Source organism: Lycium barbarum, chromosome 8 (assembly GCF_019175385.1).
Source record: "Lycium barbarum isolate Lr01 chromosome 8, ASM1917538v2, whole genome shotgun sequence".
Taxonomy (NCBI): Eukaryota; Viridiplantae; Streptophyta; class Magnoliopsida; order Solanales; family Solanaceae; genus Lycium; species Lycium barbarum.
The window spans coordinates 14,248,919-14,321,007 of record NC_083344.1 but is presented as its reverse complement, the minus strand read 5'-3'; the positions used below and the strand labels follow the sequence as shown (position 1 = coordinate 14,321,007).

The following is a 72,089-nucleotide window of genomic DNA, read 5'->3' as shown; positions in this document are numbered from 1 at the left end:
GGTACGTTTGGCCATTTTTTTTTGTTTTGTGCGGTTAATGTAACCGAGATAGTTGCGTGTCCGTCACAAATGTAATAGAAGTATGCTTGAATTGAATCGAACCCTTTTGGATTATAAATGCTTTCATCCGTTTTTTAATTTCGTCCGAACCGAATTTCGTTTTTCTTTATGCATAGAGTTTTCTCTCCGTTCGAATCTCCTTTATGTCGGGATTATCGATACCTTCTCCTGTAAGTTTTAAAATAGGTGGGAAACCCAAATGTCTTTTCATGTCAACCATCACGTCCATCTGACATCGAATACGTGTGACTTTCCTACTGGCCATCCCTTCGGTTATCTGATCAATGCACTTCCGTCATAATGACCCTTCGCCTATAAATAGTCTGCCTCCCTTCATTTTTACTATTTACAACCTTGAAAAGTTTACTCCTCAATTTCTTACTTCTTTCCTTCATCTAAAAACTCCCAATCTTCGGTCAGAATCTTCAAACTTCTGCCGGAATCTTCATCGGGTTCTTCAAATTTTCCCCAGATCTTCATAGAATTTTCTCTTTCCTTTTCTCGCCTTCAAACCTTCAGCAAAAATGGTTTCAAGTTCAAGATCATCCTCTCATGAAGCCTCTCTGGCTAACTCTCCTCGGTCAACCGACGTTACTGCTGAGATTGAGGTAAAGGCCCTGTATGAGCCTCATGGTAAAGACGTCATCCCTTCGATGTACCACTTTGACTCTGAGTTCGTGGTTGAAAAACCTCTGAGGGGTGACAAATGTAACACCTTGTACCTTAAACTGGGCTACGTTCATGACTCAGGAGGTTAGAAACCCAAGAAGGAGAGTGTTGGAATCAAAAATACGTTTCAGTTCAGAAAAGCTAGTGTTACGCTTCAAGGGATGGATTGTAACCTGTGTTACGGATCGTCATTCATAACGTAACGGGTGTGGCTTAAAAACTCACCGTCTCGTAACTTGGACCAAAGGACAGTTCGTCATCACGGATCGTAACACATGTTACGGCCCGTAACTGGTGTCCGTAACCCAACCTCAAAACTTAGAATCTCACTGGAAATTTGACGCATGTTACAGTCCTGTGTTACGGACCGTAACACGATTCGTAACAGTGCCGTGACTGAGACATTAAAAGACGGGAATTCCAGTTTTATCTCATAATTCTCATTACTCTCAAACCCTAACACGACAGTTCTCTCCTCTCAACTTCTCCAAGCATCAAGGTAAGTTCCTTAAGGCCATCCTAAGTGAATTCCATCAATTTTTCCATGAATTCTAAATAGGAATTTCATGTTCTTAACATAGGGTTTTTGAAGAAAATTCAACTAAAGGGACTCAAGACCAAGGATTAGAATTCTTCTTCCAAGAACAGATTTTTAATACAAGTTTGGAGCATTACCAGGTATGTAAGGTGGCTATCTACGTGTGGGAACATCATTATTCTTCCTCGCGCTTCTTTTTCCATAAAGTATGAAGCTTTACGAAAACTAAGGTTTTAACCATGTTCATGATAACCCTAGGTCCATGCCCCATGTTATATTATGTATTAAATTGTTATAAATTCTTCATTGTGTTCTTGATATTTCATTATGATAATTGAGAATCTGTCTGAAATCCATGAAAACCAATATCTTGTATTCCATGGGCTCTTACATGCATGTTTATACATAAAAATGCTTATTTCATGAATATCCTACATGTCTACAAATTTTCATGCAACTATATTATATAATTATTTTCATGCCATGATACAATATACATACATGTTAAGTACAAGTCATGGTTTCATGAAATCATGATTACAAGTTATTTGATGAAAATGACAGGCTTCTTAGCCAACTATATCATGTTCATGTTTTTAGGAGTTGCATAAATTACCGAGAAGGCTCAGATAGCTTGAAACTACGTTAGCCACTATAGGACAAGGATCGCTCCGCCCAGTTAGGACAATTCCTTAATTTACACTGAATGGATCCATCATGCACATTACACCTTATACCCTGGCAAGGTATGGGGGCTCTGCTGGTCTGGCGAGGCACCAGACTCCACGTACCCACGTGGTAATATCATGTTGTCGGTTTATGAAATCTTCTCTGTACTTACCATGTTTTACTCATGTTATATATATATATATATATTCATGTTCATGTCCAGGTTTTCAGTTCCACTTCTTATCATGTTATTCCATGTCCCATGTTATTTCTTTCAGTTGCTTTACATACCAGTACATTCAATGTGTTGACGTCCCCTTTTATTTGCCTAGGGGCCTGCATTTCACGATGCAGGTACTGATTTACAGGGCGACGCATCTGCTTAGTAGGACTTTGCACTTATCAGCTTTGGGTGAGCCCCATCTCTTCCGGGGTTTAGACATTTATTATTTATTTATTTTCATGATAAGATATTCATTTAAAGGAATGCTGGGGGCCTTGTCCCAGCGAGTATGTTTTCACGTTCAGACTCATGTTAAAGGTTTCATAGACTAGACAAGTCAGTTAGGTTATCACACTTTCAGAGTCGGTTAACCATTTTGGCTTATTCATATTATTTCCGTACTCATGATTATACAAGTATCTTTATTAAGTATCATGACTTATTACGTTTTACAAAGGCTCACTATGCATTCATGTCTTATTCCGCTCATGTTTATGCCCCATGTTGATTCAACAAGCTATGTGGTTCGCTCGGTCACATGCAGTCAGGCTCTGAGTCCTGTGTTACGCCCAGGCCAAGGTTCGGGGTGTGACAAAGCTTGGTATCAAGCACTAAGTTCAAGTGTCTTAGGGAGTGTATGAAATCGTGTCCTGTGGAGTCACTTTTATATGTATGAGGGCCCCATACATATAAACAGTTGACCGCCAAGACATTCAGAATTGTCTCACTTCTTTCATACTCTAGATCGTGCAGTTAGAGCTGTACTTTCAGGAAATCTTCTAACTCGTGTGAATTATGTATTTCAAAAATGCCTGCAAAAAGAAAATACACCAGTAGGACCATAGTCACAAGCCAGAGGGTTATCGCGAATGTGGCTCGCGAAGAGACCGTTCCGACTCAGGCAATAGCCCCGACCACTCCTACAGTTACACCTCCTGGTGATTCGGATGGGGATGTTAGGAGTGCTATCAATATGCTCACACAACTGGTAGCAGCTCAAGCCCAATGTCAGGAATCTGGGTCAAGTTCGGGGAATAACTGAGAGTCTTCTAGGACTAAGGACTTTCTCAGGATGAATGTCCCAGTCTTTACGGGGACAAAGAAAGACGAGGACCCTCACGACTACATTGATGCTCTTTAGAAAATCTTCAGGATTATGACAGTTACAGAAACCGAAGCAGCTACTTATAGAGCTCATCAGCTGTAGAGAATTGCTAATACTTGATATGAATCTTGGGAGTTGTTCCGAGGTGAGGATGCACCTGATGCTATATGGGATAAATTTGCAAGCACATTCCTAGACCACTTCATGACAATAGAAGTTAGAGAAGCTAAGGCTGAGCAATTCCTGAAGCTCAAGCAGAATGGCAGGTCAGTTCAAGACTATTATTTGGAGTTTGTTAGTCTGGCTAAGCATGCTCCACTTATGATACCAAACAGTTAGGAGGTTTGTTGGTGGTCTGGACCTCCATTTGTATGATGGGGCCAATATTGCTGCACAGAATGAAGGAATGACTATATCCAAGATGGTTGCTTTCATACAGGGGAATGAGACAAGGCTAAAAGAGCAGGAAGCCTTACAGAAAGAGAAAGACAAAGAGTCAACAAAAAGGTCAAGTCTTTAGGTCAATTCAGCGGGAACAGAAACAGAAAGTTCTTTAAGAACAGGTCAGCAGGACCTGCTCCATCCACAGCAAGTGCCCCAGTCCCTAAGTTCCCGTAATGATAAGAAGCAAAATTTTAGGCCATCAAGTTCTTACTCTCAGGCTAGTGTGGGTCATCCAGCTTATACCCATCCGCTATGCAGCAAGTGTAATAAGAGACACCCAGGTGAGTGTCGTGTGGGTATTGATGCATGTTTTAGATGTGGTCAGAAGGGCCATTTTTAGAAGGACCGTCCATCAGCTAGACAGGGTATCAGAGGTTACGTGGCGCAGTCCACAAATTCTGTAGTCCCGCATAATAATCAGGCCCAGCAGGGGCACAATGCAGCAAAGTCTAGAAACGCAGGCGGAGGACGAAACCGTTTGCATGCGTTGACAGGTCAACAGGATACAGAAGCTCATGTAGATGTTGTCACAGGTACACTAACAGTTTTCAGTTTTGACGTATATGCCCTTATTTCCCCAGGATCCACCTTATCTTATGTAACCCAATTTGTTTCTAAGAAGTTTGGTATTGAACCAGAAAGATTGCATGAATCTTTTAGTTGTCCACCCCAGTGGGTGAGTCAGTCGTAGCTGGGCGTATTTATAGGGGTTGCCCAGTTTTAGTCTATCACCGCAGAACAATAGCTGATTTAGCAGAGTTACAGATGGTAGACTTTGATGTAATCATGGGTATAGACTGGTTAGCTTCATATTATGCCACGCTATGTTGTAGAACCAAAGTTGTAAGATTCGAGTTCCTTAATGAGCCAGTCATCGAATGGGAAGGTAATTCAGTAGTACCCAGGGGTATATTTATTTCTTACCTAAAAGTCAGAAAAATGATTTTCAAGTGTCATATCTACCACTTAGTTCGAGTCAAGGATTCAGATGCCCCGACTCCAACTCTCCAGTCCGTCCCAGTTGTAAATGAGTTTCCAGAGGTCTTTCCCAAAGATCTTCCAAGAGTCCTTCCTGACAAGGAGATTGACTTTGGAATTGATCTACTTTCCAGCCCTCAGTAGATATCTATTTCGCTATATAGAATGGCCTCAGCAGAATTAAAGAGTTAAATGCCAGTTAAAAGATCTTCTTGACAAGGGATTTATTAGGCCCAGTGTTTCACCTTGGGGTGCGCCAGTTTTATTTTTTTGAAAGAAGGATGGTTCTTTACGCAGGTGTATTTGACTACCGCCAGTTGAACAAAGTTACCATTAAGAATAGATACTCTCTTCCCAGAATAGATGACTTATTTGACCAACTTCAGGGTGCCGGTTATTCCAAGAATGACCTCAGATCAGGCTACCATCAGTTAAAGTTTAAGGAAGTTGATATTCTGAAAACCGCTTTCAGAACCCGGTATGGTCATTTTGAATTTGTAGTTATGTCATTCAGGTTGACAAATGCACTAGCTGCTTTCATGGATTTTATGTATAGGGTCTTCAATCCTTATCTCGATTTATTCATCACTGTCTTCATTGATGATATTCTGGTGTATTCCCGTAGTGAGGCTGATCATGCAGAATATCTCAGAATAGTGTTACTGATTCTTAAAGATCGCGAGCTTTTCGCAAAGTTCTCAATGTGTGAATTTTGTCTTAAGTCAGAGGCATTCTTAGGTCATGTGATCTCAGGTGAAGGTATTAAAGTTGATTCTCAGAAGATTGATGTCGTAAAGAGTTGGCTCAGACCCACGTCAGTTTCTGATATAAGAAGTTTCTTGGGTCTGCCAAGCTATTATAGACGTTTCGTAGAAGGATTTTCCTCTATTTCTGCTCCGTTGACTAAGTTGACTCAGAAAAATGTTAAGTTTCAATGGTCAGATATTTGTGAGTGAAGCTTTGAAGAATTGAAGAAGAGACTAACTTCTGCTCCAGTTTTGACGCTACCAGAAGGAACCGAAAGGTTCGTGGTTTATTGTGATGCTTTGGGAGTTAGTCTCGGATGTGTCTTAATGCAACATGGTAAGGTTGAAGCTTATGCATCTCGTCAGCTCAAGATTCACGAAAAGAATTATCCGACTCATGACTTAGAGTTGGCAGCCCTAGTTTTTGAACTTAAGATATGGCGTCATTATTTGTATAGAGTGCATGTTGATATTTTCACAGATCATAAAAGCTTGCAGTATATCTTCAAACAAATGGAGCTGAATCTTAGACAGAGGAGATGGCTCGAATTGCTTAAGGATTATGATGTGGATATTCTCTATCATCCGGGGAAAGCTAATGTTATAGCCGATGCTCTTAGTGGGCGTTCCATGGGAAGTTTAGCCCATGTTGATGCAGATAAGAGAGTTATGACCAATGAAGTTCACCGTTTGGCCAGTCTTGGAGTTTGACTTTTGGACTCTAAGGATGGCGGCATGGTTGTTCAGAATAGAGCTCTTCCCTCTTTAGTCGTTGAAGTCAAGGAAAAACAATATAAGGATCCCTACCTGTTGCAACTAAAAGAGGGTATTCACAAGCATAATACAATGAATTTTGAACAAGGGGGGGGGGGGGGGGATGATGGTATCTTAAGGTATCAAGGCAGATTATGTGTTCTAGGTGTAGATCAGCTTAGAAAGCGAATCATGTCAGAAGCTCACAACTCTAGGTATTCCAGTCACCCCAGTTCCACTAAGATGTACCATGATTTAAGGAGATTTATTGGTGGAATGATATGAAGAAGAATGTAGCAGATTTTGTAGCTAAGTGTTCGAATTGTCAGCAAATGAAAGCCGAACACCAGAGGCCTGGTGGCTTGGCTCAGAATATTGATATTCCTATCTGGAAATGAGAAATTATCAATATGGATTTTGTTTCAGGTCTACCTCGTTCAGTTAGAAGGCATGACTCTATTTGGGTGATCGTTTACTGGCTTACTAAGTCGGCGCACTTTTTGCCAGTCAAGACCACAGATTCAGCAGAGGATTACAACAATCTTTATGTTAATGAAATTGTCAGATTGCATGGGACCCCAGTGTTTATTATTTCAGTTTTTGGTGCTCAGTTCACAACGAACTTCTGGAAATCCTTTCAAAGGGAATCGGGTACCAAGGTGAACCTCAGCACAACGTTTCATCCACAGACTCATGGCCAGGCAGAGCGTACCATTCAGACTCTTGAGGACATGTTGAGAGCATGTGTCCGAGATTTCAAAGGTAATTGGGATAATCACTTACCTCTCATTGAGGTTTCTTATAATAACAGTTATCATGGTAGCATTGTGATGGCATCATTTGAAGCTCTGTAGGGGTGAAGGTGTAGGTCACTGATTCGTTGGTTCAAAGTTGGTGAAGTAAAGTTGTTAGGGCCAGATTTAGTCTATCAGGCTATGGAGAAAGTCAGGATAATTCAGGAGCATTTGAAATGGCTCAGAGTCGCCAGAAGTCTTACACATATGTGAGGCGAAGGGACTTAGAATTTTCAGTTGATGATTGGGTGTTCCTTAAATTCTCACCCATGAAGGGTGTTATGAGATTTGGTAAGAAAGGCAAACTCAGTCCCAGATATATTGGACCTTACAGAATTTTTCCAAAGGTCGTTCTAGAAGCTTATGAACTTGAGTTGCCACAATATTTAGCTGTTGTACATCCAGTGTTTCATGTGCCCATGTTGAGAAAGTGTGTAGGAGACCCGTCATTGGTTGTTCCTGTTGATACTATAATAGTTAAGTATGGTTTGACCTATGAGGAGATCCCCGTAGCCATTCTTGATCGTCGGGTTCGAAAGTTGAGAACTAAGGAAGTAGCCTCAGTGAGCGTTTTATGGAGGAGTAAAAAAGTTGAAAAGGCTACATGGGAAGCCGAAGAAGACATGAAATCCAAGTACCCATTTTTGTTTGAAGAGCAAGTAGAGAACTCTCAAGGTAACTTTCCATAGTCCATGTCATGTCATGTCTCATGTTTCACGCTCATGTCATGTATCCTGTGTTCATGTCTCATGTCTTATGATTTAGTATTCATGTTTCCATGCAATCACGTCATTTCATATCCCATGTTTCATGTCATGTTTCCTTCACAACCATGTATTCAAGCCATGTCAAGCTTTATTCTTAACCATGACCCATCATTCGAGGACGAATGATCCCAAAGGGGAGATATTGTAACACCTCGTACCTTAAACTAGTCTACGTTCATGACTTAAGAGGTTAGAAACCCAAGAAGGAGAGTGTTAGAATCAAAATACGTTTCAGTTCAGAAAATCTAGTGTTACGATCCAAGGGACGGACCGTAACCTGTCTTACGAACCATCGTTCATACTGTAACGCGTATGGCTTGAAAAATCACCGTTTGATAACTTGGACCAAAGGACAGTTTGTCGTTACGGACCGTAACACGTGTTACGGCTCGTAACGGTTGTCCGTAACCCAACCTCAAAACTTAGAAGCTCACTGGAAATTTGACGCATGTTACGATCCTGTGTTACGGACCGTAACAGGAGTTACAGACCGTAACATGGTGCGTAGCAGTGCCGTGACTGAGACATTAAAAGACGGGAATTCCAGTTTTATCTCATAATTCTCATTCCTCACAAATCCTAACCCGAAAGTTCTCTCCTCTCAACTTCTCCAAGCATCAAGGTAAGTTTCTTAAGGCCATCCTAGGTGAATTCCATCAATTTTACCATTAATTCTAAATAGAAATTTCATGTTCTTAACATAGAGTTTTCAAGAAAACCCAACTAAAAGGACTCTAGACCAAGGATTAGAATTCTTCTTCCAAGAACAGATTTTTAATACAAGTTCAGAGCACTACCAGGTATGTAGGGTTGCTATCTATGTATGGGAACATCATTGTTCTTCCCCACACTTCTTCTTTCAAAAAGTATGAAGCTTTACGAAAACTAGGGTTTTAACCATGTTCATGATAACCCTAGGTCCATGCCTCATGTTATATTATGTATTAAATTTTTAAAAGTTCTTCATTGTGTTCTTGATATTTCATTATGATTATTGAGAATCTGTCTGTAATCCATGAACCCATATCTTGTATTCCATGGGTTTTTACATGCATGTTTATACATAAAAATGCTTATTTCATGAATATCCTACATTTCTACAAATTTTTATGCAACTATATTATATAATTACTTTCATACCATGATACAAGGTACATACATGTTAAGTAAAAGTCATGCTTTCATGAAATCATGATTACGAGTTATTCCACGAAAATCACGGGCTTCTTAGCCAACTATATCATGTTCATGTTTTTAGGAGTTGCACAAATTACCAAGAAGGCTCAGATAGCCTGAAACTACGTTAGCCACAGTAGGACAAGGATCGCTCCGCCCAGTTAGGACGATTCCTTAATTTACACTGAATGGATCCATCAGGCACGTTACACCTTATACCCTGTCAAGATATGGGGGCTCTGCTGATCTAGCGAGGCACCAGACTCCACGTACCCACGTGGTGATATCATGTTGTTGATTTATGAAATGTTCTCCCTACTTACCATGTTTTACTCATGTTATATATATATATATCTATCTATATATATATATATATCTGTGTGTGTGTGTGTATGTATTCATGCTCATGTATGTATGTATTCATGCTCATGTTCATGTCCAGGTTTTCAGTTTCACTTCTTATCATGTTATTCCATGTCCCATGTTATTTCTTTTGGTTGCTTTACATACCAGTACATTCAATGTGCTGACATCCCCTTTTATTTGCCTGGGGGGCCTTTATTTCACGATGCAGGTACTGATTTACAGTACGACGCATCTGCTTAGTAGGACTTCGCACTTATCAGCTTTTGGGTGAGCCCCGTTTCTTCCGGGGTTTAGACATTTATTATTTGTTTATTTATTTTCAAGATAAGATATGCATTTAAAGGTATGCTGAGGGCCTTTTCCCAGCGAGTATGTTTTCATGTTCAGACTCATTTAGAGGTTTCATAGACTAGACAAGTCAGTTAGGTTATGTCAGACTTTCAGAGTCGGTTAGCTATTTTGGCTCATTGATATTATTTCTGTACTCATGATTAAATAAGTATCTTTATTAAGTATCATGACATATTACGGTTTACAAAGGCTCACTATGAATTCATGTCTTATTCCGCTTATGTTTATACCCCATGTTGATTCAGTAAGCCATGTGGTTCCAGTCATATACAGTCAAGCACCGAGTGCTGTGTTACGCCCAGGCCATGATTCGGGGTGTGACAATAAAGTCGACCAAGGTAATGATGTGAGGCGTTATCCCTCCACAATGGATAGGTCAGTTATCCCTAAAGTCCGTCCGGATTGCGGTTGGGCGGACGGCTCTTACGAGATCGTAATCCCGAGCCCTGATGACGATATTACCACGTGTGTGGAGGGGTACTCGAGTGTTTACACTTACCTCTTCACCTTTAATTTGACACCCTCAATTGACGAGGTAATTTTGGATATATGTAAGACATATAATTTGTGTCTTGTACAAATCGGGCCAATTGTTTGGAAGATCATCATGTGCATCTGCTTTTGGGCAGACAATGTGAAGGCCAAGTTCACATCACACCATCTGATCCGTCTTTACTCTCCCTGGGTCTTTCGCAGCGGGATCGTGAAACTCGCTAAACGTGGCATGTACTCTATTGTTTCCAGCATGGATGAAAATAAAGATCGAGGTTGGCTACAACGTTTCGTTCGGGTTATGACTGAAGAGATCATTCCGGGAAGATATCTTCCCTTTCCCGAGTGGGGGAACAACAGCCGTAAGTGTCCTTGGTATCTCTTAACTTAGCCGCTTTCTTCAACTTTTTCGAACCTTTTTCCTTGTTACAGCCAAAGAGTGGCTACCGGGCACCATCTCCAACTTCGAGAGGTGGGTGGATTCCTTAATGGCCCAATACCCCCTCCCCCCGAACTCCGTACTTGGAGAGAACTTTCTGTGTGCAAGTAGATACCAAAGAACCATGGTATGTTTCTTGTTTATTTGGTTTTGTGCCCTTTTTATTTTTACTGATGTTATTGCTGATGAATAGCTGTGTGTTACATAGGCCTGAGAAGGGGCAAGGTCAATTTAAGACCAGCGCCCGCGGTTGCTACCCCAGCACTAGACAAGATGTTTGACCTAGCAAGTATGGATCAAGTCATTGCCGAGGTTTCAAAGGTCAAGAAACGGAGTAGATCATCCAAGCCCTCGACCTCAACGGGTCAAAAAATAAGGAGAACTAATCACACTCAGACGTTAAGAGACATTCCCGTGGCTGACCTTCTCGTGAAATCCGTCCGTACCGATACAGCCGCCACTGCTGGTACTGAGACAAGTGATACTCCGATCGACGTGACGGAGGGAAATGTGGCCGAAATGGCTGGTCTGACTACTAAAGGCATGGGCAAAGATATGCAGTTTTTCAATTTGCTAGATCTTGGCTCATTAAAAATTGTGGCCCTTGAGGGTCCTATTTTGGTTGAAAATGACCCATTCTCGAGTGCGAAGCAAGCCGCTGAAGTGGCTGGGACCACTTCCTCCCCTCTCCTTGAGCAGGAGGATTTTGAAGACATGTTCAAAGCTGCTGCCCCTACTTCTATCGCCATGGCTGACCCTACGGGGTTTAATCTTCCTATTCCTCAAAGGTATAGAAGGACTTTGAGGGATACCGAGTTAGGTTCTCGAGCTAACCTTGTGGATATTTTCCCAGCTCCAAGTGCCAGCCCGAACGAGATGAGGCCCATCGTTGTCACCGTCCCGGTGGACACGCATTTTATGTCTCGGCCAGTCGGAGTGGCTAGTTATCTTTGGCCCCTTGTCTCCGATATGGATCAGGAAAAAATGGACCGCATTTTGTGGCAATATCTCTTCAACGAGAGCATGCATTCTGCCAATCGGATATGTCTAATATTCCTGATTTAATTGTATCTTATAACTTGTGCTTATGTTTAATTTGAGTTTTTTCCTCTTTTTCACAGTCTGTTATTTTTCATCACGAGGGATTCCTTCGATGGATAAGAGAGAATGTCGAGCTGCGTAGCCAGATCAAAGACGTTCGGGGTCCGCTGGATGCTCAGGGTCAGCTGAGAAATTCAAGATCCTTTTACAGCAAAAAGAAAATGAGCTGCTAGAAGGTGACTCCTCGGTTCTTAAGGCCGAGCTTGCTGCTGCCAAGGAGGGCAAACTCCAAGTTGAAAATAATCTGGAAGGCTTCGTTGAGAAATGTACCGTTCTTACGGTGGATAAGCGTAGGCTCAAACAGGAAACTGAGGTTATACTCAAGGAGGAGGAGGCTGCCAATACCAATCTAAGGCAAGAGCTGGATGCTGTCAAAGCTAAGGTCGCCAACCTCATTGCCGAGCGTGGTTCGGAGAAGGAAATTTTGAGGGTGGCCCAAGAGAAGGCCGATACCCGGGCTAAGTCTGTTGAGAACCTCACGGATCAACTCAGGGTTGCCAGTCGAGATCTAGATGCGCTGTCTTAGCAGAAAGCTGGGTTGATGGTCTAATTGCAGTAAGATTTGTTCGAAAAAGATCGAGTCCAGGCCCAAGCTGAAGCCAATATCAAAGCTGCGCATGACTGTTCTATTCTCCGGGCCGAACAGATGAAATAGAAGACCCGTATGCTCACTTTCCAAGAGGTCCGGCGAGGCATCGAAGATATAGATGCGAAGAAAGCTGAGGCCCGGATGCAGAGGGTACTCCTGGGAGAAAGCTCAGAAGATGAGCCTGCTGTTTCCAAGGAGTTAGATTCCTCCGAAGGGGAGTAGATAGGCCCTTGAGCCATAGATGTATTTCCTTTTTATTTTTGTAAATTTTACCAAGGTCGGTATCTATCCCTTATATATTACAAAGTTGTTCCTTTCAAGTCAAATCTCTGTGACACTTTAATATTGTTTATTCCATGTCTGCTTGAAAGAAATAGATTCGAAACAATATTTTGTTGGAATATAAGTTAGGGTTGACATCGAAAAATCTTTGTAAGGGTTCATTTAAGCGAACCATACTCTGTTTGCACACCGAGATTTCATCTGCTGGTGACTATGTAGGCCTTATTTTATGCTTGTGAATTCGGAGGTCTCCAAATCACTTCGGGCATTGGGGTTGATATTTCCAACCGTTTACTCATTAATCTGAGTCTTTATCTTGGGGCTTGGTTTATTTTAAACTTTCGAAGCCTTCGTGTACGAGTCGGGCTCAATTCACTTAGAATTTTTAAAGCCTTTGTGTACGAGTCGGGCTTTAATTCACTTAGAATTTTTAAATCCATCTTGTACGAGTCGGGCTTTAATTCACTTAGAATTTTTAAAGCCCAGCCTTTATTTTGTGCATCAGTCCCTAGTTCGGAGCTGCTCGTGAACTTAAAGATAAAGATAAAGAAGTGACTATTCGCTCTATAGTGACATATTAATATATGCAAGGTTTAAACCGAAGTGCTCTTCTCATTTCATATACTTGTGGGATATAACTGCCGAGGGGCATTCGATTCATTTTTTTCGCAGGAAATAGACTAACCAGACACGACTCATTTGATCATTTGGCCCTTACAATAAATCCTAGTTCAGAAGTTTTGAAGATACAATCTATTGAAGATATAATCTATTCAGCCTCGTTAGGCTATGTGATACTCCCCTAGTGTTTGTGTTCGTAACATACTTTACGTTGTTTTCTCATTAAAAACCTCATCGGAAAACCCACTTCGGGACGAAATCGGGCTAAGGGAAAAAGAGTGCAACACGTGTTTTCAGGCTTAACTTTTTTTGACTTGGTTTTGGGTCTTTCCTGCAAAGATTAAAATGGATAGGTTCAAAAAATTTCACGGAGGGTGCAAGGATCGTACCTTAACAACAATATCGCTTCAAGTGTGCTATGTTCCAATTACTTGGCAGTTGTTAGCCGTTTTCTGACTCGAGTTGGTGTGAGCCTTTGCCAGTTATCCCAATTACCCTATATGGCCCTTCCCAGTTTGGACCAAGCTTCCGTCCTAAGGGTTTTTGGTGTGTAATGTAACCTTTCGAAGGACCAAGTCCCCGATTTGGAAGTGCTGAAGATTTGTTCTTTGATATTAGTTCTTGCCCATTCGTTGTTTCTGTGCTGCCAGATGGATCAACACAGTTTCGGTCAGTTCTTCCGCTAAGTCAAGCTTTAATGCCATAGCCCCGTTGTTTGATTTTTTTGTGGCGTGTTGGAACCTTAAGCTCGGTTCTCTGTGACATGTGATCGCGGTTGGTATGCGAACCGACAAATGATACGGTCCCATATAAAGTTGATCACCTTTTTTTTTTTTGTATTTTTTCAAAGGCCTGTGCTTCAACACGTTTAGAAAAATAGTCAGTCATAAACAAAATAAAATGAGCCTTATCGGGTTCCCAAGGTAAACGGCCAACTATGTCCATTCCCCACTTCATGAATGTCCCCGAGGATAACACCGGATGAAGAAATTCCCCCAGTTGATGGATCATTGGGGCGTGCCTTTGACACTGATTGTTATACCTCGGACATTTCGCGTTATGGTGTTGCGAAGAGACTAATTCAAGCTCAAGGTGAACATGAAGTCCTTATGACCTTAAGGAGAGTAATTAGTAGCTTTAAAGTGTATACGACAAGATTTTGAAGTTATGTGAGTCAATGAAATCAAGTTCGTCGAAGGAAGTGAAGTATAAGTTATGTTCGGGAAGATTTCGTCATAACCGAGCTCATATTGATTTAGTAACATCTTGAGAATGAGCTATAAGTCTCCTTAGATGGTCAATGAAGTACTATACAAGTGCCAAGAAGATTCTATAAGGATTGGAGATCAAACGAAGCGACGAGAACAATTTCAAAAAAATGTGAGTTATGCGACCACCTATACGGTCCATATAACATATATGGTCCGTATAAGGGTTCATATAACCTGTCTAGAGAGGGGTTATCTATTGGAAGTATTATACAGTCACTTATACGGACCGTACAAGTTATACAGACCATATAAGTGTCTGTATAAAACTCGACGGGCAGCTTTTAAAATTTTATAAAAGGAGGACCCAAGTTCATTTTTTTCATTTCTCAGTTTCTCCATCACTCTTGAGATCTCTAGAATATTCCATACACCATATTGACACATATCCAAGAGAAATTAAAGATTAAACACCAAGAATTAAGGGAATCAAGTGTATGGGTGCTCACTAGGGTTTGTGGAAGTCAAGGTTTCCTTTGGAATTGAAGTTGGGGGTTTTTCTCAAGTGGAGTATCTTCATCCAAAGACCATTTCCTACATCAAGTGGAGTATCTTCATCCAAAGACCATTTCCTACATAATCAAAGGTGAGTTTTACATCTACTTCATGTTATTAAAAGTATTGAGTGGCTGAAAGTCTTGGATTAGAGAAGAAAGTAAAATATGAGCTCAAATATGGAAATAATGGTATCCTGAGTAGTAAGTTAATTTGAGTCATGATTCTTAGTATGAGATGAGTATAATCTTATTATGAATGATGCTAATGTCATTGAGGAAGTATTATGTGAAGAATGAGTATGGTGTTGTATTGTAGTCATGATTATGGATAACTTTGAAAGTGAATTTTAGAAGTGAACAATGTTTAACTTGAGAAATCTATTGATTATGATATTATGGGTGTTGCTATTGCTATTTGGGAGTTGTTTATTAAATGGAGAAAGTTGTCGAAACAAAGGAAATGTTGCCCAATTTTCGTTAGCTCTTAGTCGCTTTAGATTAGACTTAAGCATGTTTTTAATAATTTGACTTAGTAAGAATACTCTTGAATGTAGAGTTGTGAGCTCAAAAGGAGAACGCTTAATTGTAAGGAGACATAAAGGTACATAAGGTTAGTCCCTTTCTTTCGTAAAGGCATGACTCCTATGTTGCTATCTTCTCCACATTCCATGACCTTCATACATCCCAAAAGTTGAAAGTTCATGATTCTTAAGAGCTTCTTATGAGATCGAGATGAGATTTGTTCTATGATAATGATGATGATAATGATGCTATTTTAAAGATTCTAAAGCCTATGAGATGATGCTATTATGAGCTTGATAATCCTATCTTTATGATTTCGTTGAAGGGCCGTAAAATGACCGTTGGTATAATTTTCCTTCGACCATGCTATACCTTGCTTCCTTGGTCCTAAGAGCTCGTGATTCCTTAGGGTCTGCTGGTAAATTTCCATCCACCAGATAATCGATGTATTTATTCTGCCAGTCCCAAGTTAAGCTCGTCACATTGACTTTGGCGTGGCTACTTTCGACAGCAGAGTTCATCAATTGGACCACTGTACCTGAGTTGAATTCTTCCATTTCTACCGATGACCCCAAGTTGGCCAATGCGTCAGCTTCGGTATTGTGTTCCCTCAACACATGTTTCATAGTCCATTCTTTAAATCGGTGTAGAGCCACTTGAATTTTCTCCAAGTATTTCTGCATCCTGTCATCTTTCACATAGAAGACCCCATTTACTCGATTCACAACCAAAAGCGAGTCGCATGTTGCTTCGATGGTCTTCACCTCTAAGCTCCGGGCCAATTCCAAACTTGCAATCATATCCTCATATTCAGCTTCATTGTTAGTCAATTTTGAAGTTCTTATGGACTGTCGGATGATGTCACCCGCAGGGGCTTAAGTATAATCCCGAGCCCAGTCCTTTTTACGTTGGATGCTCCGTCCGTGTATACGGTCCAGATTTCCGAGGTTAGTAGAAGTTCTTTCTGCACATCAGGTACCATTGCGGGTGTGAAATCTGCTACGAAGTCTACTAATATCTGAGACTTTATAGCTGTTCAGGGCTTATATTCAATGTCATACTCACTGATCTCGACTGCCCATTTCACTAACCTATCGGACAAATCCAGTTTATGCATAACATTTTTTAATAGATATGTCGTTATTACGCATATAGGATGACACTGAAAATAAGGTTTCAACTTTCCATATGCACTCAATAAAGCTAAGGCCAGTTTTTCTAAGTGGGGGTAACGTTTCTCTGCATCCCCCAAAGTTCTACTTACATAATAAATTGAAAATTACGTACCTTCTTCTTCTCGGATCAGTACTCCACTTACCACGACTTCAGATACCGCCAAATATAAGTACAACTACTCGTTTTCCTTCGGAGTGTGTAATAGAGGAGGGCTCGACAAGTACAGTTTCAATTCTTCCAGAGTTCGCTGACACTCGGTTGTCCAAACGAAGTCATTTTTCTATTTTGAACAAAGAGATGAACTGGTGACTTTTATCCAAGGATCGAGAGATGAATCTTCTTAGGGCCCGATCCTTCCGGTCAGCCTCTACTCGCCTTTTACATCCTCGACCACCCAGATGTCATCGATAGTCTTGATTTTATCCGGGTTAATTTCTATCCCCTGATTCGACAACATGAAGCCCAGGAATTTACCCGAACCTTCTCCGAAGGCGCATTTCTCCGGATTCAGCTTCATATTAAACTTGCGTAGTATATTGAAAGTTTCCTGCAAGTGCTTCAAATGGTCCTCTGTTTCCAGGGATTTAACTAGCATATCATCAACATAAATTTCCATTGTTTTACCTATTTGCTTTTCGAACATCTTGTTAACTAGGCGTTGGTAAGTAGCTTTGGCATTTTTTAAGTCGAACGACATCACATTATAACAGTAAGTACCATATGTGTTATAAAGGAAGTCTTTTCTTGATCATTCAGGTCCATCCAAATTTAATTGTACCCGGAGTAAGCGTCAAGAAAGCTCAGTATCGCATGACAAGTCGTTGCATCAATCATGCGATCGATGTTAGGCAAACGAAAGGAATCCTTCAGAAATGCCTTGTTCAAATCTTTGTAGTCCATGCTCATTCTAAATTTATTACCCTTTTTGGGTAACACCACCACGTTAGCGAGCCAATCCGGTTATTTAACCTCCCGGATGGATCCTATTTTTAACAACTTTGTTACCTCTTCTTTAACGAATTTGTGTTTGACCTCGACCATTGGTCTCCGCTTTTGTTTTATTGGAGTAAACATCTGATCAAGGCTCAGCCAATGAGTGGTCACCTTCGGTGGAATACCTCTCATATCTAGGTGGGACTATGCAAGACAATCGACATTAGCTTGAAGAAATTTAATTAATTTATTCCTGAACTCCGAGGTTAATCCCGTGCCTAGGTATACCTTTCTATCCGGTAGATGGACGAATAGAATCACTTGTTCAAGCTCTTCCACCGTCGATTTTGTTGCATCCGAATCATCTGGTAGCACGAACGACCTGGGAAAGCTGAAATCATCTTCTTCCGCGTCTACCTTTTCTCTTTCTTCGAGCCTGGTTGGATCCTGTGATTGCTATTAGGTGTTTTTATCTTCGTGAACACCCTCAGCATCCTCGGGCATGGTCATCTTTAGTGTTTGAACTGCTTGTTCAACCGCGAACGTTTCTTTTGCTGCTGGTTGTTCTCCATGAATGATTTTCACTCCCTCCGGGGTTGGAAATTTCAAAATCTGGTGCAAGGTCGAGGGTACTACCCTCATGATATGTAAACAAGGCCTTCCGAGCAAGGCACTGTACCTCATCTCTCCATCAATGACATAAAACTTTATGTACTGAACGACGCTGTCTTCATTCACTGGTCGAGTGATTTCGCCTTTGGTAGTTTCATAATCCATACTAAACCCATTAAGGACCTGGGCCGCTGGTACAATCTAATCCAACAGTCCCAGCCGCTCCACCTTTCTATGGGATAATGTTGGTCGAACTAGCTGGATCAATCAAAATACGTTTGACATGAGTTTTATTTGTAAGGACAGAAATTACAAAAGCATCATTGTGTCATTAAATGATTCCCTCCGCATCTTCGTCACTGAAGAAGATAAATCCATCCGGTACATAGTCCCTGGTCCTTTTCTCTTAAGTGAATCAGAACTTTGTCTTCTTCATCATCGGCCCTTGGGGTATTTCTACCCCACTGATGATCATGTTGATTACATGCTGAGGTTCCTCTATTTCAGCCTTCTTGTTGGTTTCCCTGTTCTTGAAATGATTCTTTGCTCGTTCACTCAGAAACTCCCAGAGATGACCATTTTTTAATAACCGTGCCACTTCATCCCTTAGCCCTTTAGAATTATCAGTTCGGTGTCCATGAGTACCATGTTATTCACATAGCAGATTCGGATCCCATTATGAAGGGTCAGTTTGTAATGGCCTTGGCCACCTCGCATCTTTGATGTGCTCGATAGCAGCTATAATGGCTGCCGAGTCAACATTGAAGTTGTATTTAGACAACCGCGGCTTTTCACTAGTTTCATACGTCCCAACGGCATTGTACCTGAACTACAAACCCCTGTTCCCCGAGTCGTGATCACTTCGTCTGTCACTCCTTATTGTATTGAGGCCATGACCACTTCTTCCCTTATTCGACCTGAAATAGGACCTCTCAGGTTGAGGGTATGGTTGATATCTATCTCTTGGTAGTTGGTACTTTGTTTCTGTTACCCTTTTTGGTCTGTCCGAATTTTTTATCCGATTAACCGGACCTGGTGGGAGCCCGAGTTGATCATCCTCCATCCATATCTTGGATTCATACCTGTTGTAGATATCTGCCCATGTAACGGCTCCGAACTCTAATAGATTTTCTTTCAACTTGAAGGAAGCGTTGGAACTTTGGGGGTTAAGTCCCTTCGTGAAAGCTTGAGCCACCCACTCGTCAGGAACCGACGACAGCAACATCCTTTTCTTTCGGAACCTTGTCACAAAATCTCTGAGTCGTTCGTCATCCCTTTGGAAGATCTTGAATATGTCGGCCTTCCTTGCCTGCACCTTCCGAGCCCCAGCTGAACCTTCAAGAGGGCATCTACGAGCAGCTCGAAGGATGGAATAGAGTTTTGGGGCAGCGTACAATACCATTGCATAGCTCCCTTATTCAGCGTCTCACCGAACTTCTTTAACATTACCGATTCAATTTCATCATCTTTCAGATCGTTTCTCGTTATGGTATAAGTGTAAGAGGTTATATGTTCTTGAGGATCAGTGGTCTCGTCATATTTCGAGATATCCGACATCTTAAATCTCTTCGGAATCAACTTCGGAGCCGCGCTTGGTAGGAAAGGTCTTTGAACAATATATTTGGTTTCCGGCCCGATCAGAATTGGAGGTTCTCCTGGAATTTGATCCACGCGGGAATTATAGTCCCCTACTTTCTTCTCATTGGAGTCAATCCATTTAGACAGCGCCTCCAACATTTTTATCACCTCGAACGATTCATTGGGCACCGGCTGTTCTCGATCGCTACTGATCTCAATTTCCCTATAGACTGGCACTGGTACTCAGTTTGGTTCCACTACTCTGACCTCGTTGTTGTTCTTTTGGAGTTGAGGTATAGCCGCCTGGTGTTGCAACATGGTTACTTGATGTTCCTACATTAAATTATAAATCATACGTAAAGTAATCTCCTTCCTCGTTTCTTCGGCTGCTTTACGAGCAGATGCCTTATTAATGGGAGGATCTCCGCTTTCGTTAATAGCTACATTAGAGTTGACAGCACTCATATCAATGGGAGGATCGTCGACTGGGTCACCCGAAGGAAAGATGTTCAATGGTACCCTGTTGTTAGGGTTCTCGTCGCGATTGTTGTTATCCACATTGTTTAAGTGGCTGAGGTTCGACATGTCAAAGTTAAACCTGAAATCACAAAAGCAACAGAGCAAGTGACCGTAGAGTTGCAAACAAATCACCACTATTATCCTTAGCCCCACGGTGGGCGCCAAACTGTTTACCCCTAAAAAGGTAATAATTTAAATTGTATGTGGTTTAAAGGATATGCGGCTTGATCTGCTTATAACATAAAGGAATACAACGATAGACAAAGATTAACGATAAAAAAGTAAAGAGATAGACTTAATTTTTTAGAACAACGCAGTGCTTGATCTGATCCAAAGCTTAAGGACTTCAAACTCGAACCAAAATGTATAGAAGAAATTGTATGCCTCCAATGTTTACAGGGCTTAATAATTATGGTTTTCACGTAAGTAATGCTGAGAATCAGATAATGACCTACAACGGTTTACTTCCCTATTTATAGTACAAGTGTTTGTGTTATACATGGTAACTAAATCAATCATGGAGATAATGATCCCCAAAATCTCGGACGAATCAGCCGGTGATGCTCCACACAGCGTGATACGCGGAGAGGAATCCGCAATGGGCCGGACTTCTCGGACTCTCGCCAACTGAAACGAAAGCCTCTTCGGCTCCTATTGCATCCGAATAGCTAGGCTCTCATCGCTTCTATCCGGTCAACCGGGATTGAACTGACCTATCTCTCTTCGTTGCTGCTCCAGCTCTTCAGCCGATGGGTGTAAACCTTCATATCCGATTTTCACCGTATACAATTTCTTAGAAATTCAAGGACAGAAATGAAAGTTACAAGAATTATAAGTATTGAAACTTGACTACTTTGAACAATTTGTTTAGATAGTGCTTTCCTCCTTTTCACACAAGTTGTCCGGTTCCTCCGCAAACGAAGTTCAGAATCAACAAGGGTATAACTAACAAGGGTATAATTGGGGTGCAACCCCCACGTTTTTGTTCATAACAAGAAATAGATAGAATGAAGTCTTCAAGTTCGAAACTAAGGAATATAAAGTAACGTTAGCGCAAAATACATAACTGAAAGAGTTATTTTAGCTACTAGAAATTAATATGCTGACTATCTAAATTAGATGTTGATGGCGAAGTCCCTTGGTGGAAGCAAACAATGACTTAGATATTATAAACAAATATTGCATTTATTTTAACGTCAATTATTTTCCCCAATAATTTGTACTTCTTTTATAAAGTATACTAGTAGTCGTACCCGCGCGATGCGCGGTTGATATAAAAAAATTAACTCTAGCGAATTTTATACATCGAAGTATTAAATATGTAAAATTACCATTGTTGAGACTTCAAATTCCTTTATTCACCTTCCTTTAGATCTTTAATTGATATTTCTAATGGTTTGTTATCAAAGTTTTAGCTATAGATTTTCACCTATGTTTGAGAAAACATATACATTACTGTAAATATTTTTTTGTTAATTTCAATTGTCGAGACTTTCTTAAATTTTTTAAAACTGATCGCATGGTTTCCCAACTATGCATATATTTGAATATTTTTATTGTGTGTTTAACCTTATGTCTGTATTTTAGGATTTCCATTCACGTTTAGTTTATATTGCTCGTATTGGTGATAGTAGCTAAATGGTAGAGCAAAAAACTTCATTTAAGACGACGTTCGAATACAACCAAATCAATAAAATTAAAGTCAAGGTTAAGAAAAGTTAGTTGCAATGGAGCAAAAAACACCTGCTGCAGTTTTGAAATAAATGCAAAAATATGAGTGTAATTGCTTTTCTAACATAAATAGAAATCAATGGCCTGCTCACCAAAAACAACAGAACATTCCACATTAAAGTTTAATTAAGAAAATTCACATCTAAGCAATTTCTTCACAACCCAATTATATCTAATTATCGATAATGTTTAAGTATATAAAATTTTGTTGGGTTTTTGGGTTTCCCTTCCTATGTGGAATTGGATTAATAAAACTCAATCCAATTAGGACTAGGCCACTTTTACCCTAAAATCCTCTATATATAGAATCAACTTAGGTCTTATTTTTAGAACACAAGAGTGAATTCATAGCAGCCATATAGAGAGAAAAATTGAGAGAGAAGAGGTGATTTTCGGACCAGTGAAAATCAGCCATAGCAGTCCACTTAAAATTGCATTTTCTTATTCGTTAACCATTGGATCGTGCTGAAATTTGAACTGGGGTTCTCAACATCTGGTTCTGGGATTTCAACAGTGGAGATCAGATTTCGTAGTCTGTTGCTCCAGTTTTCGAGTACGAACAGTAGCTCATTTTTTGGGGTGATTTCTCTCCTTTCTTCACTAGTTTTGGTGCTATCTCTTATGTATTGTTGCTCCGTGTTTGGTTTTGATGTTGCAGCTATTTGGAGAACATTATTGTAACTGTTGTTGATTATAGTAGAGCTTTTGTGGACCGGAGGTCCCGTGGATGTTTCCTCTTCACTTTGAAGGGATTTTACCACGTAAATTCGGTGTCTCTCGTATTGATTTACTTTTGCTTGCTTTGATATTTTGTTGTTGGTATAGTTGCTGTCCGGATTTCCATTTGTGCTAGTGTTTATTGTCTTCTCTTGGTTCAAATAGTGTGAGAAGTTTTGACTTGGGTATTTCTTCCGCTGTTACCTCGTCGTGTAATTTGATTGTTGCTTGTTTCTTCCCAACAAAGTGGTATCAGAGCTTGTGGTTGTATTTGATTGTGTTAATCGTCTATTTGAATGGCGGAGGCAAATATGAGTAAGATGGTTTGCTTAAATGGTAGTAATTACCATATTTGGAAAAACAAGATGAAAGATCTTCTATTTGTCAAGAAATTGTATTTACCTGTGTTTGCTTCTAAGAAACCCGAGTCTATTGAAGATGAGGATTGGGAATTTGAGCACTTACAGGTTGTGGCTATATTAGGCAATGGGTTGAAGATAATGTTCGAAATCATATTGTGAATGAGACAAATGTTAAAAGCTTATGGGAAAAGCTCGAGACATTTTATGCTTAGAAGACTGGCAATAATAAGTTGTTCCTACTAAAACAATTGATGAATAATAGATACAAAGAGGGCAGCCCTATTTCTGATCATATCAATAGTTTTCAAGGTGTCCTTGATTAGCTATCTGGAATGGGTGTCAAGTTTGACGAAGAAATACAGGGACTTTGGCTTCTTAATACTCTGCCAGACTCTTGGGAAACTCTTCGAGTTTCTTTGACTAATTCTGCTCCCAGTAATGGTGTAACTATGGAATATGCTAAAAGTGGGGTTTTGAATGAAGAGATGAGAAGAAGATCTCAAGCTTCGTCTCTTTCAACTTCACACTCCGATGTCTTGGTTACTGAAGACAGGGGGAGAAGTAACTTCAGAGGTCAGAATGACAGAGGGAAAAGTAGAAGCAAGTCAAGATCCTCCAGGTACAAGAATCTTATATGTGACTATTATCACTTGAAATGGCACATCAAGAAACATTGCTACAAATTTAAGAGAGACCGGAAAAAGAAAAAGAAAAAGAAAGAAGGCGATAATGAAAATCGTGTTGCTGTTGTTGCTGAAAATGATCTTCTTGTTGCTTCTAGTAAAAATGATATCAATCTTGTTTGTGGATTCAGGTGCCACTTCTCATGTCACGCCAAAAAAGGAATTATTTTCTTCTTATACTCTTGGTAATTTTGGAATGTTACGAATGGGCAATAATAGTGAGGTTGAGGTATTTGGCATTGGCACAGTTTGCTTGAAAAGTAAGAACGGTTCGAGGTTGGTTCTTAACAATGTCAAGCATGCTCCAGATGTTCGTCTGAATCAAATTTCTGTAGGAAAGCTTGATGATGAGGGTTATGATCAAACTGTTGGTGTGGCTAGTGGAAGCTTCTTAGAGGTTCAATGATTGTGGCTCAATGTAACAAGATATCTAACTTGTACTTATTTCAGGGCTCCATTCGTGGTGACTCAGTAAATTTGGTGGAGAATGATACTTCATCAGAGTTATGGTATAGAAGACTGAGTCATATGAGCGAGAAGGGGATTGACAACTTGGCTAAGAAGAATTTGCTTTCTGAAGTGAAACAAGCAAAGTTAAAGAGATGTGTTCATTGCTTGGTCGGGAAACATAAACAAGTTTCCTTTCAGAGTCATTCGCCTTCAAGAAAGCTTGATTTGCTGGAATTGGTACATTATGGTTTGTGTGGTCCTTTTAAAGTAAGCTCTCATGATGGTGCACTTTACTCTGTGACTTTTATTGATGATCATTCTCGCAAACTCTGGGCATTTCCTTTGAAGTCCAAGGATCAAGTACTTGATGTGTTCAAGACTTTTCAGGCCTTGGTTGAGAGACAGACAGGGAAAAAACTAAGAATGCATCCGCTCAGACAATAGTGGTTAATACATTGTTCCTTTTGATAATTATGGTAGACAGCAGGGTATTCAGCATTAGAAAACTCCTCCAAACACTCCTCAGTTAAATGGTTTAGCAGAGAGGATGAACAGAACTCTAGTTGAGAGGGTTAGATGTTTGCTTTCAGATGCTAAGTTGCTAGATTCATTTTGGGCAGAAGCACTTAATACTGTTGCTTATGTTATTAATTTATCTACTACTGTTACTTTGGATGGTGATGTCCCTGACATAGTTTGGTTTGGTAAGGATGTCTCTTATGCTCATCTGAGAGTCTTCGGGTGTAAGGCCTTTGTGTAAGTTCCTAAGGATGAGAGGTCAAAGCTGGAAGTTAAAACTAGGCAGTGTATCTTCATTGGTTATGATGAAGATGAATTTGGCTATCATTTCTATGATCCAGTTGAGAAGAAACTTGTTAGAAGCCGTGATGTTGTGTTCTTTGAAGACTTGACAATTAAAGATTTTGACAAAGCTGAGAAGGTTGATTCTAATAATACTGAGAGCTTAGTTGATGCTGATCCATGTCACACCCCAAACCGATGGGCCATGACTGATGCCCGAGCTGGACACCCGTATACGAACCTGCTGGACATAATCTAATCAGACTGAATTGAAAACAATATGGCAATCCGTAAAAACATACTGTAAACTCATCATGTCATAGATCAAAATGAACCTGTCTCCTGAGAAGTCTTAGCTAATCAAGACACAACAAATATGCAAGCCAACAAGGCCGCCGCTATACACGGAGATATCCAAAACGAACTATGTCTGTATGGCTGACCAGATCATATATACAACCCACACATGTCTACAGACCTCTACGAGCACACTAGTAAAAACGGCGGTACAAGGCCTCGCCGTACCCCTGAATATGTATAAGTCGATACCAAAAGGATCTGTACCAAAATGACTCGAGCTCCAGCACAATAGAGCTCTCCAAGCAGCTGAGTAGCAGTCCTAAGCTGGAGGATAACCACACTGAGTATTTGTACCTGCGGGCAGGAAACGCAGCCCCCGAAGAAAGGGGGTCAGTACGGAAAATGTACTGAGTTTGTAAATCATGAGGTATAATAAAGAAGACCATGGCTGGGCAAAAAGTCGACAAGAGACGAGTATGATAATCAAAGATACCAATTCATTTGTGCCTTATAAGATGATTCATACATGCATATATATAATATATCGTACCCGGCCCTCTAGTGAAGGACTCGGTGAAATATAATACGTACCCGACCCTCTAGTGAGGGACTCGGTGAAATATCATATGTACCCGACCCTCTAGTGAGGGACTCGATGAAATAGTTATATACTGTACCCGACCCATTATGGGACTCGGTGAAATATATAATATACATACCCGGCCCTCTAGTGAGGGACTCAGTGAACAATGCAATGAAACTGTGCACGATTACGTACTCGGCCTGGGACTCGGTGAATGATATATTAACGGTATGCACGAGTAGAATATCATGAGCAACCATATGCAAACTAAATCAGCATCTGAGACTCAATAGATTAATCAGAATGAACCAACACTTGAGAATCAAAGACGACTGTTATGTCAAGTAACACTGAGAACTAGAGTTTATTGGAGTCATGTATGTTCATCTCGCTCACTTTATGTAATTCATGCCATAAAGAAAGAAAGGGTAGCTTTACATACACTTTGGAGCCTTTAGAAGTAGAGTAATCATCAATGAATAAAATTGATAAAATCTAGATGTAGCTCCACATTCTCATGCTCACTTTGAAATCATACACTTGAGTTCTTAAAATACAAAATCATCATTATCGTCGTCACCATCGTAAAATCATTCCTATCCTTTACACCATCAGAAGTTTTAAGAACCATGGACTTTTAGCTTTTGAAGACAAGAAGGTTACGGAAACATTTATGAAATCATACCATAGGAATCATGCCTTTGACAGAAAGGGGACGATCCTTACATACCTGTTCAGCCACCAACTACCTACGCTTATCCGTTCGAGCCCGCAAGTCTACATATAAGACCATTCATACTATGAGTAGGCCCATTATCATATACTTATCCTAAGTCTTCAAATAATTCTTCCTAAAATCTGCCAAAATTTCGGCAGCATCTCCTCTGTTTATATGCCTAGCCCAGAATCATAATTCAGCAACCAACAACAACAACATCAATACCAACATCAATAGCATCATTTCCAATACCAATATGTACCATAAAACAGCCCATACGCTATTTTCCAACTTCCATAACTAACCAACATACTACACAATTATTTAACGACTTTATCTCTGTAAATAAACCAAAATTAACATTAATAAGGAGAGATTCATACCTTATTTTTGTTAAAACAGCGATACCTTTAATATCCACCTTGAATCCACCGCAAAACCATACTAGAATCACATCTATGCGTTTATTCGAGCATCGATTAATACTCCGTCACTTGAAAATGGCCTACTTTTTGTTTCTCTCTCTCTCTTTCTTCAAAAATCTGGAAATTTCTGGGCTGAATCTAGTGAAAAAAAGAGGGTCTTACCCTTTTTATAAGGGTCAAATTCGGGTCGGGTTTACTGTAGCAGTACTGTAGCACGCGTTTCTGCTCTATCAGCTGAACTTGTAACGTCCATAATTCTCTACTCCGATGTCCTATCGACGAGCGATTTATTACGTTGGAAATTGTCTCGACGAACTTCATTTTAGGCTTTTATTTCACCGTAAAACACTTCATATGCTATGAGATATTCGCCCCCCAAGTTGGACCAAACTTTTCACACAAAACATTACCCCTCCTTTCTCCAAAGTCGGACTACTCCATTTCTTCCAGCCATTTCCTTATAAAACCTTCCGTATACCTTATATACATCCTTCACTTATTAAATATACTTAATAATGCTTGCTCCTTATATTCCAAAGTGGTTTTACTTAACCCTAACTCAACGTACTTATGTTTCAAATTTGATAAGTGCTCTTCGAAGATATGGGGTGTAACATCCTTCCCCCCTTAAAAACATTCGTCCTCGAATGTTACAGTATTTCCAACCCACGACACCATCTTTGATTCATTAGAACAATTATTTTTCCTTTAGGGTCCGATTACCATTTGCTTAAACTATAACTTGGGTCAGTCTCTTCTCATTCTTTCTTAGCTCTTTTATTGCCTTCAGTCATCTTCTTTCAATTCTTTGGCCTCATGTACATGATCGGAAATTAACTAGCATCCCGCTCTTGTTCTTTCTCCATTATGGTAGTCTTGACTTGCCGTGCCATAACTATTCATCGTCTTGTAAGTACTCTTTCGTTTTTGTTTTCCCACTCCTTGTTTCCTCGTTAGTGGGCAGCTACCTTTCTCTCTCTACGACGCCCTCTTTGTATTTACTCCTTCGGTGCCATCTCAGGCTATCCCTTTTGTTCCCGTTGATCTTAGGTATACACTGTATTGATTTTCTTGTAGTTCATTAGTCAGGCTCTCTAGTCCTTACATCCTTGTCGCCATCTCTTTTACCCTTACATTCCAAATGTTTACCCAGCATAACTGAGTCGCTAGTGAACCTAATGGTTATGTTCCTTTCTAAGGCCAGTTATATCATTATCTGAAATACGTATATACGTAATGTTTCCTTGCCATTTATTATCCTTCGCAGTCCAGTTACACTTATGGCAGACTTATAATCCGAGTTCAACTAATTTCATTGCTTGCAACATCTTTGAGCTCCTGCTACAACCTTTTCTTTACTTCTTTCCCTCACATCTATCAATGTAATCCCAGAAGCATAGGACTACGGTAATTTTTCTATTACGACTCTCTCGCAACGCAAGTATACTTATCTTCGATTTCCTTTTATCGGCGATCATTTCGTCAGTCGTTATTCCTTGTTGGCTTTCTGGTGTGTCCTTCTTATAATTGTAGTTAGGCATAGTTTCACGTTGACAGTTCATATAATTCCATAGCATATGCTCTCATGTTCAGTATAATTAGTGGTCCATAAACTGTTTTCTAATATCCGTTGAACTCTTTTACTTCCATTCATAGGAGCAGTGTTCTTTCTTTCCTTCAAAAATTTCCAAACTACCAATCGTTGTTCTTCTTATTACAATTGTCATTGTCATCCCAAGTGTTCTTTGGATTCGGCATCCTCTCTAACACCCTTTGTGAATTCAGCTTAGAGACCTTTCTTGCTCTTTTAATTACCCTTTAGGGCATGCCACTGCATATTTAGGTACGGCATAATTTTTGCCCGATACGAGGGATTCAAATCCTGGTCTAAAAATATCGTAGTTCATCTTGGCGTAAAGTGCTCTCTTGAGTTATCTTCCATACTTTCTCCCTATGTCTGCCTCATGGTACACTTATTGTCAATTCGTTTCTATTTCTTTTCGTTACCTTCACGATATGCCAATACACCTCGAACTCTGGCCCCGAGCTAATAAATATCCTTTTCTGGAGCTTGAAACGTCATAGTTCCTTTCAAATATAGAATGTTCATCCCCCCTTATTAAGGAGGTCCTTATACACACATAGCCTTTGAGTGACCGTCGTCTTCGATAATTATCTGCCGCCTTTCACGATCTTCTTAGGGCTGGGGTTCCGTCATTGTATGGTCTGACTTGTCTATCTTCTTGCTAGCTACCGTCTTGTATCCAATCAGAATACTTACAAGGGTTAGATCCAATTCCGATGCCTTCTTTTCTGTCTTTTCACACCTCTGTCTTTTATGACTAGCGATTTTTCAAATACGCAAGTTAATAGGGGCATCGAGATTCACCACGTCCTTTATGAAGTTTTCGGTTATACCTCACTCCTCGTCTCTGTTTCCGACTTCGCTTATGACATCTCTAAAACTTCTTACCCTGAGTTCTTCTTCCATTTATGTCTATATCATCATTTTGTCAACATTTCCATACCCTTCCATCCACTACTAGTCCTTCCATCCGTTTAGCGCACTTACCCATAATTCTTCTTAACTACGCGTTTGTGTTGCAGCTGCGCATCCAAGTTTTTCGAGTGTCTTGCTACTTTTTCTCTCATCACAAAATTCTTACAGTTTCCACTCTCTCTATTCTCGTTCATCGGGTCATCATCCGTTTTTCTAATGCCACTGCCAGGTTGTCTTCTCTTCCATGCACGTTCCTTACATTTCATTCCATTTCCTTTATAATCGACCTCTCGGTCTTTACGGAAGTTCTTGCCTCATATCATTAATTTTCTAATCACATGGGTCACCCCATCATCCTCGTTCTTTCCTCGATGAGTAATCGGTTTCCTACTGCCAACTCATTAAAGTATGCTTCTTACTTTCATGGTTAAAGATTTCCAGTTACTTTCCTCCTAAATACTTGCCTTATACCTTTCCTACTCTCATCCTTAACCTTCCTTGGGTTTCTTCCTCCTCGAGCACCTTTCTTCTCTTGTTAATTATGGTATCGGCTCTGAAGTTCGTGAAATATTCCTTTAAATGCGCAAATCCGTTCTATTCTTAAGTCATCTTTTGGAAAGCTTCTCCATGTCCGAGGCAATTGTGTTAATTGACCACACACTTATCCCTTTATATACCTTTCAAGGACTGGAAATCTCTTAACATCGTCGCAAGGCCTAACCATTCTTTCTCTTACTTCACATTCCTCGTCATGGTCACTATCCTTTTAGCCCCACTTATCGAAGCCTATTCTCTGACCCCAAACATTCCTCTATTGTTTCCTTACTGCCACACTGTATCCAATTTGCATGCCTACCTTCGAATTTTACCCAAATAGTCCCGTGCTTTGCCCGTCATCCCTTTTGGAGGCTTCACTCACTCATGCTTCTTACTTTTCACTTTTTTTGAAATTTGATCTCCTTACCTTCCATCTACTCACTTTCTTTTCTTTCCAGATGTCATTACATTAAAACTCTCCAAGCCTAACCTATAATGAAAATAGCATCAGCTTACCTTGTAACATTTGTACCATTTATCCCTTTTTTTTGTCACTTGAACTTCGTTACCCTGTTCGATTAATGCCTTCCATATATCGCAATGTTGGTTGCCGGGATACACATACCCGCTAATATAGCCACGTATGGGATATCATATGCATACGTATATATATAATTACTACCATCTCACTTACAAAATATTTCCAAACGCTATTTAAACTCACCCTAATTCTAGAGCTGTGATGCACCTTCTTTCTCTTCACCGGTCTAGTCCGCCTCGTCCTACATGACCTCTTAAGGTGTCCAACCACTCTGCATACTCCAATCTCCCTTAGGCTGCTCCAGCTTCTCATCTGCCTCTTATATCTAAATTTATAGGACTTTTTGTACACTTCCCAGGGGGTCACCCATCCTAACATTTCTCTCACCCTAGCACGCTTAACCTTGAAACTCTGATGAAATCCGATGCGTTAATGCTGGTATAATCGTATCCACCTCACCGCATGGCCTTCACCACATAATCTAAAGTAAGTTGAAGTCTTGACATATTCCAAAACGTTCTCGTAACGCATCTCCCTTCGAATCAGAAAAGGTCTTTTACTCTTCTGACTATACAATTACTATTTTAGCCTTTTCAATCCTCAATATTCACCTTTCACCTATGTATATAACTACCTTTCGTCCTAGACTTCCAGATTTCCACCGGTGGCGAAAACACATTGATCGCCGTTACTTATAAATACTTGGTTATCGGCCCTTAGATTTCCGCTCGCCGCTATTAAGTAATAATCTTACACCAAATACACATACATAGAAAATTCCAATAAAGGCTCATATACGTGTAGCCGATGGGTCCCTAGTCTGATCTGGTGGACTATAAGGTGAAGTGTGCTCCTCGTCATCATCTACCCACCACCTGCTCGTCTGGCCTTCGTCATCTCTCTCATCTGAATCCCAAGGATATACATAGCTGGGTAACTCTTGCTTTACCGACGGCCAGGATAGGGGGCTGGAGTAATCCGTAACACTCACCGGGGAGGCTGGTCTGACGTAGTGCTCCACCATAGGAGCAGCTAGTATGGCCTCGGGAATCTCCTCCTCCGGTGTCCCAGACGAATACTCAGACAGATCTGTGTCATAGCTGTCCTCTGAGGGGGGGGGGGGGGGTCCTCCTCCCTGGGAGTCAACAACTCTGGAGGAATCGTCTCTGGGTCCTCCGAAGGATCAGTCTCAATAGAATAACTTAGGCTCCTTCTGCTCGAACCTGGAGCCTGGGGTCCTGGAGATACTCTAGGGGCCATCTTAGCACCCCCACTATTTGAAGCTGATCTCTTCATCTCTCGTTAGTTTGTACTTGCCAGCAGGAAAAAGGATCAGAAGCGATCTTCCTTAGACTCTGGCTCTATCGCACGATCTAAGATAGAAAGAAAGGTCAATGATTTCTAAATGCCCCTGCAACCTCCTGTTTATAAGTGTGGCCGGCTTCACACCCATAAGCAGGACTCTACCGGACATGGTCTGTAGACAATCCCTAGGATGAACTGCTCTGATACCACTTCCGTCACGCCCCAAACCGATGGGCCATGACTGATGCCCGAGCTGGACACCTGTATACGAACCTGCTGGACATAATCTAATCAGACTGAATTGAAAACAATATGGCAATCCGTAAAAACATACTGTAAACTTATCATGTCATAGATCAAAATGAACCTGTCTCCTGAGAAGTCTTAGCTAATCAAGACACAACAAATATGCAAGCCAACAAGCCCACCGCTATACATAGAGACATCCAAAACGAACTACGTCTATATGGCTGACCAGATCATATATACAACCCACACATGTCTACAGACCTCTACGAGCACACTAGTAAAAATGGCGGTATAAGGCCTCGCCGTACCCCTGAATATGTATAAGTCGATACCAAAAGGATCTGTACCAAAATGACTCGAGCTCCGGCACAATGGAGCTCTCCAAGCAGCTGAGTAGCAGTCCTAAGCTGGAGGATCACCACACTGAGTATCTGTACCTGCGGGCATGAAACGCAGCCCCCGAAGAAAGGGGGTCAGTACGAAAAACGTACTGAGTATGTAAAGCATGAGGTACAATAAAGAAGATCATGGCTAAGCAAAAAGTAGACAGGAGACGAGTATGATAATCAAAGATACCAATGCATCTGTGCCTTATAAGATGAGTCATGCGTGCATAGATATAATATATAGTACCCGACCCTCTAGTGAGGGACTCGGTGATATATAATACGTACCCGGCTCTCTAGTGAGGGACTCGGTGAAATATCATACGTACCCGACCCTCTAGTGAGGGACTCGATGAAATATCATACGTACCCAACCCTCTAGTGAGGGACTCAGTGAAATAGTCATATACCGTACTCGGCCCATTATGGGACTCGGTCAAATATATAATATACATACCCGACCCTCTAGTGAAGGACTCGGTGAACAATGCAATGAAACTGTGCACGATTACGTACCCGGCCCGGGACTCAGTGAATGATATATTAACGGTATGCACGAGTAGAATATCATGAGAAACTATATGCAAACTAAATCAGCATCTGAGACTCGATAGAATAATCAGAATGAACCAACACTTGAGAATCAAAGACGACTATCATGTCAAGTAACACTGAGAACTAGAGTTCATTGGAGTCATGTATGTTCATCTCGCTCACTTTATGTAATTCATGCCATAAAGAAAGAAAGGGTAACTTTACATACACTTTGGAGCCTTCAGAAGTAGAGTCATCATCAATGAATAAAATTGAGAAAATCTAGATGTCGCTCCACATTCTCATGCTCACTTTGAAATCATACACTTGAGTTCTTAAAATACAAAATCATCATTATCGTCATCACCATCGTAAAATCATTCCTATCCTTAACACCGTCAGATGTTTTAAGAACCATGGACTTTTAGCTTTTGAAGACAAGAAGGTTACGGAAACATTTATGAAATCATACCATAGGAATCATGCCTTTGAAAGAAAGGGGACAATCCTTACATACCTGTTCATCCACCAACTACCTACGCTTATCCGTCCGAGCCCGTAAGTCTACATATAAGACCATTCATACTATGATTAGGCCCATTATCATATACTTATCCTAAGTCTTCAAATAATTCTTCCTAAAATCTGCCAAAATTTCGGCAGCATCTCTTCTGTTTATATGCCTAGCCCAGAATCATAATTCAGCAACCAACAACAACAACATCATTTCCAATACCAATATGTACCATAAAACAGCCGACACGCTGTTTTCCAACTTCCATAACTAACCAACATACTACACAATTATTTAACGACTTTATCTCCGTAAATAAACTAAAATTAACATTAATAAGGATAGATTCATACAATATTTTTTTTAAAACAATGATACCTTTAATATCCACCTTGATCCACCGCAAAACCATACTAGAATCACATCTATGCGTTTAGCCGAGCTTCGATTAATACTCCGTCACTTGAAAATTGCCTACTTTTTGTTTCTCTCTCTCTCTCTCTTTCTTCAAAAATCTGGAAATTTCTGGGCTGAATCTAGTGAAAAAAAGAGGGTTTTACCCTTGTTATAAGGGTCAAATTCCGGTGGCGGTACTGTAGCGTTTTACTGTAGCAACAATGTAGCAAGTCGGTACTGTAGCAGTACTGTAGCACGCGTTTCTGCTCTATCAACTGAACTTGTAACGTCCATAATTCTCTACTCTGATGTCTTATCGATGAGCGGTTTATTGAGTTGGAAACTAGACTCGACGAAATTCATTTTAGGCTTTTGTTTCACCTTAAAACATTTCATATGCTAAGAGATATTCGCCCCCCAATTTGGACCAAAATTTTTACACAAAACATTACCCCTCCTTTCTCCAAAGTCGTACGACTCCATTTCTTCCACCCATTTCCTTATAAGACCTTCCGGTATACCTTATATACATCCTTCACTTATTAAATATACTTAATAATGCTTGCTCCTTATATTCCAAAGTGGTTTTACTTAACCCTAACTCAACATACTTATGTTTCAAATTTGATAAGTGCTCTTCGAAGATACGGGGTGTAACAATCCAGTTCCCGTGACTATATCACCTGAAGAAAATCTTCAAAATAATGAAGATCAAGCTGATAATGAAGATAGTGATCATGTTCAGAATGACCAACATGATGTTGTTGATGATGCTACGGTGGAAGAAGATGTGGTTGGCCAGCAACCACCTGCTATTGATGCTACAGAAAGTTCTCTCAGAAGATCTATTAGAGAGAAAGTACCTTCATCTCGTTATTCTCCCAATGAGTTTGTACTCTTAACTGATGGGGGAGAACCTGAAAGCTTTGATGAAGCCATGGATAGTGATGGAAAAGAAAGGTGGTTTGATGCTATGCAAGATGAGATTAAATCATTGCATGATAATCATACATTTGACCTGGTTAAGCTTCCTAGAGATAGAAAAGCTTTGAAAAATAGGTGAGTTTTCAGGGTGAAACATGAAGATGGTATCCCAGTTCCACGATACAAGGCTAGATCGGTTGTCAAGGGATTTAATCAGAAAAAGCGAGTTGATTTTGATGAAAGTTTTTCTCCAGTTGTAAAGATGTCATCCATGCGGGTTGTTCTGGGCTTGACTGCAAGTCTTGAATTAGAGTGTTGCTTGATCGTCGTGATGGCGGTTTCCTCTACATAGTCAGGAGGGGGAGAATTGTTGGCTTTTGGGTTTTCCCTTCCTATGTGAAATTGGATTAATAAAACCTAATCCAATTTGGACCAAGCCGCTTTTGCCCTAAAATTCTCTATATATAGGATCAACTTAGGTCTTATTTTTACAACACAAGAGTGAATTCATAGCTTCCATACAGAGAGAAAACTTGAGAGAGAAGAGGTGATTTTTGGACCAGTGAAAATCAGCCACAACAGTCCACTTAAAATTGCATTTTTCGATTCGTTAACCGTTGGATCGTGCTGAAATTTTTTGGTTTTTGGATTTCAATGGTGGAGATCAGATTTTGTAGGCTGTAGCTCTAGTTTTCGAGTACGAACAGTAGCTCATTTTTGGGGGTGATTTCTCTCCTTTCTTCACTAATTTTGGTGCTATCTTTTATGTATATTTGTTCCGTGTTTTGTTTTGATGTTATAGCCATTTGGAGAACATTATTGTAAATCTTGTTGATTATAGTGGAGATTTTGTGGGCTAGAGGTCCCGTGGATGTTTCCTCTTCACCTTGAAGGGGTTTTACCACGTAAATTTAGTGTGTCTCGTATTGATTTACTTTTTCTTGCTTTGCTATTTTGTTGTTTGTATAGTTGGTGTCCGGATTTCCATTTGTGCTATTGTTTATTGTCTTCTCTTGGTTCAAATAGTGTGGGAAGTTTGACTTAGGTATTTCTTCCGCTGTTACCTGGTCGTGCAATTTCGTTATTGCTTGTTTCTTCCTAACAAATTTCTCTAAGCATATATCACTTGAAACTTGGAGAATATGAACAAATTCCCTGTAAAGTACAACAACAACATACCCAGTATAATCCCACAAGTGGGGTCTGGGGAGGGTAAGATGTACGCAGACCATACCTCTACCTTTATGGGATAGATAGACTGTTTCTGATAGATCCTCGGCTCAAAAGAAATGTAATCGAATGCAGAAACATAGGAAAGAAAAAAAAGGGACAGGAAAATAGCAAATGAACAAAATAAATGCAGTAGCATATATTGATACACATTAACGAAAAAGGAACTACTCGACCACCCTAAATCAGAAGATAACGACTCTATTACCTACTAACCATCTATCTTAATCCTCGATCTCCACACCCTCCTATCCAAGGTCATGTCCTCAGTCAATTGGAGCTCTGTCATGTCCTGTCTAATCACCTCCCCCCAGTTCTTCTTTGGCCTACCTCTACCTTTCCTAACTCCTGCTATAGCCAACCTCTCACACCTCCTCACTGATGCATCCTCGCACCTCCTTTTCACATGTACGAACCATTTCAGCCTCATTTTCCTCATCTTGTCTGCCACAGAGGCAACCCTCATCTTATCCTATATAACTTCATTCTTAATCCTATCCCTCCTAGTATGCCCACACATCCATCTAAGCATCCTTATCTCTGCCATATTTATCTTCTGAATGTGGGCATTCCTGACTGGCCAACACTCTGCCCCATACAAAGAGCTGGTCTAACCACCACTCTGTATAACTTACCTTTAAGCCTTGGTGACACTTTCTTATCGCACAGTACCCTAGAGGCGAGCCTCCATTTCACCCAGCCCACCCCAATACGGTGTGCGATGTCAGCATTAATCTCCCCATATCCTTGGATTCTGGACCCAAGATACTTAAAGTTATCTCTCCTAGGAATGACTTGTAACATCCCGTAAATTAGAGTTAGGTATGAATGTATAAAACTAGTATAAAGATGATATTTTAGCTATATAAATCCATTCGGGATAAATTCGGGTGATAAACAGTCGTTTTGAAGTCAAACCCAAAAGTGAAGTTCTTAAGGCCTTCTAAATTCGTCTAAGTCTGAGACATTCTATACTTATGGCCTATTTTAGAGAATTTACGATAGGAATTTGAAGAAAACTCAAAACATATAAGTTGTAGGTCTTTCAAATACCATTCCAACCATATATTATGGAGCTAAAACGGAGCTCTGTACTAGACGTTATGCCCGTTTTACTGGACGTTTTTGCGTGAAGTGTTGCGCGAAGTGCCCTTCAAGTGCGCGATCGTGCACCAGAGGCAGTGTTACTGCCTTCGCTGCACGATCATCTATGTGAAGTGGCCTCCAGTTGCGTGGCCGCACATCAACACGACGTTTTAAAAGCCTAACTTCATTATATTCATTCCCACTGCGTTTTAAAACAATTTTTTTGAGGAAAAGAACCCTAAAGAAGTCTCTCAAGTCCTAAGGACGAAGCTCTTCTCTCCCAACCTTCAAGATAATTTAAGGTAAGCCTAGTCCATGCATTCCAAGTCAATTCCAATATACGTTCATGATTATTAAGTAGAAATTCAACGTTCTAGGATTTACAAGAAAACCCAATTAAAGGGATTCAAGACTAAGGCTTTAGGAGTACCACTTTAAGTTCAGACCTTTACTACAAGATTGGAGCATTACTAGGTATGTAAGGTTGCTATCCATGTGTGGAAACGTCTTTGTTCTTCCCCACGCCACGTTCTTCCATGATTATGCCAGAAACTATCAAAACTAGGGTTTTAGCCATGTTCATGATAACCCTAGGTTCATGTACCATGTTTTATTAAGCCTTGCAGTATTAATTCATTATTGTGTTCTTGATATTTCATTATGGTTATTGAGAATCTATCTGTAATCCATGAAAACTCATACTTTGTATTCCATGGGTTCTTACATACATGTTTTTAAACAAAAATGGTTATTTCATGAATATCCTACATGTCTACACGTTTTCAAGAAATTACATTATATAATTATTTGACATGCCGAGATACAAGTATTCATGTTAAATACAAGTCATGCTTTCATGAAATTCACAGGCTTCTTAGCCAACTATATCATGTTCATGTTTTTGGGAGTTGCACTACTTACCGAGAAGGCTTCAAGTAGCCTAAAACTACGTTAGCCACCGTAGGATAAGGATCGCTCTGCCAAGTAGGACGATTCCTTAATATTGATCGGATCCTTTCATGTCATATTACATCTTATAACCTGGCAACGTATGAGAGGCTTTGCTGCTAGGGCGCAAGTACTAGACTACATGTTGTCGGTTATATTTATGCTCTCCCTACTTAAAATGTTTTTACTCATGTCATATATATATATATATATATATATATATATATGTGTGTGTGTGTGTGTGTGTGTGTGTGTGTGTGTGTGTGTGTGTATTCATGTCCATGTTCATGACCAGGTTTCAGTTTCAGTTTCAGCTCTTATCATGTTATTTCATGTGCCATGTTTATTTCATTCAGCTGCTTTACATACCCGTACATTCAATATGCTGACGTCATATATATATATATATATGTATTCATGTCCATGTTCATGACCAGGTTTCAGTTTCAGTTTCAGTTTCAGTTTCAGCTCTTATCATGTTATTTCATGTGCCATGTTTATTTCATTCAGTTGCTTTACATACCTGTACATTCAATATGCTGACGTCCCCTTTCTATTGCTTGGGGGCCTGCATTTCACGATGCAAGTACGGATTTACAGGACGACGCATCTGCTCATTAGGACTTTACACGTATTAGTTTGTTGATGAGCCCCATCTTTTTCGGGGTTTAGTCATTATTTACTTTATGTTAGTTATGCATTTAAGGTATGCTGGGGGCCTTGTCCCAACAATTATTTTTAGCAGTTCAGACTCATGTTAGAGGTTTCATAGACTAGTCAGTCAGTCAGGCATGTCAGGTAATCAAAGTCGTTTAGCCATCTTTGGCTCAACATTTATGACAATCCGCATTTATGTTTTAAACAAGTATTTTTATTTGATATTTTTAAATCTCATGTTTATTAAGGCTTATCATGTTTTATGTCATATTCCGCTCATGTTATGCCTCATGATGATTCAGCAAGCCATGTAGTTGGCTCGGTCACATGCAGTAAGGCACCGAGTACCGTGTTATGCCCAGGCCATGGTTCGAGATGTGACATGACTAGTGCCTCAATCTTCACTTCCACCTCTGCCTCAAACGTCACATTGCTGAACTTACACTCCAGGTACTCTGTCTTCATCCTGCTTAACTTGAAACCTTTTGACTCTAAAGTCTCTACAAACTTCCAGCTTATCATTAACTCCACTTCGCGTCTCGTCAATCAATACTTTGTCATCCGTGAATAACATAAACCATGGCACCTCTCCTTGAATATGTCGTGTTAATGTGTCCATGAATAAGGCAAATAGGAACAGGCTAAGGGCTGATCCCTGATGCAACCCCATCTCGACTGGAAAGTGCTCCGAATCACCTCCCACTGTCCTAACCCTGGTTTTGGCTCCATCGTACATATCTTGGATAGCCGTAATATAGGCCATATGTATACCTCTAGACTCCAAGCATCTCCAAAGAACCTCCCTAGGAACTTTATCATAAGCCTTTTCTAGATCGATAAACACCATGTGCAAGTCTCTCTTCTTGTCCCTATATTGCTCTAACAATCTCCTTACAAGATGGATGGCTTCTGTAGTTGAACGCCTCGGCATGAACCCGAATTGGTTCTTCGAGATACAAACCCTCTTCCTCATCCGTAATTCGACCACCCTCTCCCATACTTTCATAGTGTGGCTTCCCTGTAAAGTGCATCAGTCAAAATAATGCATCATACTTTGTTTTAGATAATTGTAAATATTCATGGATTTGAAAAGCTTTTAGAGTTGCAGCGTGTACGTAGAGTCAGATAGTTAACTTTGTCATTCATTAAAAAAAAACGCATGATATTTGGTTATAATAGAGTTCACTTTTCAATACAAAACCTTATACTTGTAAACCTGCAAGGTATATAACGAAAGAATACTTTTTGAGATTTATTCCCACACAAACAAAGATGAATAGAGGCATGAATACACGCATACACTGATTTCTCAAAATTTAGATATTGTATTTATATAGTTGTCTTAATTTCCATCACCAGGTGATGAAAAAATATACTACAAAAAATACACCTTAATATTAAAATTAGAAAAAGGAAGAAAAATTGGGAAAACAAATTTTAAAAAAACATTCAAAAGCTAACAATGTACCTTGTCTTTGATCATCCTACATATAACACTCGTCATTTCATGACCTACAAAAAAAATTAAGAAAGATTTGAGTTAGTAGGCCTAATAGAAGTACTTCCACAATTTGTAGAACCCTATATAAATTCAGCCACATTGATTACATTTTTAATGCATTTTAATAAATAGTAATTTTGAATTAGTCATTTTTAATACTAACATGAAAACAGAAACGGGTAAATGGGGAATGGGGAAATTAGGCGAGAAAAGGAGCCAAAATCATACACTATCTTTGAGTTTAGGTTCAAAATCATCCAAATAGTTTCGAGTGGAGCACTAATAATACACAATGTTCGCAAAAGTGGTGCACTTTTGCACACAACCCAAACGGCTGGTTAAGTTTCAACAGATCTGTTGTCATCTGCTCATCACATCACCACTTCACCAAGCAAAACAAAATGTTCAATCTACCGTTACCCACTCGTAATGTGTTATTTGGGTCATAACCTCGACGGATATACATTAATTATCTAAGCCACATGCAGTGAGGTTTCAGAACAATTAGTTTCGTGTTTCTCCCATTTCTGGAGGATTCACGAGCGGCTCCTACTTTGAATCAAATTAAATATACTATGTGAATATTGTATACGATAAAAACTGTATATAAGCAAGACCGGTGAGACCAAGGACCGGAGATAAGAAGAGACAAGCATGATCACCGAGTCTTCCCCTAGAACTGCTGATATTGCACCGGCTGCGGTTGGCCTGAGAAAAGTGAAGCGAATTTGTTTGGTTCGGTATCACTGGACTAAACTCCGCATCACAGCCAGTCCGATTTCAGCATGACCGAGTTGATCGTGGCTGTTGGTCCGGTTTCAGCATGACCGAGTTGATCATGGCCGTTGGTTCGGTTTCAGCATGACCGAGTTGATCGTGGTCGTTAGTCCGATTAATCAGTTATAAAATCGCCACGCGTCAACATCGTTCTATCACATTGTACCGACGACCGTACGGGTGTCAGACCGTACGACCCAACCTTATCCTTTTAGGGTTTACTTTATTATGAAAAAAGGCTTTATGTTGTAGGCAAGGCCCATAAGGCATAACTATAAATAGGAGGCATTTCCCTACTTTTAAGGGTTAGCTTTTCCAAGATCAAGACGATTGTAATAGAAATCATATATTGAAGCTCTCTCTCCTTTGGTCCAAATCAGTGGCATTTTATAATTATTCTTCCAATATAGTTGGCTTAATCATAAACATTTGTATCTTGTTTCGAATTACTAACGCATATGTTCACATACATATGCTATAACACGCAAATCTATAATTATTTCCTATAAATTCAAAATATATTAAAGTTCATCCACATATCCTATACCTCACTTACAAATTCAATTGGTTACCTAAATACGGGGTAAACAGTTTGGTGCCCACCGTGGGGCTAGGATAATAGTGGTCTTTGATCTTAGTTTCTATCTCTTACCCATTAAGATTGAAAAAATCTTTTGTTCGTCTCTATGAAAACGGACCAAATGACAAGCAGTGGACAATTTGGTCACGCAATAACTACAAGATTGTGGCCGAAAATAAGAACAGTGGGCTACGGAGCTTACCAGCAGAACCCACTAACCCAAACTCAGTTGATTCCAGGAAGGACCTCAACCGACAGAACACCGTGAACCAGGAGAATGCCGCCCCGCTGGCCACCGATCCCTTAAATACTCCCAATTCAATTACTTTGTCCCGGGCACAAGGCCGGAAAGTGCTGGATACCCCGAATGATATTAACTTACGTTTAATTTTTGAAATGTTGCAGGAACAGAGGGCATCTATTGCCGAAAAAGGAGTCACAATAGCCCAATTGCAAAGCGAAAATGATGAAACATCCCCGAAGAGGACGAAAGGTGTTGCCGAACCCAGAAGGGACGAAACACGGATGGTCGAGAGTAATGGGTCCGGAGCTGGTTCATCCACCGAAGTTCTGAGAATGCTCGAAACATTGGCGTAGCGGGTAGACTCGACTGAGAAGAGGGTGGAAACATATAACTCTCGGTGGACCAGATCCCAGGGGCTCCGCCTATTCTGAAAGGACCGGATTCGAAGAGCTACATTCAAAGGCCTTTTCCTCCGAGTGCGGCTCCAAAATTGATTCCGAAGAGGTTTAAAATGCCGGATATCAAGAAATATGACGGCACAACGGACCCTCAGGAACACGTGACTTCATACACATGTGCCATAAAAGGCAATGATGTTGAAGAGGATGAAATTGAATCCGTGTTGTTGAAAAAGTTTGGGGAAACTCTGTCGAAGGGAGCATTGACTTGGTATGACTATCTACTCGAGCATTCAATCACTTCTTTCGAAATGCTCGCGGATGCGTTCATAAAAGCTCATGCCGGTGCCAAAAAGGTGCAGGCCCGTAAGGCGGATATTTTCTGTATAGCCCAAAGGGATGATGATTTATTGCGTGAATTTGTCAACCGGTTCCAAAGGGAACGGATGGAGCTCCCTCCGGTTCCGGAGGAATGGGCTGCTCAAGCTTTTACCAAATGGCCTAATCCTTGGAGCTTGACGGCCTAGTTCAAACTAAAGGAAAACTTGCTGGAATACGAGGCTGTGACCTGGGCGGATGTCCATAACAGATACGAATCAAAGATTCGGGTAGAGGATGACCAACTCGAACTCCCCCCGGAGCCCATAAATATGATCAAAAGCTCTGAGAGATCGAGGAAAAATTAGGATCCGGAGTCAAGACCATCGAGGGAAAGATATCGGCCATACTCTCATTCAGAAAAGCCAAGCTTCAGGTCGAAGAAATCTAGGGTTGGCCCGAGCCAATCCTCTGGTCGGGGTGATAAACGGCCGAGCGCATGTCAAACAGTTGAGGTCTCTCATTTAGGAGTGATGTCGGAAGCTCGGCTAACAACAAAGACTTGCCAAGGATATCGGAGTACAACTTCAACGTCAACACTTCATACCTCGTCTCGGCTATTGGCCATATCGCAGAAGCAAGATGGCCGAGACCACTAAGGTTAGACCCAGGCCAACGGGACCCGAGCGTGATGTGTGAATATCATGAAACCCATGGGCACAGAACTGAGGACTGTCGCCAACTAAGGGGGGAGGTGGCTCGGTTACTGAAGAATGGCCACCTTCGAGAATTGCTAAGTGAACGAGCTAAAGGCCACTACAAGGAAAGGGAATCTCATAAATGGGCTGAACCAGTGGAACCTCAGCATATAATCAGCATGATAATCGGGGGTACCGGTACCCCTCGAGGGCCAATGATGAAATGGACAAAGGTTTCCATTGTGCGTAAGAAGCGCAGCTGGGATTACATACCCGAGGGTTCCATCTCTTTCAACAACGAGGATGCAGAAGGCATCATTTAACCGCACAATGATGCATTGGTAATCTTTATTCTTATTTTCAAATCGCAAATTAAACGTATTTTGATTGACCCAGGTAGCTCGGCCAACATCATCCGGTGGAGAGTGGTTGCACAGCTAAGGCTACTCGATCAGATCGTACCGATAGCCCGAGTTCTCAGTGGATTCAATATGGCAAGTGAAACCACGAAGGGGGAGATTTCTTTGCCAGTCAACATTGACGACACCATTCAGCAAACAGTGTTATATGTAATCGAAGGGGATATGGAGTATAATGCATTACTAGGTAGACTGTGGATACATAGCAGGAGGGCCGTGCCATCGACATTACATCAGCTGCTGAAATTCCCGACCCCGGAGGGGATAAAAACCATCCGGGGAGAACAACCCGCTGCAAGAGAGATGTTCGCGGTCGAGGAAGCATCACCCCTTCCCGAAAAACTGGATCAAAAAGAAGATGAATCAGTCGGTGGCAAGGACCTGAAATAGCAACTAAAGTACACGGGTTCGATAACGAAGCAGAATGGGTCGGACCCGGGGCATGAAGAGGATGATTTTGGTGTACCCAGATCATTCGTCTTGCTGGATGACTCGGATGCAACCAAGTCAACAGTAGAGGAGTTGGAGCAAATCATTTTGTTCGAATATCTACCGAATAGAAAGGTATACCTGGGCACGGGGTTAACCTCGGAGCTCAGGAACAAGTTAATTATATTTCTTCAAGCTAATGCTGATTGTTTCGCATAGTCCCATATAGATATGACAGGTGTACCATCGAGAGTGACGACTCACAAGCTCAGCCTTGACAGGAGGTTCCCCTCGGTGAAGCAAAAGAGGAGGCCTATGGCAGAACCGAAGCACGCCTTTGTAAAGGATGAGGTAACAAAGCTTTGGAAAATAGGCTCTATTCGGGAGGTAAAATACCCGGACTGGCTGGCTAATGTAGTGGTGGTGCCGAACAAAGGTAATAAATTTAGAATGTGCGTTGATTATAAGGATTTAAACAAAGAATGCCCTAAGGATTCATTTTCGATGCCTAACATCGATAGAATGATCGATGCGACAGCCGAGCATGATATGTTGAGTTTTCTAGACGTTTACTCCGGGTATAACCAAATCCGGACGCACCCGAATGATCAAGAGAAAACGTCCTTTATTACCCGGTACGGGACTTACTGTTACAATGTCATGCCCTTCGGATTAAAAAATACCGGTGCAACTTACCAATGCCTAGTTAATGGGATGTTCGAAGAACAGGTAGGAAAAACAATGGAAGTTTATATTGATGACATGGTTGTCAAGTCCCTGGAAGCAGAGGACCATTTAAAACATTTGCAGGAAACTTTCGATGTACTCCGCAAATACAATATGAAGCTCAACCTGGAGAAATGCGCCTTCGGTGTCTGGTCGGGCAAGTTCTTGTGTTTTATGGTGTCTAACCGGGGAATTGAAATCAACCCGGACAAGATCAAAGCCATCGAGGACATTGAGGTGGTAAATAACATGAAAGGAGTGCACAGGCTCACTGGAAGGATAGCGACGCTAAGTCGGTTCATATCGAGATCCTCGGACAAGAGTCACTGCTTCTTCTCCTTATTAAGGAAGAAGAATGACTTGACCTGGACACCGAAATGCCAAAAGGCCTTACAGGAATTGAAAAGATACTTGTCCAGCCCGCCTCTGTTGCACACACCGAAGGCAGACGAGCAGCTTTTCCTCTGCCTTGCAGTATCCAAAGTAGCGGTAAGTGGTGTTTTGGTCCGGGAAAAATCAGGTATGCAATTCCCCATATATTATGTGAGTAGAACTTTGGGGGATGCGGAGACCTGTTATTCTGATCTTGAAAAATTGGCATTGACATTGGTAAGTGCTTCTAGAAAGGTCAAATCTTACTTTCAATGCCATCTGATATGTGTAGTGACTACTTACCCTCTAAAGAAAATCATGGATAAACAGGAATTATCGGGTAGAATAACTAAATGGGCCATAGATATTAGCGGATATGATATCAAATACAAACCTCGGACAGCCATCAAGTCCCAGATCTTGGCCAATTTTGTGGCAGACTTTACCCCGGCTATGGTCCCCGAGATTGAGAAATAACTTCTGCTAACCTCGGGAAAAGCTTCGGGTATTTGGTCGTTACACACGGACAGGGCCTCGAACCTCAAAGGTTCTGGGTTAGGAATCATCCTTAGAACTCCCGCCGGGGATGCCGTTTGACAATCCATCAGAACTGTTAAATTGACTAGCAATGAAACCGAGTATGAGGCTAAGATTGCAGGTTTGGAATTAGCTTGGAGTATGGGGCCGAAATAATTGAAGCAAAATGCGACTCTCTCTTGGTTATTAACCAGGTAAATGGCCTCTTCGAGGTTAAGGATGAACGGATGCAAAGGTATCTGGAAAAAATCCAAGTGATACTACACCGATTTAAAGAATGGACCATGCAGCATGTACCCAGGGAGAAGAATGGCGAAGCCGATGCATTGGCCAATTTGGGATCTTCAGTCGAAGGAGAAAAAATCAACCCCGGGACTTTGGTACACTTGATTAATTCGGCCATAGAAAACGGACATGCTAAAATAAACACAATGGGCTTAACTTAGGATTGGCGCAACAAATACATCGACTACTTGCAAGATGGAAAGCTCCCGAGTGACTCAATAGAATCACAGTCACTAAGGACAAAAGCAATGTGGTTCTGCTTGGTAGACGGTCAATTGTATCGACGGTCTTTCTTCGAACCCCTGGCCAAGTGTTTAGGTGCCGGTGAAACTGAATATGTGATGAAAGAAGTGCACGAGGGGACCTGCGGCAATTACTCCGGTGCTAAAGCCTTAGTCCGAAAAATTATCAGAGTTGTTTACCATTGGAACCGGATGGAGGAAGATTCAAAGAATTTCGTCTGAAAATATGACGGGTGTTAAAGACATGCCCCGATGATTCATCAGTCCGGGGAGTTGCTGCACTCGGTGATATTACCTTGGCCCTTCATGAAGTGGGGAATAGACATTGTTGGTCCATTGCCATGGGCACCAGCTAAGGCTTGTTTTATTTTGTTTATGATTGGCTATTTCTCCAAATGTGTTGAAGCGCAGGACTTCGAAAAGATTAGAGAAAAGGAAGTTATTGACTTCATATGGGACCACATTATTTGTCGTTTCGGCATCCCGACCGAGATAACTTGTGATAACGGTCCTCAGTTCGTTGGCGGAAAGTCAATGATTTCCTCGAAGGGTTGAAGATCAAGAAAATCGTATCAACTCTGTATTACCCGAGTGCGAACGGACAGATGAAATTTACGAATAAAATAATAATTCAAAATCTGAGAAAAAGACTTGAAACATCAAAGAATCACTGGAGGGAAGTACTACAGGAGGTATTGTGGGCTTGCAGAACCACATCAAAATCAAGCACGGGAGAAACACTTTTCTCGTTGGTCTACCGGGCCGAAGCCCTCATTCCCGTAGAAGTTGGTGAACCGAGTCTCCGATTCCGGTACACCACTGAGGAGTCAAACGAGGAGGCCATAGCCGTAAAACTCGATCTCACGGATGAACTTCGCGAAAACGCGTTGGTCCGTATTGCAGCCCAAAAACAGAGAATGGAAAGGTACTACAACCAGAGGGCCAATTTTTGACATTTTCAAGTTGGGGACTTGGTGCTTCGGAAAGTTACCTTGAACACCAAGAATCCCAACGATGGAAAACTGGGTCCGAACTGGGAAGGGCCGTATAAGATAACCGAGGTAACGGGCAAAGGATCGTATCAGCTGGAATCCATGGACGGCAACGGTTGCGCAATAACTGGATATAACTCATTTGAAGAGATACTACTGCTAAGGTATGGACACTTTGTGTTTATTTATTAACCTTTTCTTTTTTGCAAAAAGTCGAGTATCGGATAAAGTTAGGTGCTAGGTCTGAAAACACGCGTTGCACTCTTTTCCTTAGTATGGTTTTGTCCCAAAATAGGTTTTCCGACAAGATTTTTTATGAGGCAACAAGTACAACGTGTTACTAGATAACGACGAGGACGAATGCCCAGAAACTCGGGGTCATACCCTACGAGTGGGGACTTGATAGTGCTTACCTGATCTTGTATCTCGGATAAACACTAGGGGACTACTATACCCACATCGAGATTTCCCCGATTAGTAAAAAACGGAGGAGCTCAACAAAGCAAGTGAACGCTAATAGATGCTACCCCGGAAACATCCTCGAGATTTTTGTATTTCCCATCTTCGCCTAAAGCCGGACCTTCTGTATTAGGTTTTGATGTAAGGACCAAACGATCAGAACGAATCGTGTCCACTTAGTACTTGCTACGGCAAAAACAGAAGGAAACGGACAAAGTCTTCATATCATGTATATGCAAATACTTGCAATATTAAGATCATATCCTGGTGATTACCACCGAAATTCGGCATCATTTTTAACTGAATACCCTATACCGGGATTATAGTCGAAATTCACAAAGGCAACAAGGTCATATTGAACCGAGCCAAAATCTTGTAAACACCCCAAATGGGGACTGCTCTATTAAAAATTGGTAAGGCCAAAAAAATATCGGCCCTAAAAATGCCTAACGTGATTCAGAGACGTCTGAATTCACAAAGCATAAATAAGTCCTACGGGCAAACCACTCGATCAAATTTCCGGACATAACGTACCGGATGAAGAGAAAAGCCAATATGCAGGTACAGTCCGAAAAAATGACTCCGAGTCTCTGCTTGTCCTTAAAATGGACCGACAATTATGGCAAAAGTCATAACAAGCATTCAAGCAAAAGAATAAAGAGAATCGGAACGGAAAATGCACATTTCATATATGGAGGTCTTTTACACCCGAAATTCCTACGAAGTAAAAAAAAAACCCAAAAAGGCAAAGGCAAAATAAAGGCTAAGCACGGGCTCTGATCTATCCGGTACAGCTGGAACAAGAACGCTCAGATACTGTCTGCTCGGAATCCTCGGAATCTGTATCAAGAGCTCTCTTGGCTTCCTTCTCGGTCTTTCTGGCTTCGAGTATCAGGGCCGGGAGATCCGCAAATCCATGTTCGGCTTGCTCAAGTGTGGCCCTTCGGGACTTCTACCGTTCATACTCTACCGCACTCGTGGCATGAGCTTCGGTAGCCTTCACACTCCTAAGGGCTTCTGCCGAATCAGCCTCTGCCTGGGGCAGCTTGGCCACTAATTCATCTCTCTCGTCACATATCCGGGCCCTATCCTCGGCTTTTTGCTCGAATGCCCTTATCCTCTCCTTATACTTAGCACTCTCGGATTCAAGCAGCCGATGTCTCTCGGCCATGTTCACGGCATCGGTCTTGACCAAGTCAAGCTCCCCCTGGAGTTGAGAGATAACGGTTTCGAGTTCACCAAGGCTCGAAGAAAAACAAGCATTATCTTGGCTAAGGCCGACCTTGTTCGCTTCCAGAAGCCAGTTCTTCTTGATCATTCCGGCCAATTCATCCTTTCATCGAAGGTTTTCAGCCTTCGCTGCTTCGAGCTTGGGTTGAAGGTTGGAAAGGGAAACAACTCGGTTCAATTCATCCTCCTTCACTTGCAAAAGGTGCTGGAACTTCTCCGTTTCTCGACCCTGGGCATCCAACTGGCCCTTAAGGTCGTTAACTTCTTGCTGAGCACGGATGAAGGTTTCATTGACGAGTACCACACTCTGTAAAAGAAATGAGAAGTTAAACTTGGATAAACGAGAAGCTAAAATTCACATTAAATTATGCAAGGATAGGCTGATAAGCTAACTCGATTACCCGCGTGCAAGCCCTCATTAATGAGACTTTGCTAGGGGACTCCGGTCATCTTCCGCTTATCCGAGTCCGAGACAAAGGGCCTCAAATAACTTGCTACTCCCACCGGATGAGACAAAAAGCTGCAATCCTCAAGGACGGTGACCATGACCGATCTGGTCCTTCTAGGTTCCACACTCGGAGCCGGGAAGATACGCACCAGGCTATCTCTCGAACCAATCTATGTGGCCCGACCGGCTGCCCTCATGACTCGAGGGATAGGGAGATGTCCGAAACCGGTAGCTTCCCCGGTTGCAAGAGGGGTATCCAAGAACATATCATCGAGTTTGTCCGACCTCGGAGCAGGAGTAGGAGAAGCTGGAGCAGCTCCAGCAGCCTCGGTAGGAGCGGGTGCCTCGAGTGTTGTAGTTGGGTCCCCGCCAGGTGTTGAACCGGTATCCAATGGAACCTCGGTCTCGGGGGCCGGCGCAGCCCTCTGTTTGGCCTCGACAGTTGGTGCATGCCCGGATCTTCTGGTCCTTTGCATGGGAGTCTCCTCGGATGAAGCATCACCTGAAATATCAACATATTCAATTGACCTTAGAGGAGTTAGGTAAAGAACTTCTTCCCCACCTGTGTGCAATGCCGGAGCTGACGGTTCTTTCCCGGCTGAAGGAAACGGAGGAATGGTTGTATTCTCCTCCGGTATAGAGTCAATGGAAGGAGTCACACCGACCCTCCGAATAAGGAAATCGGGCTCTGTTTTGTCTCTTAGAGTCCGAACGACGCTTCTTGCCCTCTTTTTTGGTTTCTACCATTTGTCCGAAGGGTTTCTCTTCCTTTTGTTAGCAGCTACAATGATACGGGATGTACCCGCTGAATCAAATTCGGGTGCCAGCGCAGCGGGTTCGGCTGCTGGCTCCGGTCTTGGGTCCACCGAGCCCTTGGGTAAACCTGAATACTGAATATGTTATAAAAGGGAAAAGAAAAAGATGAGGATATACTGTGTTCCAAATCAAGCAGAATATTACCGTGGTTTTGGGCGATCCATCGACCACACGACAGGATTCCCCATGTCAGTTCTCCATGGGTGTGCTGATCGAGGAGAGCTCCAACCCATTCATTCATGTTCCGGACAGTCGGAGGTATCCATGCCACGACTAATATAAAGAAGGGGAGAAATCATTTTAATATGAGGGGGCAAGTGTTTAAAAAAGCGTTCAAGGGTAGTTATTGAAGAAGGAACTGAGGAACTTACGATTATCATTCCACTTCTCCGGAAAGGGCATATAGTCGGCTGAAATAATGGCCGCGGTCCTCACCCGGACGTAGCGCTCTAGCCAACCTCGGTCCCTGTCTTCATCCATCTTCGAAAAGATCGGATTTCGGCTTCGCTTGGCGAGCTTGATCACACCCCCTCGGAACAACCTCGGAAAATATAAATGGATGAAGTGAGCCATCGTAAACTCCCTTTTTAGGTCGTTGGCCAACAACGGGAGGCAGACCACAGTCCTCCAGACTATCAGGCCAATTTGGGCCAGGTTCACATTATATGTCCGGCACATATCCAATATAACTGGGTCGATCGGGGGGTCGAACTTGAGTGTAAAGGGATAGGTATAAACGTACAGGAAGCCCTCCCTGTAATGGGTGATCGATTCGTCGAGCTCGGGTGCAAACACTTGCACCGGACGGTTATCCCATCCGTAGTCAGCCCAGACTTGGTCGAGTTTATCCTCGGTAATGGACGATGGGTATCGCCTTACATCGAACCCTCTATCCGCAATCGAAGAAGGTTTCTCAACTTCAAACTATTTGTTATAATTGGGTTCGGACGATACTATGTCCAAAGCAGTGGGCTCAATGACGGTCTTGCCCCTGGGTTGTGAAGTTGGTTCGACCCCTTGAGAGGAAACCGAGGGAACATTATGGGAGTGGTTTCGGTGTTGGCAGACATTTGAATTAGATAATAAAAAAGGAGGTTCGGTGAACTCGAATGAGGGAGAAGGAACAAGTTACAAAAATAATAAAAGTGAAGAGGCAGTTGAGAGATTTTCAAAATAGGAAAGTGAGAGGAGAAATGCAACAACACTTTCGATCAAAGAACAACAATGGAGAAGTTGGCAAAGTTGGTCTGTTTTGGCAATCAAAATAAGTAAGAGAATGGAAGAGAAAGACGATCAGAGGTGGAGAAGCAAGAAGTAGAAGTGAAAGTGGTAAAATGAGAGGGTTAAAAGCCTTATATAGGCATGAGGGACTGAAATGGTTATAGAAGTCAGCCAACGGGGGGGGGGGGGGGGGGGGGGCATGTGTCCCACAATTAATGAGACGTGAGTTGAAGAGACGTGCATTACGGTGGTTGCCAAAGTCCACCACTTGGGGAGAGACACGTGGCTGACGGCTGAGGGACGTGACACAACTGTTCCCGGCAAAAATTTAAAGATAAGAACTGGCTTATGGCACCACCGGTTTGTTGATTCATCCACTTCCCGTTACTCCGGTAAAACTACGGTCCGGGAAGTGTGGGGACTATCTGTATACGGTAAAAACAGGATATAAGCAAGACCAGTGAGACCGGGGACCGGAGATAAGAAGAGACAGGCATGATCACTGAGTCTTCCCTTAGAACTGGTGATATTGCACCGGCTGCAATTGACCTGAGAAAAGTGAAGCAAATTTGTTTGGTCCGGTATCACCGGACCAAACTCCGCATCACAGCTAGTTCGGTTTCAGCATGACCGAGTTGATCGTGGCCATTCGTCCGGTTTCAGCATGACCGGGTTGATTGTGGCTGTTAGTCCGGTTAATCAGTTATAAAATCACCCCGCGTCAACATCGTTCTATCACATTGTACCGACGACCGTACGGCCCAACCTTATCTTTTAGGGTTTACTTTATTCTGAAAAAGGCTTTATGTTGTAGGCAAGGCCCATAAGATAAAACTATAAATAGGAGGCATTTCCCTACTTTTAAGGGTTAGCTTTTCCATGATCAAGAAGATTGTAATAGAAATTATATATTGAAGCTCTCTCCTTTGGTCCGGATTAGTGGAATTTTATGCTTATTCTTTCAATATAGTTGGCTTAATCATAAACATTTCTATCTTGATTCGAATCACTAACGCATATGTTCACATACATATGCTATAACACGCAAATATATAATTATTTCCTATAAACCCAAAATAGATTAAAGTTCAATCATATATCCCATACCTCACTTACAAATTCAATTGGTTACCTAAATTCGGGGTAAACAAATATATAGGCATATAAAATGGAAGCAAAAGGTTGTGAGAATTGAGAAATGAAAAAAAAAGATGAAGAAGAAATAGAGGCTGGGCAGAAAAGGCAGAGGTTTATAATGCTCACTGAACATGGTGAAAAATTCAATTGCTACCTGAAGATTGTTATCTTCTTATGAGACAATGTGTTTATGACTACTAATTTAGGTTTATACCAAAATTGCTTCTTCGGAAACTTAGGAGCAAGGCGCTTTTGTTTGTTGGAGACACACTGATCAATAAAAACCAATGGGAATCCAACGTTTCTTTGGCCCAATCCATTTTCCTTTTGGCTAAAAATGTTTAAACATAACTGGTTCTTCATTAGTTTTCAAGATATATATTTAATTTATTTTTTCCCTTTGTATATGTAAAACTAATACTTCATCTGTCCCAATTTATGTGACACAATTCAGACTTTGAGAGTTATCTCTTTTAGTTTGGTCGTGAATTCAGACAAATTTTTAAGCTTTTTAAACTAAAATTAATATATTTGGAAGCTACATAAAAAGTACTATATAATTTTAATAATTAATAATTCTAATTTTAAAAGACATACGAATAAATTACGGCCAAATAAAGGCTCGTTTGAATCTCAATCCGAAATATGTCACATCAATTGGGGACGGAAGGAGTACTCATTTTTTTGTTTTGTTTTTTTTTTTTTTTTTTTTTTTGTGTTTTTGGTGAAGTGGTCATGTTATGAGCAGATGAAAACAAATATGTTAAAACTTAACCGACCATTTGGGTTGTGTGCAAAAGTGCACCACTTTTGCAAACATGGTGCATTATTAGTGCTCCACTTGAAACTATATGGATGATTTTGAACCTAAGCCCAAAGATAGTGTATGATTTTGGGCCTATTCTCTAGAAAGATGTATAAACATTCTTGAGGGAGTTGGCTAAAATGCCGTATTGAAACGTTATTTTGCAAAAAGGCCATAAATATTCAAAAATTGGTGCTTTGGCCACAATTTATGTCGTCAGCATAGCAGAGATGTGTTGTGTCAAATCCCAGCCTCAAAGTTTTGAAAACTACACTTTGGCCCCCAATCGCCAACCTTTTAATTACCCTAAAAAAAAATCCCTGCAAAAGCTCCTGATTTATCTACTTTTTAGATCCCGTTTCCGGCGAAAGATCCGGCTTTTCATCAAAAAATCAGTTCCCAGTGACTTAGTATGGCGTCGTTGCAGTCATAGACCATAGCCGTAGTCTATTATCGATTTATTATGGCATCGATTGCAGTCATAAACCATAGCCTTAGTCTATTATAGATTTATTATAGCGTCGATTGCAGAATATATTATAGTCGGTGGTAATTACATGGGTGAATGAGAGAGTCCGGAATCAAAATGACCCGTTAAAAATCAAAGTGAACCAAAATACCTCCAAAAAAAAGCTTAGCGCAGTATTTTACTAGGCTAAACCAGACTTTCTCTCCCCTATAGCGCAGTAAAATGTTGCGCTATAGGACTCCCTATTTTCCCAAAACAGCCTCTTATTACATTTTAACACCTTTTTACGTAGTTTAGCCGTATATTAATCATGCTTTGAGACTCCGGAACTTCAATATTTTATATAGAACCCTACTTATATTTGTATGATTAATAAGGTAGGCTCAATACATCAAGGATACGCAAAAGTTCGGATTGTTGTTTTAGTGATTGAAAAGTGCTAGAAGTCCTTTTTTGTTTGAAGACTTGTAGTCTTTAGCTTTACGTTATTTATGTTTTAGGGTTTCGTGTTATTTTTAAATTAATGCTTAACTCTATTTCGAATGTGTCACGTTTTTTTTATTACCAATTTAGGATGTGACACTACAAACAATAATAAAGACTAAGATAATATTAATAAATATAAATAGAAACACTTTAAATATATAATAATTACTTAAACTGTACAAGATTATTGTATGTACTAGTGGGTCCCGCATGTAGTATGCCGGAGACTATCCCTAGGCCTAAGGCTCATACCATCCCCAATGCCCTCGCCATCGGCTCCATCACCTTTTTTCCTCTTAATAACCAGGCGCTCCAAGTCATTATGATCTCCTCTTCCCTAGCCCGTGCGCCCTTGACTAGAATGTGCTTCTTCTTGGGATCTAGTCCCGGTAGCACGGTCAGAATCTCAGGCTGAGATGGGTCTCGAAACTCGACCTCTTCCTCGTTGGGATTCACCACCCCAGGCGCCAAAGGATGAACCTGAAAAATATATAATAATTAGTATCATTTCTTATTTATTCAATTGAATACATTAACGTTTGTTGAATAATCAAACATGTGTATCGATAGGCGACTGAGTATGCTCTTGAGATGGGTCTGTAGGCGTCTACAATGGGGCTGGTGCGAAATATGATGTAGTCTTATCGACGAGATGCTGCTCGAAGTCCAAATAATATAAAAATTAAAAAAATATTTACGTTATGTTGAATAAAATTGATTTTAAGTGAAAATCTTACCTGTGCCTCGATGGTCTCATGAGAAGAAACCTCTGCCTTGGCAGGATGATGAGAAGGCTCCTAAATGCGTGGCTCTTGTGGACGCACTGGCGCCGAATCCTAAAATATGAAAAAAATGAAATAAAAAGTGTAACGACCCATTTGGTCGTTTGGCACTTTTGAACTCGTTTTCGCTAAAATACCCTTTTTGTAGTTTTAAAAGGCATTCTTGACTTACGGGAATTGGTGGCACGGTGATTTAATTGGTGGGTATTTTTTTTTTTTTGAAATAGATTTATTTAATATGTGTGAATAGTTTATTTATAGGAATATGAGTTTTCACACATATAAGGTCTAAGTTGGTAAATAAAGTATTTGACGAAATGATTACATTTATTATAATGGTTAAGTGAGTAAGTAAATTGTAGAAATTATTGGGCTAAGTTATGAGGCTTAACCCACTTCTTATGAGCCATATATATTAGAAGCCTAGGGTGAGCATGAAAAATAAAGAAAATAGAAACACTTTGACATAGTGGACGGCAACAACAGTTCTTATTTTTTTTCGTGGACCTAAATTATAGAGAAAACAGGTAGATTACTTTTACATTCTTGTTCTTGGAATTTTGCTTATATGTGTAATCATTACGTAATGATTATTGTGGAATGGTTAAATGAGTTTCTGAGTATTTGAAAAAGGGTTGGTCACTGTTTTCGGTTTGGTTTCTTCTAGTTTCATATTCATGTGTTTAGAGGAAAACATAATGTGGACAATGGAGTTAAGTCTAAAGAGATCAATTGGTACGTGTGTTGTTATGGGCATGTAGAATCAAGTGAAAATTTAGTGGGTGACATAATGATTGCCCAATGATTTAAGGGATAATGATTAAATAATGATGAACTAATCATGTGGGTGATATTGGTAGAAGTAATGCAAGGTTAATGGTACATGTACGTTGGTTCTTTTCTAATTGAAAGTCACTGGTTTCGTATTTTTGTTTCGGGTATTAGAATTGCCTTATCGTGCTATGTTGAAATTTCAATTTTATCGGACGGGTTTATCTTAGTTAACTTTTGGTGTATGGGATTATATGTACACCTTCGAATTCATGGTATTTGAGATGTGGTAAGCTAGATTTTAATCTTAAGTTAGGATTTTGGGGTAATTGAAAGTTTTGATCCCTAGTGTTAAGAAATGAGAATTGATGATTTGAGAGTCCATTTGTGTATGGAATTGGCTAATTTTCTGAATACATGACCTTTAATTTATGGGTAAAATAATTTTTAAAGAAAGTTCCAGTTTTGCCCTTGTGGGCTCGAGGTAACTTTTCGGGGTGCGTTTTTGAGTTTCGAATATAAACATAGCATTATGGGAGTCCTTAAATTCGGATTATAATGTAAATCGTACATTTGATAGATTTCAATCGTTCAGAGGCTCTACGCAAAGGAAAGGCATTGGTTTGATCGTTCGTGGCACCGCTCGGCATTGAGGTAGGTTACGGTCTACTTTAGTTAGACTCTGATTAGAGAATCGTATGTAGTTGTAGAAAGTGATGGGGATAGCATGATAGGCCTTCGGGCATGAAGTGGAGGTGAATTCCAATTAGGTTGGTTTTGTCAGCTGTTATGTGGGCTTGTCGCCAAATGTGTTATTTTTGTGATTATCACTTGTTTGTATCTCCGTCACATACTAGTTCACTCATCACACTAAAAGGAATGGTAATATTGATAATTGAACAGTGGACAGTAATATGACTTGTACTTGTTGATTTATATTGTGATATTGTTGAGACTGATATCATGCATGGCATGCTTTCCATATTATTGTTGTGATGATTGGTGAGGTGAGTGATTGAGAGACTCCGAGGTCTTTGCCGGAGATGGAGAGTGACAGAGATACTCTAAGGTCTTTGCCGGAGATTGAGAGTGATTAATAGCCTCCGAGGTTTCTGCCGGAGAGCACAAGTGGTACAAGGACTTCGCGGGTCCCCCATGGGTCATGGCTTTGCGGCACTGCCCTTAGCATGTGTGTACGAGAGTGGAGTGAGAGAGGTGACTGTTGCATTTCATTGCATTACATTCATTCACTCATACATTTGACTGATCATCTGGTGAACTATATTTGTCTTGGTTGATTTCATGATTCCTTTACACTTTACTTGTATATTAGATGTGACCATACCTGTTTGCTCTATGTGCTACTTGTTAGTTTCCACTTCTTCATGCGTTATCTAATCATTGTCGGCCTATGATGCTTACCGGTACTAGTGTTGTACTGATACTACTCTTGCTGCACTTTCGTAGAGTGCAGAGTACGATCCAGGCTCCAGTTCTACACCCCGTGGCTGATACGCGAGGGTGACATCTTTCAGTCATTCAGGGTGAGCTACTTGGTCATCCGTAGCCCCTGAAGGACCTCCTCTATTTATTTCTGTTTTTTGTATTCGACAGACAATATGTAGCCTTCGGGTATTTTCAGACTTCTATTCCGTACTATGTTAGCGTTCTTGTACCCTTTGACCAGATTTTGGGAGTTGTCGTGACATTTCTAGTTATGATAAGTATTTAAGACTTGATAACTTATTCTTATTTAATTTTCCGCTTATTTAACTTGTTATCAGTAATGTGGTTCGCCTACTTGGAGGGATAGTGTAGGTGCCACCACGACTCGCGAATTGGGTCGTGACAAGTTGGTATCAGAGCTTCTAGGTTAATTCGTCTAATGAGTACAAGAGCAATGTCTAGTAGAGTCTTACGTATTGGTACGTAGACGTCCGTACCCATCCTCGAGAGGCTATAGGACATTTAGGAAACACTCCACTTATTTCTCTCTTTTCGTGCTAGTTCAATCCGATTGGTATCTGGTTCATTCTTTTCGTGCGAGATTGTTCAGATTGGTATCTTAACCTCGTTTCTATGTTCACTCACAGATGGTGAGGACGCGATCGACCGCTACTGGAGGCCAGGAGCCTGTACCTGCACCTGCACCCGCATCCATACCCTTTGCCCGAGCAGCTATCCCTGGGCGAGGCAGGGGACATGGCAGGGGGCGTGGCAGAGGCAGAGGCCGTGTAGCTATTCTAGATAGAAACTAAGCACTAGCACCTGCTCAGGACCCTGACGGAGAGTTGACTCTGGAGCTTGACGATATTCTGGAGGAGGAGATTAAGGCTGTTGAGGCACAACCTGGGGTCGCTGCTACTCCTGATTTCCAGGAGGCTGTGTTTCGAGTGTTTGGGTACTTTGAAAGTTTGGCTCAGGCGGGCATGATTCCAGTTGCTCCAGATGGCTCGCAGACTAGAGTGGGAGGTCATACTCCCGATGCTACGGTTGCTCCAGGATTTCGGACATCGAGGGTATTGCCGGCAGCAGCAGTGGCTCCCCGTATTCATGCTACTCCAGCACCTGATTTTGCTCTAAGGCCTATGGATGGGCCAGTGTTGACCAGTGAGGAGCGAAAATTGTTCGAGGGGTTTACCAAAATGTCTCCTCCTTGGTTCCATGGTACTCCCGGGGAGGATGCGTATGAGTTTATTGTTAGCTGCCATAAGATGCTTCATAAGTTGGGTGTAGTGGAGTCTCACGGGGTCTATTATGTTTCTTTCCAGATAGTAGGGGATGCCAAAGCAGTGGTGGAGATCGTACATGGAGTATCGACCAGTTGGATCGCCACCTTTGACCTGGACCCAGTTCTACTAGGTGTTCCTGGAGAAGTATGTCCCTCGTACTTTGAGAGACAACAGGAAGGATGATTGTTTGACATTAGAACAGCGGGGTAGGTCGGTTGCGGAGTATGAGACCAGATTTCTCGATTTGTCCCGTTATGCGACGGCATTACTTAACACCGAGGCTGAGAGAGTAAGGAGATTTGTGAAGGGTTTGGACCTTCCACTTCGGCTGGGCGACCTTACAGTTGGAGGCTTCTGGGCCTCATTTCAGTCAGTAGTAGAGCATGGTAGGAGGGTCGAGTCAAAGATGGGTCGGGCACATAGTGGGGTTGGCGACAAGAAAGCTCGCAGATTTGACAGTTTCAGAGGTCCTATTAGAGGTGGGGGACACCATGACAGGGGTCGTCATCATCCCTATAGCTGCCCTACCCAATCATCACTACAAGCTTTAGCAGGTGGTTCTTCAGGTTATAGCGGGCACAGTTCTGAGCAGACTACCCAGGGTTCTTACTCTCGACCTTCAGACCGTGGAGGGTATTCTGGTTCTTCTATGACAGTTCAGCAGCCTATAGCGAGAGGAGCATGTTTTGAGTGTGGTGGGACACGGCATTACGCGAGAGAGTGTCCTATATCCAGGCAGGGTTCCAGAGTTCAGACATCTAGGCCTCCAGCACCGCCAGCTAGAGGAGAAAGATATTCTGGTAGAGGGGGTTCGCAGTCTGGCAGGGGTGGCCATCAGCCTAGCAGGGGTGGTCATCAGTCGGGTAGGGGCAGCGCTCAGTCAGTGAGAGGAAGATCTCAGACAGGCTATGGTAGTCGTGGAGGCACACAGTCCGAGGGTGGACGTGTCCATTTCTATGCTTTTTCGGGTAGACCAGAGGCCGAGGCCTCTGATGCGGTTATCACAGGTATTATTTCGGTTTGTCACCGATCAACTTCTGTTTTATTTGATGCGGATTCTACTTTCTCTTATGTGTCCATTTATTTCTCTACGGGTCTGGATATTCTTTGTGATATGCTTGATGTACCTATTCGCGTCTCTACTCCTGTCAGAGATTCTGTGATAGTAGATCGGGTCTATAGGTCTTGTGTGGTCACATTTATGGGGTATGATACTTGGGTAGACTTGGTTATTTTGGATATGGTGGACTTTGATATTATTTTGGGCATGGACTGGTTATCTCCATATCATGCTATTTTAGACTGTCACGCCAAGACAGTCACGTTGGCCATGCCAGGTATTCCGCGGTCAGAGTGGAAGGGTACTCCTAGTCCAGCACCTAAGAAGATTCATTTCTTCGGGCAAAGAAGTTAGTGGATAAGGGATGTTTAGCATATTTGGCTCATATTCGGGATACTAGTATGGATACTCCTTCCCTAGAGTCAGTGTCAGTTGTTTGTGAGTTCTTAGAGGGTTTCCTTACAGATTTGCCTGGTATGCCGCCTGATCGAGATATTGACTTTTGCATTGACTTGGAGCCAGGCACCCGATCTATTTCTATTCCACCCTATCGGATGGCTCCGACAGAGTTGAGAGAGTTGAAGGAGCAGTTGCAAGACTTGTTGAGCAAAGGATTTATTAGACCCAGTATTTCTCCTTGGGGTGCTCCCGTTCTGTTCGTGAAGAAGAAAGGTGGTACCATGCGGATGTGTATCGATTATCGGCAATTAAACAAGGTTACAATCAGAAATAAGTATCCCATACCCCGCATTGATGACTTATTTGACCAGCTTCAGGGTGCGTCGATCTTTACTAAGATTGATTTGAGGTCAGGCTATCATCAGTTGAAGATTCGAGCGGAGGATATTCCGAAGACAGCTTTCAGGACCCGTTATGGTCATTATAAGTTCTTGGTGATGTCTTTCGGGCTCACTAATTCCCCCGCAACATTCATGGATTTGATTAATGGGATATTCAAGTCTTACTTAGATTCATTCGTGATCGTATTTATTGATGACATCTTGGTGTACTCTCGGAGTAAAGAAGATCATGAGAAGCATCTGAGGATCGTGCTTGGCCTATTGAAGGAGAAGAAATTGTATGCCAAGTTTTCTAAGTGTGAGTTCTGGCTCAGTTCCGTAGCATTTTTAAGACACGTTGTGTCCAAGGATGGGATTATGGTTGATCCCAAGAAGATTGAGGCAGTTAGAGATTGGGCCAGGCCTACTTCAGTGACTGAGATTCGGAGCTTCGTAGGCCTTGCGAGTTATTATCGTCGATTTGTGAAGGGATTTTCATCTATTGCTTCCCATTTGACTAGGTTGACTCAGAAGAATGTGCCTTTCCAGTGGTCCGATGAATGTGAGGAGAGCTTTCAAAAGCTCAAGGCTTTATTGACTTCAGCCCCGATTTTGGCTTTACCTGTAGAGGGAAAGGACTTTACTGTTTATTGTGATGCTTCTCGGATTGGCTTGGGTTGTGTGTTGATGCAAGAGGGTAGGGCGATCGTGTACGCTTCGAGACAGTTGAAGGTTCACGAGAAAAACTACCCCACTTATGACTTAGAGTTGGTTGCAGTAGTCTTCGCTTTGAAGATTTGGAGGCATTACTTGTATGGAGTCCATTGTGAGGTGTTCACGGATCACCGTAGTCTTCAGCATGTATTTAATCAGCGGGATCTAAATTCGAGGCAGCGTAGATGGATAGAGTTGCTCAAGGATTATGATATTACTATCCTTTATCATCCGGGAAAAGCTAATGTGGTAGCTGATGCGTTGAGCCGAAAGGCAGTGAGTATGGGCATCTTGGCGCGGTTGATTATGGGAGAGCGTCCTTTAGCTATGGAGGTTCAGTGTTTGGCTAATAGTATGGTGAGGCTCGATATTTCAGAACCTGGTAAGGTTCTAGCTTGTGTGGAGGCGAGGTCGTCTCTTTTAGAACAGATTAGGGCCCAGCAGTTTGAGGATGTGAAATTGTGCAAGATTCAAGATAAAGTGCTAAGTGGAGAAGCCAAAGAGGCTATTCTTGACGATGAGGGTGTTTGAGGAATAAGGGGCGCATTTACGTTCCTAGAGTTGGTGATTTGATTTCGTTGATCTTGAAAGAGGCTCACAGTTCCAGATACTCCATTCATCCAGGAGCAACAAAGATGTATCGTGACTTGAGGCAACACTATTGGTGGGGTAGAATGAAGAGAGACATTGTGGAGTTTGTTACTCAGTGTTCGAATTGCTAGCAGGTTAAGTATGAGCACTAGAGACCAGGTGGTATGCTTAAGAGGATGCCCATTCCCGAATGGAAATGGGAAAGGATCGCTATGGATTTCATGGTTGGTCTTCCGAAGACTCAGGGCAAGTTTGATTCGATTTGGGTTATCGTGGATAGGTTGACTAAGTCTGCGCACTTCATTCCGGTTCAGACTACTTATAACGCAGAGAAGTTGGCCAGGATCTACATCCGAGAGATAGTGCGATTGCACAGGGTTCCTATTTCCATCATTTCCGACAGAGGCACTCAGTTTACTTCCCATTTCTGGAGGACTTTGCGGAATTGGGAACTCAGCTAGATCTTAGCACCGCGTTCCACCCGCAGACAGATGGTCAGTCCGAGAGGACTATTCATGTGCTTGAGGATATGTTGAGGGCTTGTGTTATTGATTTTGGTGGTCATTGGGACAAATTCTTACCCTTGGCAGAGTTCGCGTACAACAATAGCTACCATGCCAGTATTGACATGGCGCCATTCGAGGATTTATATCGTAGGAGGTGTCGTTCCCTTATTTGATGGTTTGATGCTTTTGAGGTTCGACCTTGGGGTACGGATATGCTGAGGGAGTCTTTGGACAAGGTGAAGCTTATTCAGGGAAAGCTTCTGGCAGCTCAGAGTAGGAAAAAGGAGTATGCGGACCGGAAGGTTTGAGATACAGAGTTCATGGTTGGTGAACAGGTCCTATTAAAGGTTTCACCCATGAAGGGTGTAATGCGGTTCGGGAAGAAGGGCAAGTTGAGCCCGAGGTTTATTGGCCCTTTTGAGATTCTTCGTCGGGTTGGTGAGGTGGTATATGAGTTAGCTTTGCCACCAGGTTTGGCAGGTGTTCATCCAGTATTCCATGTTTCCATGCTGAAGAAGTACCATTCAGATGGGTCTTATATCATTAGGTGGGATTCAGTATTATTTGATCAGAATCTGTCCTTCGAGGAAGAGCCGGTAGAAATCTTGGATAGGCAAGCGAGAAAGTTGAGGTCCAAGGAAATTGCTTCAGTCAAGGTGCAGTGGAAGCACCGTCCGGTTGAGGAGGCCACTTGGGAGACTGAGGCGGATATGCGGAGTAGATATCCTCAGTTGTTCGACAGTTCAGGTACCTCATTTTCTCCACCTTTACCCTTGTCGCTCGAGGACGAGCGATTGTTTGATTGGTACCTGATGTAACGACCCGTTTGGTCGTTTAGCACTTTTGAACTCGTTTTCGCTAAAATACCCTTTTTGTTGTTTTAAAGGGCATTCTTGACTTGCGAGAATTGGTGGCACGGTGATTTAATTGGCGGGTATTTTTTTTGAAATAGATTTATTTAATATGTGTGAATAGTTTATTTATAGGAATATGAGTTTTCACACATATAAGGTCTAAGTTGGTAAATAATGTATTTGACAGAATGATTACATTTATTATAATGGTTAAGTGAGTAAGTAAATTGTAGAAATTATTGGGCTAAGTTATGAGGCTTAACCCACTTCTTATGAGCCATATATATTAGAAGCCTAGGGTGGGGATGAAAAATAAAGAAAGTAGAAACACTTTGACATAGTGGACGGCAACAACAGTTCTTATTTTTTTTTTGTAGACCTAAATTCTAGAGAAAACAGGTAGATTACTTTTACATTCTTGTTTTTGGAATTTTGCTTATATGTTTACGTAATGATTATTGTGGAATGGTTAAATGAGTTTCTGAGTATTTGAAAAAGGGTTGGTCACTGTTTTCGGTTTGGTTTCTTCTAGTTTCATATTCATGTGTTTAGAGGAAAACATAATGTGGACAATGGAGTTAAGTCTCAAGAGATCAATTGGTACGTGTGTTGTTATGGGCATGTAGAACCAAGTGAAAATTTAGTGGGTGACATAATGATTGCACAATGACTTAAGGGATAATGATTAAATAATGATGAACTAATCATTTGGGTGATATTGGTAGAAGTAATGCAAGGTTAATGGTCCCTGTACGTTGGTTGTTTTCTAATTGAAAGTCACTGGTTTCGTATTTTTGTTTCGGGTATTAAAATTGCCTTATCGTGCTATGCTGAAATTTCAATTTTGTCGGACGGGTTTATCTTAGTTAACTTTTGGTGCATGGGATTATATGTACATATTCGAATTTATGGTATTTGAGATGTGGTAAGCTAGATTTTAATCTTAAGTTAGGATTTTGGGGTAATTGGAAGTTTTGAGCCCTAGTCTTAAGAAATGAGAATTGATGATTTGAGAGTCCATTTGTGTATGGAATTGGCTAATTTTTCTGAATACATGACCTTTAAGTTATGGGTAAAATACTTTTTAAAAAAAGTTCCAGTTTTTCCCTTGTGGGCCCGAGGTCACTTTTCGGGGTGCGTTTTTGGGTTTCGAATATAAACATAGCATTATGGGCGTCCTTAAATTCGGATTCTAATGTAAATCGTACATTTGATAGATTTCAATAGTTTAGAGGATCTACGCAAAGGAAAGGCATTGGTTTGATCGTTCGTGGCACCGCTCGGCATTGAAGTAGGTTACGGTCTACTTTAGTTAGACTCTGATTAGAGAATTGTATGTAGTTGTAGAAAGTGACGGGGATAGCAAGATAGGCCTTCGAGCATGAAGTGGAGGTGAATTCCAATTAGGTTGGTTTTGTCAGCTGTTATGTGGGCTTGTCGCCAAATGTGTTATTTCTGTGAATATCACTTGTTTGTATCTCCGTCACATACTAGTTCACTCATCACACGAAAAGGAATGGTAATATTGATAATTGAACAGTGGACAGTAATATGACTTGTACTTGTTGATTTATATTGTGATATTGTTGAGACTGATATCATGCATGGCATGCTTTCCAAATTATTGTTGTGATGATTGGTGAGGTGAGTGATTGAGAGATTCCGAGGTCTTTGCCGGAGATAGAGAGTGACAGAGAGACTCTGAGGTCTTTGCAGGAGATTGAGAGTGATTAATAGCCTCCGAGGTTTCTGCCGGAGAGCATAAGTGGTACATGGACTTCGCAGGTCCCCCATGGGTCATGGCTTTGAGGCACTGCCCTTAGCATGTGTGTACGAGAGTGGAGTGAGAGAGGTGACTGTTGCATTGCATTGCATTCATTCACTCATATATTTGACTGATCATCTGGTGAACTATATCTGTCTTGGTTGATTTCATGATTCCTTTACACTTTACTTGTATATTAGATGTGACCATACCTGTTTGCTCTATGTGCTACTTGTTAGTTTCCACTTCTTCATGCGTTATCTAATCATTGTCGGCCTATGATGCTTAGCAGTACTAGTGTTGTACTGATACTAGTCTTGCTGCACTTTTGTTGAGTGCAGAGTACGATCCAGGATCCAGTTCTAAACCCCGTGGCTGATACGCGAGGGTGACATCTTTCAGTCATTCAGGGTGAGCTACTTGGTCATCCGTGGCCCCTGAAGGACCTCCTCTATTTATTTCTATTTTTTGTATTCGACAGACAATATGTAGCCTTCGGGTATTTTCAGACTTCTATTCCGTACTATGTTAGCGCTCTTGTACCCTTTGACCAGATTTTGGGGGTTGTCGTGACATTTCTAGTTATGATAAGTATTTAAGACTTGATAACTTATTCTTATTTAATTTTCCGCTTATTTAACTTGTTATTAGTAATGTGGTTGGCCTACTCAGAGGGATAGTGTAGGTGCCACCACGACTCGCGAATTGGGTCGTGACAATAAGTAACATACATATTTAAAATAAGTACTTTAAATAATCAAATATGTATTTTAAATATTGTCCTTATATTGAATAAAACTAATTTTAATAAAAAGCATACCTGTGGCTCGACAGTCACATGGGAAGACGCCACTGGCTCGACAGGCCCATGAGAAAACTCCTGAGTGGGTGGCTCTGGTGGACCCGCTGGTGCCGAATCCTAAAATATAAAATATTACTAAATAATGAGTAACATATATATATATATATATATATATATATATATATATATATATATATATATTTAAAATAAGTAATTTAAATGAACAAATAAGTATTTTAAATACTAACCGGGATCAAAAACTCATCGAAGTCAAGAATCCTGGATCCCTCTAAATTCCTCACAGGCCGCTCATCAACTAATGAAGCGCGTAACGCCGCCCAATCGACATTATCACGCTCCTCTATGTATACATTCTGGCTCACCTGTGATGAAGACCCAGGTATCTCAGCAAGTAGGAGTGTCGGCGTAAACATAGGTGAGTGCCCAGGTGAGCTGCCACCGGCCTGGAATGGCTGTAGATGGACTAAAACGGGAACGTCCTATGGAATGAGATCAGCCTCATCTACCAGATGGTGTCCTCCACCACCAGGTCCTCTACCAGCAGCACGACGTCCTCTGACAGCACGACGTCCTCTGGCAGCACGGCGTCCTCTGGCAGCACCAGGTCCTCCTCCTGGCGCTGGCTGATAGTCAACCTCTGGAACAGGCTCCCGCATGCGCCTAATCTCTCCTGCCTGCCGGATACCATCCTCGGATATCCGTACCATCTCCGCCGCAAGCCCTATAAGTCCGGGGTAAGGCATATGCTCTAACCCCAACATGCGTAATCGTTGTACGGCCACCAGCTGCATTTGTGTTCAACTGGAAAAAAATGTTATTTTTTAAAATGTAACAATTAATGCAATTAAATAAATATAAATACGATAAACTTACCAATGCCTCGTACTGTCCCGCGAGTGATGAGTATGCTACATCCCTTGTGGGACGCAAAGCTGGGTTGCCGATCAATCGGCATGTGATCTGATGATACCAGCGTATTTAATCCTCAATGGGAGTCAAATGGCCGACCACAGCTAAAGTGCCCAATTGTTCTCCCAATGGTGGAGCTGGACAGCCATGAATGCCAGAAATTCATCATCAACGGCAGCCCGATCGTCCCGCTGGTAGTGTCGAGGCTAATGACGAACGTCAGGCGGTATACTCTGTGTATGTCCAAACTGTCGTAAGACGCGCTCGAGTATGTGGTCCTCTACGATGTCCAGGTATATCAATGGACACCGCGACCTCTAAACCCCCTGACCTGCCCTGCAAATGCCAGCAAACCATCTAATAGAGCAGCATACGACGTCCATACAAATAGCTTCATAACATATAAATACAAATCAGTGATCACCAAGTAGAAAACACGTTTAATTAAATTAATAATGTAAAGTTAAATAGTTTTACCGCATCGTCTGTCATGTGATCAAGCTGGTCCCGGAATGGAAGAACATTGTGGTGCGTATCCACATCCCGGTCAAAACTCGTTGTCCACCTCCTCGCATAAGGTATGTCAATCTCGAGGTGATGCCTAGGTACAGGCTGAAAAGGAAGCATCCTCATAATTGTCCATCGCCCATAACTGTAAGCGATATTAGAAAATACGATTTTTCAGTAGTCGTTTCAAGAGGTTTGTTTACATTAAAGGAACACACACTTAAATATTACCTGGAGAAGAGCAAAAAATTCACACACATCGCTGACAGCACCAACAGACGCTCGGCATAGGCATCTGTAAAAATACGCCAAGGCAGCACCGCCCCAGTTGTAGTCTCCCAAGCAATCCAGATGCTCCAAGAAAATCAAATATCGTAAACTGACAAAGGCACCCGATGAGTTCGGGAACAAGATGCCCCCGACTATAATAAGCAGGTACAAACGAGCATAACGATCAACAACGTCCTTCTGGGTGCCGTCCACAGCGGGATCTAGACCCTCCAAATAAGTGCAGAGTTCACTAATTTGAACACGACTCAGTCCCAAGATCTGGGCCGTGGCACCAGGCCCGAAGTGGCTGAGCCTAGTCAACTCCATCACCCATGTCCTACCAGGAGGAGGCTCGTACCGAGTGTATAATGGCTCTATATCTACCCACAATCCAAAGATGACCTCCACATCCGGAAGTGTAATCGTGGCCTCACCGGTGCGAAGATGGAAGGTATGTGTCTCCGGCCTCCACCGCTCAACCATGGCCGTAATGAGCGCCCAATCATTTTGTACCTGACCAACGGACACGCAACGATAGATGCCGCCCTGAAACAATATCTCTAAGACGCGATACTGTGGGGGGACCCTCGCGTAAAAGAGTCCACGCACTCTGCAGCCTACGGGGACGGAGCCTACTCGATATCCCTATAGTACCAGCCCATAATAACTCTGACCTATGATTGCCTTGTAAAGACAATACTGATCTATCATCGGGCCCCAGGTGATCATCGGGCCCCGGGTGATCATCAGGCCTCGGGTGATCATCGGACTCCGGGGAACATTCGGATCCATGAAAGAGTCCGGTCTATACAAAATAAATTAGTCATTATTCTTGAAATGAAAGAGAAATTATATTAACTAATTAATAATTTGTAGGGAATAAGCAACTTGGAAAAAAATATCTACTTATTATCTTGAATACAATATTTATTTTGAATGTATAATTCTTTATTAGATAGTCTTTTCCAAAAATTATTTTCACTCTCCAACCAAGTATTGAATTATGTGATGACAAAGACTTTTAAGTTAATTAGTTTGGAAACTAAAATTTAGCAGTAATATTTGTTTAGAACTCTATTTTGAATATGTGATATATTTTTAGTTGACCAAATAGCCAACACAAATATGATAAAATTAGACTAAAAGAGTATATTCGTCGAACACATATTTTCCTACAAACTTTATATTTTATCGTTAACGTATGTATTTATAAAATTCATAATAATTTTTATTTCCACGAACCTAAATATTAAAAGAAGAACTTTAACTATTCTTTTTTAGATAATCTTTTTTTATTTAACATATATATTCATGCTTTTAAAATAATATAGATTTAACAATTCATAATCATTTACAACTTGTTTGGATGGCTATTACCTATTGTAATATATTGTGTTGTTAGTTTAAATACAATGTTTGCTTTGATTGTTACTTTAATTTTATTGTATCGTATCGTTAAATCCATCGTTACGTAACGAGGAAAGGTCTTATTTTATGTAACGACTGATTTTGTCCTATACAATACAACACAATACGATACATTATGAAACAATACATAACAATCATCCAAACAAAGTGTTAACAAAATAATAATTCATTAACAATCAACTTCTTTCAATTCATAATCAATATTTAACAACTAATTAATTCATAATAAATATTTAACAAATAATCAATTAACAAAATAACAATTCATTGATAATTAAAAATTCATAAATAATTAACAATTCATAAACAATTAACAAATTAACAACTCATAAACATTTAATAAAACTAACAATTCATACATATTTAACAATTAATGAACTAGCCAAAAAAAAAAAAAATCGGAACAGTGTCCTTAGCCACTGCCCGGCCCGATCAAACCAAAAAAAAATGTTTTTTTTTTTTGGAAATTAACGACGATTGAATGTTAAACATGTGTACAATATAATGTATATAACAAATTAATAACAAAAGTTCATAGTAGAAAACCTTAATCGAAGATTTTTGTAGAGTTGTGTTAATCGAGTTGTACGCTGCTTGTTTTCACAATTCGAGCTTAGAATCTTGCTCCTTGACTTGAATATACCAAGAATCTAAATTTTTCTGAAAAAAATCAATAGAAAACAACGTATTTTTATGTGGGGACCACCTTAAAATCGCCTCCAATGGCGTTTTTGAAATTTTTTTATACAACTGGAGGGACCAATGGTGGAGCCGAAGGGGTTTTATGGTGGAGTCCTATAGCGTAGTATTTTACTGCGCTATAGGGGAGAGAAAGTTTGGTTTAGCGTAGTAAAATACTGCGCTAAAGCACTTAACGGCTCCATCATGGTTAAGTTCTTTAGCGTAGTATTTTACTACGTAAAGGTAGTTTTGTACCAAACTGTTTTTTTGGGGTATTTTGGTTCACTTTGATTTTTAACGAGTCATTTTGGTTCCGGACTCGTGAATGGGAGGAGACCTCAAAATGTTGTAATTTTATTTCTATGAGTAAGGTGACAGGATGATCCTTATAGTGATGACGAAGAGTGTACGGACAAAAAAATAAAACCACAAATTCCAAACCCCAAATTGTAGAAATATAAGGATTGTGGATAGGTATACCATAAACTGTTCGTCGTCAATAGCTAACAATTATCATTTAGGCTCCACTTCATGCATAGTCAATAATTTTCTACATGCTATGTATAGACCAAGGACAATATTTGTCTAAAAAGTCATAAGTAAATAAAATAAAATAAATAAAAGTACATGCCACTATTTAAATATTATAATAACACTTTGATACACCATATGAGAGTCCCCATCCATTGAACACATGATCAAAAGAGTTTTAGGACAAGTAATAGTACTTAAAAGGCTAATATTTGTCTAAATAGCCATAAATAATTTATTTTTTTAAAAAGGATATACCACTATTTAGACATTAAAATAACATTCGGATACATCATATGAGAGTCTCCATCATTTAAACACATGATTAAAAGAGTTTTAGGACAAGTAATGATACTTAAAAGGCTAATATTTGTCTAAAAGAGTCATAAATAAATAAAATAAAATAAAAAGGACATACCACTATTTAAACATTATAATAACACTTTAATAAATCATATGAGAGTGTCCATCTATTGAACACATGATCAAAAGAGTTTTAGGACAAGTAATGATACTTAAAAAGCAATTTTTTATCTGAAAAGGCCATAAATAAATAAATAAATAAATAAATAAATAAAAGGACATGTCACTATTTAAACATTATAATAACACTTTAATACATCATATGAGAGTCTCATTCATTGAACACATGATCAAAAGAGTTTTAGGACAAGTAATGATACTTAAAAGACCAATATTTGTCTATAAAAGCCATAAATTAATAAAATAAAATAAAAAGAGGACATACCGCTATTTAAACATTATAATAACACTTTAATACATCATATGAGAGTATTAATCCATTGAACACATGGTCAAAAGAGTTTTAGGACAAGTAATGGTAATCATAACACTACTATCCAATTAGTCTGAAAACAAGTTATTGTTTTCAAAGCACAACCTCGTTCTAAGGACTACCATTACTTGTGCTTAAACTATTTGGATCATGTGTTTAATGGATGGAGACTCTCATATAATATATTAAAGTATTATTATAATATTTAAATAGTAGCAAGTCTTTTTATTTATTTTATTTTATTTATTTATCGCATTTTAGACAAATATTGGTCTTTTAAGTACCATTACTTGTCCACAAATTATTTTGATCATGTGTTCAATGGATGGGAACTCTCCCATAAATGTATTAAAGTGTTATTATAATGTTTAATATTCTGTTTTAGTATTTATTTATTTATGCTTTTTTAGACAAATATTGGTCTTTTAATTACCATTACTTCTCTTAAAACTCGTTTGATCATATGCTCAACGGACGAGGACTCTCATATAATGTATTAAAGTGTTATTATAATGTTTAAATAGTGGCATGTCCTTTTATTTATTTATGGATTTTTAGACAAATACTGTCCTTGGTCAATATATAACATGTGATAATTATTGACCATGCGTGAAGTAGAGCCTAAATGATAACTGTTAGCTATTGACGACGGTCGGTTTATGGTATACCTATCCACGATCCCTTAGATTTGTGCAATTTGGGGTTTGGTGTTTGGGGTTAGGGTTTGGCGTTTGGAGTTTCGGATTTGGGGTTTGGGTTTTGGTTTTTCTTTTTCATTAGACTAATGCAAATTCAGCATGCCTTTCATTCCAACGGTCACCTTTACTTCTCTGGTTTATCATCGACCAAAATGATCTAAAATTGTCCTAAGCAGTGAGTTATTATAAACTAAGGTGGTTTATTTCCGGTTTGGTTTGTAATTGACCCAGCACATCTAGCTTTATTTCGACTGACGGACTGCAAAATCTCTCTACAACAGTAATAAAATAAAAAATTCTTAAATTTACAACCTTAACAATACATCCTTCCCTATATAAAACTGACCAAAGTTTCAAACTCCTCCATTGTCTTTTTTCTTAAACAAACCCATCCATTGTCTCTTTTCTTGATCAAACTCCTCTGTTATCTTTCTTGATCAAACACCTCCATTCTCAGA

The 72,089-nt window shown here is 40.8% G+C and overlaps 1 protein-coding gene and 1 pseudogene across 1 annotated transcript; one reads left to right on the top strand and one right to left on the bottom strand.

Annotated features, from left to right (window-relative positions):
- Positions 1-39,284: 39,284 nt before the first annotated feature.
- LOC132607709 (uncharacterized) lies at positions 39,285-49,140 on the bottom strand. The gene is made up of 2 exons (XM_060321791.1): positions 48,793-49,140; positions 39,285-39,863 (listed from the first exon to the last, which is right to left on the bottom strand). Exons 1-2 carry the CDS (start codon positions 49,138-49,140, stop codon positions 39,285-39,287), a joined length of 927 nt encoding a protein of 308 aa, XP_060177774.1.
- Positions 49,141-59,125: 9,985 nt separating this feature from the next.
- On the top strand, positions 59,126-65,367 carry LOC132607708 (uncharacterized; annotated as a pseudogene).
- The last annotated feature ends 6,722 nt before the right edge of the window (positions 65,368-72,089 follow it).

Excerpts from the sequence above, each read along its gene's own strand:
- LOC132607709 (XM_060321791.1), bottom strand. The coding sequence starts at position 49,140 with ATGATCAAGAAGAACTGGCTTCTGGAAGCGAACAAGGTCGGCCTTAGC. Across the intron at positions 39,864-48,792 it reads AAGCTCATGCCACGAGTGCG|GGAAGCCACACTATGAAAGT; the intron begins GTAGAGTATGAA and ends TGCACTTTACAG.